The sequence below is a fragment of the Myotis lucifugus genome, unplaced genomic scaffold, assembly GCF_000147115.1.
Source record: "Myotis lucifugus unplaced genomic scaffold, Myoluc2.0 scaffold_2, whole genome shotgun sequence".
In the NCBI taxonomy this organism is placed as follows: domain Eukaryota; kingdom Metazoa; phylum Chordata; class Mammalia; order Chiroptera; family Vespertilionidae; genus Myotis; species Myotis lucifugus.
This window is the reverse complement of record NW_005871050.1, coordinates 18,853,767-18,920,309: the sequence shown is the minus strand read 5'-3', so window position 1 is coordinate 18,920,309 and position 66,543 is coordinate 18,853,767. Positions and strand designations below refer to the sequence as shown.

General features: G+C 40.2%; 1 pseudogene; it reads left to right on the top strand.

Annotated features, from left to right (window-relative positions):
- The first annotated feature begins 5,804 nt into the window (after positions 1-5,804).
- Positions 5,805-20,990, top strand: LOC102436499 (annotated as a pseudogene).
- The last annotated feature ends 45,553 nt before the right edge of the window (positions 20,991-66,543 follow it).

The following is a 66,543-nucleotide window of genomic DNA, read 5'->3' as shown; positions in this document are numbered from 1 at the left end:
ACTACCAGATGATCTCCCCTCTATTTTTGATGCTTCCCTCTTCTAGTTTGTCATCATATTAATTTTAGAGGCTTGAGAAGACAGTAAAAAGCATGAGCCATGAGAATTCTTGACCAAGAGATGACAGAGACTGAGGTGAGAGTTCCAATCTCTCTACTTGGTTAAATAGATTTAGGGAGACCCAGTCATCAGGGATCACTATCTCCTGGTTTATTTTCAGACCCCTTCCTTCCCTACCATTAATATTTTCAAACAAAAAAAATGATAAAAAGAAAACCAAACAAAACAAACCAAGTGTCTCAGTCAAGCATATTTTGCCTTTGCTAATTCTGCAGGAACAGCACTATGCTATTGCTTATTTTTCCAGAGACCCTCAATTATTTTCTTAATAACCTCCCATTACAATAACATTGTCAAGCCCTCTATGGTTTATAAGCAAACTATCCCCCTAACTCTGGTTCATTATTAGTTCTCAAGCAATGTGTCTAATATTCCCAATGTCTCCTAGAGCTGTTTAACTAAACTTTAAAAGCACTCCAAATGTTTATCTACATGTAAAGTGAGGTGGCAGACAACATGTGAAATTATATGGGTATTCAATGTAAAAAAAAATCGATTTACTTTACAGAGCCACACATGTGGTTGCCTCATATAAAATATATCTTTAGATTTCCAGTGCAGCTTCCCAAGACAGTGCTATGCAGGAGGATAGTACATTAGTGTTCTTTTCAGTTAGAGATGTAACCCGTTCTAATGAGCTCTATAATCTGCAGGCAGATCCACAGAGTGGAGGAATACCACTTCCAGCCATAATGACAATTCCAAAAGCCAGAGTGAAGATCTTTGCCATATCTCTCCATCCTTCTGCCCACCTATCCATCCAACAAATATTTATTCTACTATTCCCAAGTCCTATTCCAGTTGCTGTGATACACTAATGAGATAAACATATAAAGTAGTTGCCCTCATGGGGCTTATACTCCAGTGGGGGAAATTGACAATAAATGTGAAGTCAAAGAAAATAATTTTACATAGCAATAAATGCTACAAAAAATAAAATAGGGTAATAAAACAGAGTTACTAGGGGATGGGGAAACTATATTGGGTGTTTGAGAAGGGCCGTTCTAAGAAGGTAATACTTGAACTGGAACCTGAATGACAAGAAGGAGCCATGAATTGGAAGATCTGGAAACACAGAGAAAGGGAAGAGCAAATGTAAAGGCCATGAAGCAAGAAAGAGGTCAGTTTGGTTGAGGAATAACAAGAAGACCAATATGGCTGTCCCAGAGGAAGCAAGGGAGAGAGTGGCTGGAGATGAGGTCAGTTAAGTAGCAGGGGCAGAACATTTGAGTCTGTAGGCCATGTAGAGGAGTCTAGAATTTATTCTAAATATAAAAGGAAGGCAATGAGCCTGAGTGGACTGATGTAAACCTGATACCATTTGCCTTCTTGCTGGTAGCAATAGCTACTGTGTATCAAGCCACTACCATGTGCTGAGATGCTTTAGAAACATCATTTAGTTTAAACCTCTCAACAAGCCTATAAAATGTAATTGTTCCTTGATGAGGTAATAGAAACTTAGAGTTCACACAAGGGCACACAGCTAACAGCCAGGATTCAAACTTATGTTGATGTGACTCTAAAGGCAAAAGCTATCAATCACTACACAAAGTAAGATTTTGTTGTGGTGGTTGTTATTGTTGTGGTTGTTGTTGTTGTTGTTGTTGTTAAAGGGAATTATACCCAAGCAGGAGTAACCATGTACTTTACCATTTATGAAGAGCTTACTATGTGCCGGCTGAACTCAGTTCATCCTCACAGTGACCCTACGAGATAGGTATTATTATTATGCTATTTTGCAGATGAGTAAACTGAGCTTGAGAGAGGCTAAGGACCCATGGTCACAGAGTGACCCATCTGACTCTAAAGCCCATACCAATAGTATTTTCCTACAATGCCAAATGTCACTTGTTTTTAGGATTATTTTAATTCAAACTTTAGCCTTGCTAGAAATTTGTAACTATCCTGCTCCTTGATGCACAGTCAGTGAGAGCTCTGGAGGGACAACAAATGTCCTATAATCAGAATTAAAATAGTATAGAAGCCAAGGCAACATTTGTAAGCTGGCTCTTCTCTGGGCTCTTTGCCCAGAGACACTGCCCATCTGTGTGAAGATAGGAAGCTGCAAGATTTTTTTGTATGTCTGTGCCTGAGGGACAATGACTGCTCTGTCTTAGCTATGAATAGGAAAGCAACTATTGGATAGGTCTGTAATGTCTGTAACTGTGTACAGAGCCAATATCTAAGCATCTGATGGTAATGTGCCCTGAACAACCTCTGCTATCCACTCCTCCCCACGTGCCCCACAATGACTGAGAGTCCTAAAAACCCTTTATATTAAGGAAAGAAAAGAGAAGGAAGAAAGACCTTGAGGATATTGAATACGTTGAACTGTTAAGGTGGAAATTACTTAAATATTGCAAAGCACTAGACAATGAAATGTTCAACCATATAAAGGAAGGAAGCTCTAATACATGCTACAGCATGAATGAACCTTAAAAGCATGCTAAGTGAAATAAGTCAGACACAAAATGGCACATATTACATGATTCTGAATGAAGCATTCAGAATAGGCAATTTCATAGAGACAGAAAGTAGATTAGTGGTTGTCTAGGGCTGGAAGGGGTTGAGGGAAGGGGGGAATTTGGGTTTCTTGGTGGGAATAATAAAAATATTCTGAAATTAGATAGTGGTGATGGTCGGACAACATTGTGAATATACTAAAAACCACTGAATTTTATACCAAAATAGGCAAATTGTATAATGTGTGAATTATATCTCAATGGAGCTATTAAGAAAATTATAAATTTAGGTAGATAATACTAACTATATATATTATATATTTTCATTTGTTTGTTTATTTACATCCATACAAATCTCAGAAACAGTATAGACAAAAGCAATTATGGCATTAGGATCCAGGATGCACAAAAACTTACTCCTATTTATTTCTTTGTGCTTCTCTTTTTCTTTAGTGTCCTAATAAAAAGTTTTCTTCCAACCACCCAAGAAAGTACGCAAAGGAGCGGTTTGAGGTGCAGACAGGAAGAAAGAGGACTACTATCTTGAATCTGTTGGTAGACTCTGACACTGGCCATTCATGTTCTAGCATTAGAATTCTATTAAGAGAAAGAACATAGGGCTGACTGAAGCTTTTGGGACCCCTAAGTTCTTATGCTGGAGATAACATCACAAAGTCCAACTCATATTATTAATCATGATGATGATTGTACTGGTGATGGTAATTAAAATAGCATCTAATATTTGAGTGTTCACTATATACCAGGCACCAGGTTAACTGTTTTATGTATATGATCTCATTTACTTCTCCCAACTATCCTAGAGACAGGTACTTCTAGTTACCCCATTAGACAGATGAGGAAAATGAGACACAGAAAGGCTAACCAACTCATCCCATGTTAAAAAAAAAACTGGAAAGTGGTAGGACCAGCATAGAATCCCAGTTTGTATAATATCTGACCCATGTTTCTAGCTACTACACTATATACTACTTCCCAGTAGCAGGGATAACAATAATGAGAGCAATATTAGCAAAAATGCATTTGAGCATCACGTCATACCAGGTAGTCTACCTATGAGGTAGTTGATATTATTATTTTACCATTCTATAAGTGAGGAAACAGAAGCACAGAGTGGCTTGGTCACCTACACAGGGCATAGGATGACCAACTATCCTGGAAAGTAGCAGAGGATGAAATCAAATTCAGGCAGTCGCTAAACTCTGTCATCTTCCTTTTGGATATTTTGGATCTAACCTCACACATGGAGATTTTCAGCACCTGCCTGACCCATAAGAACAACTGCATTCATAGTCTGGCTGACTCTACCCTGTGAAAGCAACCATCACAGGTGCCTGACTGGCAGCTCTTAGTGCCTTGGCATGCTTGCAGCTGCTCTCTGTACCTCCTAGTCCTTCTGGTCCATCTTCAAAAAAGAGTTATTTTTCTCCCAAACATAAATCATACAGCAGTAAGTACCATGCCCAAATCTGAATTGTACGAAGGAAGCTCTGGCTTATCTTTTTTTAAGTATTTTACACAACAGAGAACCACTGAGCCTGGCAAATCCTTACTGCCTAGCCCTAGAAGCTGCAATAGGAGTTTTATTGGTCTCCTCATCTAATTAAGAAAAGGGTAGATTTCCAGCGTCTGAAAAATCCCTTTGATCCAAAATACATCCATTTTATTAGTTGAAAAAAAACTTTCTAAAATGAGGCACTAAATAAAAGTACTGATTGAATTGTATCACCCTAAGTCAGTGGTTCTCAACCTTCTGGCCCTTTAAATACAGTTCCTCATGTTGTGACCCAACCATAAAATTATTTTCATTGCTACTTCATAACTGTAATGTTGCTACTGTTATGAATTGTAATGTAAATATCTGATATGCAGGATGGTCTTAGGCGGCCCCTGTGAAAGGGTTGTTCGACCACCAAAGGGTTCAGGACCCACAGGTTGAGAACCACTGCCCTAAGTAATCCTATCTAATAATAGACAAACATGGTAATTAACCGTACCTCCGACACGCTTCCCATTGGCTAATCAGGGCGATATGCAAATTAACTGCCAACCAAGATGGCGGCCGGCAGCCAGGCAGCTGAAGCAAACAGGAGGCTTGCTTGCTCCAGTGAAGGAGGAAGCCAAGGTTCCCCGCCTGCCGCCGCCCAGCTCTGAGCTGTACTCTAAGCAAATATGTTGCAATTATAGAAGCTAAACAATCCCCAGAAACCTGCTTTCAGCCAGCCGGGCCTCAGAGCTGGAGTTGCAACAGTGTTTCAATTATAGAAGCTAAACAAACCCAGATACCTGCTTTCAGCAGCCGAGGTCTCAGAGCTGGAGCCGAGCCTCAGAGCTAAAGCCGGCTCTCAGCTCCAGTGACAGCCATAGAAGATAAATAAATCCCAGAATAAAAAAAAGAAGAAAAAAAGGAGAGGTTGGGAGCTTCAGTCGCCCGCCAGCCTAAAAACAGCCCTCAGCCCCTCACCCAGGCTGGCCAGGCACACCAGTGGGGACCCCCACCCGGAAGGGGGTGTGACCAGCTGCAAACAGCTATCATCCCCTCATCCAGGCTGGCCAGGCACCCAAGCGGGACCCCCACCCTGATCCGGGACACCCTTCAGGGCAAACCAGCCAGCCCCCACCTGTGCACCAGGCCTCTATCCTATATAGTAAAAGGGTAATATGCAAACTGACCCTAACAGCAGAAAGACTGGGAATGACTGGTTACTATGACACACACTGACCACCAGGGGGCAGACGCTCAATGCAGGAGCTTCCCTCTGGTGGTCAGGGAGCTCTCACATGGGAGGAGCTCTGCTCATCCACAAGCCAGGCTGATGGCTGCCAGTACAGCAGTGGTGGTGGGAGCCTCTCCTGCCTCCTCAGCAGCGCTAAGGATGTCCGACTGCAGTTTAGGCCTGCTCCCTGCTGGCAAGTGGACATCCCCTGAGGGCTGCCAGGCTGCCAGAGGGATGTCTGATTGCCATCTTAGGCCCAATCCCCCGGGGAGTGGGCCTAAGCCAACAGGTGGTCATCCCCTGAGGGGTCCCAGACTGTGAGAGGGCACAAGCTGGGCTGAGGGACCCCCTCTCCCCCCTGAATGCACAAATTTTTGTGCACTGGGCCTCTAGTCTTATATAATAAAAGCCTAATATGCAAATTGTCCCCTCCAGCTGCCATCCGACTAGGAGCTCAACCAAGAAACTGGGAGGTTGACTGCTCGCTATGACGTGTGTTGACCACCATGGTGTGGCGCGGAACATGGCAGGCTTTGGCAACACGGCACTGGCAGTGGGTGGCAGTGGAGGCACTGTCAGTCCCAATGTGCCCCAATGAGAGCAGGACCACAGCAGGATGGTGGAGTAGGTGAGCGGGCAGTGCCAGGCCAAGGCAGATGCGAGCAGAAGCCCAATCACCTTGCCAATTGCCCCAGGCACTGAGGGTGCCGGGCTGGGGGCCCTGCCTCAACTGATTGACCCACAGACGGCAACCAGTGGCCAGCAGACCCTGATCACCCAATCAGGGCTTGGCCTCAGGCTGGGATGGGGAACTGGGGGTGGGTGGTGGTGACCAACTTTCTGTGGTGCCTGAGCTGGGGGAGGTGGCGGGGGAGGGTGCTGCGACCTCTTGCGGGCTACCTGGGGGCGGGGGTGACAGGGATGGAGGTGCGGTGAGAATGCAGGGTGTCCACCTAGCTCGCTATCACTCCCCCTGCTACTCTCCCCTCGGATGCCAGGGCTCGTGAGCCAGGGAAGCCCTCACATTCAGGTTCCAGGCACCTGTGAGGACCCCACACCCGCATGGCCTCTTCCAGGTGAGCCAGGCCACAACTGCTGGGACTGCAGGGGGTGGTAGGGCTCCCTGTGGGTTCGCAAAGGAGCTGGTCGGCTGGGAGAGCACGCTGCCCACCTGGCTTCCATGCAGTGCCACTGGGCAGCCCAGAGGCCCATGCTGCACTCGGCATGCTGCGTCGGCCGGACCACGCTTTATCAACAATTTCCGCGTGGGAGACCTCAAAGCGCCAATGACCTCAGGAAGAGGGGGGACACACAGGGGCCTGGGGGGCCCAGGTGCTGCCCCAGGGCCCCAGAGTTCAGCTGGGACCTGTCCTTCCCACGCCAGATCCTTGTGCCTCAATTACCAGCCAGGCCCTAGGGATTCACACCCGTGCACAAATTCCATGCACCAGGCCTCTAGTTAGAAAATAAATGTGAATCTGATCATAGATTTTTAAATGACACTACCCTTTACACAGAATAAATTTCTTTGATTTTTTTCCCTTGATATATATATATTCAGATCTGTATAACCTACTTAACTACTTAAACTACTTAAAGCAAATACTTTTTTATTTGTGGATGTTACAATATCTCTTGTTCAATGTAAATGTAAAATATGTTCTAACATAAGAATATAGGCAGTGCTAAAGTCAAACTTCTAAGAATGAGGAAAAGGCCAGACGGGACTCTGAGGCTAGAAACAGCAAGCTGAGAGATAAATCCCCTATGATGGCCCAAACTAACATAAGTATATCAAGGTTCAGGGTTCTAAAAGGTCAAAGCCGAGGCAACAGCTAGGTCTCTACAGTCTGAGTTCTAGAATGTCAGTTTGGGGGGGGGTGGTAATACCAGTAATCAGATTATCAATATAAGCCTAATACTGGAATAGAGCTTAATTGCCACAGAGTTCTTAAACACACACACACACACACACACACACACACACACACACACACACACACTGACTAGGCAGGAAATGGTCTCCATATACTAGTGGAACAGGACTTGAAAGGATCTGAAAAGTGGCAGCTGCTGGCAATGGAAAGAGTGAGAAATCAAAAGCTATAGCTGAGTCCTAATAAATGTCAAAAAGACCTTTTTAAAGGCAGTTTTGTTCTCAATTATGAATATGCATGGACTTAGCTGGTGGGCAGCAGATCGCCTGAATGGCTCTTTCAACAGGGACCCAATGTCATTCTGGAGTCACTGAGCCAGGGATGGCACACAGGAATGCTGCTGTCAACAGCACCTGCTCTAGAGTCTTCTCTCTTGTCATTACATACTTCAGATGGTGGCCTTCAAAAGGCCAGACTGCATTAAGCACGTCTTATACAATGTGGGATGCTTTTTTTCGAAAGTCCCCGATTGAAGAGAAAATGTTACTTTTGTGCCCCTTCAAAGACATCTTGTATTATTCAAAGAAAAGGACAGTAGAACACTTGGCGCCATGCTGGTGGCCTTAGAAAATCTTTTCGTGAGACCTGATCATCCAGGGGTGTGTGAACCAAAATCCCAATGGTCAATCTTTTATGATTGTGGTATTTATGAAGTTCAACTCTATTTGCATTGTGGTCTAGCTACATCACATTTTTATAATATCCTCTGTAGGAAATGCATCACAAACTTTACTTGCATGATAGCTGGTGGGAGGGGAACTGGACAGAAACTACTTAATAAATATATGGGTATGCAATTTCCTTTTAGGGTGATGAAAATGTTGTGGAACTGGCCTAGAGGTACTGGTAATGCATCATTGTGAATACACTAAACTTAGTTTTATGCTTCAAAAAGGTTACATTTATGTTATGTTATGTTGATTTAGCATCAACTTTAAAAAATGCTTTACAACAAATAAGCCCCTACTACATCCCTACTTTGTGTCAGGTACAGTGCTAGATTCTGGGTGTACAATTAATAATTATAGTTAATGTTTAAGTCTTTACAAGGCCCCAGGAAGCATTCTAAAACACTGCACATGTATTAATTACCTTTTTCATCACAACAACCCTATGAGAAGGCCACTATTATTCCCATTTTACAGGTGAGAAAGTTGAGGAACAGGGAGGTCAAGCAACTTGCCTGAATCTAAGGAAGATCAGACTTCATGGTGAAAATGAGACCAGATGGGGTGGGGAGCATTATGTCTAGTCAGTGGTTGTGAAGCCAGGATTTAGACTGAGCCAGTTTGGCTGCAGAGACTGTGCATTTAAGAATTGTGCTACATTGCCTCAGATGCTGACACTGTCCTCAAGAATTATAGAGTCAATTGATGGTAAGTACCAAAAGAGCCCACAGGATAGGCACCTAAAGACAGGCAAAGATCAGGGAAGTAGCCAAGAAGGAATAGCATGTGAGATGAATCATAAATGATAAAACATGAGAAATAAGAGTGTTTTAGATAGAGGGGAAGATCCTGCAAAGCTCAGAGAAGACGACTACATTATAAGCAGTTTGGTGGTACTAGAGTATAAAGAGTGAGTTGAGGAATGGCAGGCTGCAGAGCTGCACAGAAAACAGGGCAAGATCATGGAGCCTTTCTACTCTATCCTGTGGGCAAAAAAGAGGTATGGATATGTTTTAAGCAGGGTGACACCGAGTTGTGTTTTAGAAATATCATTCTGGTGGCTCCCTGGTAGTTGTGATTTAGAGGGAAGACTGTAGGTAGAAAGGGAGACCTAAGAGGAAACTGCTTTATTAATCCAGGAAAAAATAGTGATGAGCTAAACTAAAAAAAAAAAAAGGTAATTGGTATCAAGAGGTATAGATGAAATGAATAAATATTTAGTAATTCAAATCAGCAAGACTCATAATCTCAGTTACAGTCTCAGAAATTCAGAGCTGCCAGAAAGATTAAAAAACAAACCATTTCACTTGATAAGTGTCACCTTTCTATTGTTTTTTAAGCAGTATTAAATATAATCATGTCTAAACAGAATTCAGGAATAGCTAGTCTGGTCCTCATTTTCAGAAGCTATCCCACTGAAATTCTATATGCAAACCACCTTCATAAAGCAGCATTCTGGAATATCAAGTTTTTTTTAAGGAAGAAACATCCATATTCAGTTCATAAATAGAATAGATGCATTCCCAGAGATTTGAAAGGAGAATGGTTTGAAATGGATATTAGAAATGAACTATGTAGCATGTGGCCACCTAGATTGCTTTGTCATCCTAACTGCATGTGGTTTCAAGAAAGCAGGAATTAAAACACCATGCCAAGAGAGTTAGACTTCATTGGGAAAAGCTTGACATCAGAAAGAAAATACTGAAAGTGGACAAAAAGATTTTTGTGAGATTAACAAGTGATGACTTGTCAGTCAGTGGCCATAAAGAGTAAACATTTCCCATCTCAGATCCCTTTTCTTTGGCAAATATCTATCTCTTACGTACTCTCTAACTCAGCGCTTCTCAACCTGTGGGTCGTGACCCCTTTGGGGGTCGAACAACCTTTTCACAGGGTTCGCCTAAGACCATCAGAAAACACATATATAATTACATATTTTTGGGATTAATCACTATGCTTTAATTATGTTCAATTTGTAACAATGAAAATACATCCTGCATATCAGATATTTACATTACGATTCATAACAGTAGCAAAATGACAGTTATGAAGTAGCAACGAAAATAATTTTATGGTTGGGGGTCACTGATGAGGAACTGTATTAAAGGGCCGCAGCATTAGGAAGGTTGAGAACCACTGCTCTAACTCATTTTAACACCCTTTTGTCTTCACAGTGTACTCTAGTACTTGGAGGCCACAAAGGAAGATTTATTATAGTCTCCCAGCCTTGATGGATCTACATTGTCACCAAGAATTTGAGGTATACTCAAATGAGACAACTAGAACATGATAGGAATCTAAATATGGGTAAGAGTCATCACGAGTATTAAGGTGAAGATGAGTATTGTAAAGGCAATGATGAGGGTCCTTGTAGCTAAAGAGATCACTGCATTTCACAGCAGAGGTGCATTGTAAACCATAAGTAGAATGTGAGCAGATTTGGAGAATGAGACAAGGGTATATGAAGGAGAGGCAGCAGCAAGAACTCCAGAGGCTGAAGGCTCAGTGAGGTACTGAACACTAGGCTTTGAACACTAGGTAACCACATTTAGTCAAGGCTTTCTTACTGGTGCCAAGACCATTTCTCTCACACATTTTCTGTTTATATAAAATACTCAATTAAAAAATGCTTTTCTGACAGTAGAATTTCTTGTATGAATGGGGAAATCTAAACAAGAGAAGCTGAAAAATGATTCTCAAGCCCCCTCCAACCCACCTCAGGTGACAAAACAGACTTGGGCTGTTCCATGGTTTTAATTTTATATTCATCAGGAACTGGTGCATAAGAAGCATTCCATGGTTGTTGGTGAATCTTAACATGCCAGATCGATTTGGATCAACACCCCATTAGCCAATTTGTTTCCATGAGCAGGGAGGAGAGCAGAAAATTCTAAGGTCAGAATTAATGTTGAAAATGAGGCAGGAGAGTATGGGGAGACATATGTCTATACAGTCAGGTGCAGTATTCATATGGCATGACATGACATCTAGAGAAAACTCGAGCATTTATTATTTGTCAGTGCTTCATTCTGGAACAGAATTGATGATATGAGTCTCTGACTGCATTCATGCTATGGAACCTTGTAGTCCCAAGACAGGCTGCATCTGACAGGGATAGAAGGGCACAGCAGAGAACATATAACCTTTGGTCTTTGAGAACTGCTCACTAGCCCCCAACACCACTCGTCACACACCTCAGACTCTACAAGATGGCTGCCTACCTAGATCCCCAGTACCTTCCATAAGTGACTTACTATGTTCCACCCTTCAACCATCTATACTTAAGTATATGTCACACCCCATCCACTTGGCTGGCTTCCAGGGCTAGTCGCCCTTATCCTATTACCAACCATGTCCCTGAAATCCAAGGTTAAGTTTACAAAGGACCAGAGAAATCATCTACTGGAACTGATTCCAATATAAGCCTACAGATAAACCCTATCTAAGAGGAAGAGTCCATGAGAAGAGAACCAAGGCAGGTATTCCCTCTGCTATACCAGAGCACATACAATAAGCCCTCACTTAATGCTGTAGGTAGGTTCTGGGGCTTTAAGTAAAATGACGTAAAATGAAATAAAATTTACCATAAACTAATTGATATAAACAAAAGTTACACTCCTGTGCCATCTCATCAGCATTATAATGAAATAATATTGAACAAAACAACGTTATTCAGGACCTGCTGTACTTTTTTCTCAGCCCAAACTTAAAGGGTAACCTGAAGAGTTGAATCTTAGGCTATCTAGCTGATTATGTTTTGCATTTGTTTCTATGAGAAGTCAAATCAAATCCTACCTGCTAAAACAACCCCATTCAATAAGAGCTTAATAGTAGCCTATGTGATAAGAACATATAATCTCAAGAAGTGTTCAGCCCCAAACTGGGGTGAATATGATTTTTTTTAATGTGAAAAAAAATGTTTAAAAAGTCAACTTAAAGTCTTTGGTATCTCCATGCAAAAAGGCAGATGATCCCTAGCCAGATGGCTGTTGGTCACAGTGTCCTCACATAACCAAAGATTGCAGGTTCAATTCTCTGTCACAGCACATACCTAAGTTGTGGGTTTGATCTCTGGTAGGGGTGGGAATGGAAGGCAACTGATGTCTCTCTCCCTCTATCCCTCCCACCTTCCATTCCTCTCTCTAAACACTTCCTCAGGTGAGGATTAAAAAGGGGGCAGATCATGCCGATGCTTCTCAGAACAAAACCGGTTATTTAATGAGCAGAATAGGAGGACTCATTGAGAAAGGATATGATCATCAGAGCTTCAATGAAACAGACCTACAAGCTGTGCCTGGGAAACTAATGCCACCAGGGGAACAATGTATAAGAAAAGAGATGGCATCCCTGGGGGAGAAAGCCTACTTATACTTCTTCCAATTCTTGGCTTCTGGTTTTAAAGTTAAAATAGCAAAATCTCATTTGGGGAAGTACTGCATTTGGGGGACTTTTAGGGATGTGGAGCTGCCTTGAAGCTCCACTTTATTACAGCTTATAACATCAATATTTTAAAAACCTTCCACTGTATTTACCCTTCTTTAAAACACATACAGTCTTCCTCTCCCCCATCTCCCAAGTGATTTGGTAATCGTTGTTTGCAATATCTAAAAGATGCAGCTATAATCAGTGAAATTGCTGGAGCTCTTTGCTTTGCTGATTCAGCAGATGTGCTTAAGATCTATAAAAATATAATGATCTTCTGTAAATAGTCAAGGCTGGCAGTTCCAAAAGAAATAAAAATAAAGGTATAATCATTAATCATTTTCATACGCATTGCTTGGAGGGGGTTGGAAATGAACTGATAAATTACTCCTGGCAAAATGTTCTGCTGAGAAACTAAATACCTGTTGTATATGAAATAAATGTTTGTATTACCAGAGTCCTGGGGATCCTCTCTAATAAGAACAGGATACCCATATAGGTGGCCATCAAGTGATTCACTGCTGAGACAACTGACAGTTCATCATATTTATGAGGAAAATATGTATACATTTGCTAAAGGTATGAATTTCCTTGGCATTTAAAGCTAGGTCCACCAAATCAAAGGAGTGTCTAGTTGAGCAGATTTAACCAGCTCAATAAAAAATTATCAAAATCTTAATTTTTAAAAAAGTGTTAGTAACTGTTTATGGAATATTTTTTCTCTGACCTTGGAATATGTGGCCCTAAAAGAATGATCAATTGAAATATGTGAACCCCCATTTCACCAAATGTTAATGATAAAATCTTCAGCATTTTCTCGTTATGAAATAATTTCTAATCATCTTTCATATTAGACACATGAATGCAGAAAATTAAATTATCAATCCTGATAAATGTGAATGCCTGAACAGACGACTCAATTCCACTTTCACATTTAATAGAGAAATACCATCTTGTGCAGCTTTTTTATGAAATACACAGAGAGAGATTGATTTTGTTTTCTATCCCCACCCACCCAAGCCACACATGCAGAGACATGTGAGACCATCATTTAGCCACCAGCAACTTTGATTTTAAAAGCCTAGCTAATTGCACTTAAAGGTGTATAGCACTAAGGCTGTGCCAGCTATGGCTGAAAATATTATACTTCATGATGGCCTTCATCTGTTGGTTGTAAATTAGAGAAGAATATTCTAATGTGCACATGAAACACTCACCAAATTAAAAAATATACCCACTAGAGTTTTTGGCAATAACATCAAGAAAATGTCACCTAGCCAAATAGACTAAGCTGTAGAAAACAATGCTAATTGAGACCATAATGTGCTATATTAATTATGCAAGAAAAATGTAAACAAGCACAATAAAGAATAACATCTGATTTATGTTTTTGACATCTATTTAGGTTTTTGAAAATTCAAATTAGTTCCATCTCTATTTTTTCAGATAAATAATACTAAAACCATGAAATAAAATTTTAAACAGCAGAATGTGTGATTATTACAGCTTTAAGAGAAGTTACCTCTGCATTGATGACACTATTAGCCTAGGAACCTATAAGGTATCTAGTGGACATGATTTTCATCCTACCTAGCAATTGCAGACAACGTGTCTTGAACTTGAGGAGATAGTACACCGAAGCTGCAAATGGCCAAGTAGGGCCAGGAGTGGGATTTGGGGATTCTGTCACACCACTGAGGAAAACGGTTTTCTTGAATTTTAGAAAAAAAGTCTCTATGAAATGAGGAAAGCAGGAAAATTAGGAGAATTCTCAGGGGAAAAATAATGTAAACATTGTATGTTTTTTAAAAATACATTTTTATTTATTTCAGAGAGGAAAGTAGAGGGAGAGAGAGATAGAAACATCAATGGTGAAAGAGACCCATTGATCAGCTGCCTCCTGCACACTCCACACTGGGGATCGAGCCCACAACCAGGGCATGTGCCCAGACCAGCAATGGAACTGTGACCATCTGGTTCACAGATTGATGCTCAACCACTGAGCCACACCACTGTATGCTTATTCTCTCCTACTCTTTCCAAATGTTTTTTCATTTTCAAATATATTCACTGTCTTTGAAGGAAGGGATGCAAAAAAATGTCATAAGGTGGCTGAAAAGAATGGAAGACAAATTTAACAATATGTGTAAGAACCAAGAGGAAATGAAGAACCAAGAAGAAAAGAAAAATGACATCACTGCTATAAAGAACTCAATGTAAAGCATCAACAGTAGACTATAAGAAGCAGAGGACCGCATCAGTGAGCTAGAAGACAAGGTAGGAAAAAATACCCAAGCAGAGCAGCATCTAGGAAAAAAAAAACTTAAAAAACAGGAGAGCCTAAGGGAACTTTGGGACAACACTAAACGGAACAACATTGACATAATAGGTATGCCAGAAGGAGAGGAAACTGAGCAAGGAATAGAAAACATGTTTGAAGAAATAATGACAGAAAACTTCCCTGATATAGGGAAGAAAAAACTCACACAAATCCAAGAAGCTCACAGACTCCCAAACAAAATGAACCCCAAAAGACCGATGCCAAGGCACATTATAATTAAATTGGCAACAACCAATGACAAAGTAAGAATCTTAAAAGCGGCCAGAGAGAGAGACAGAAAGTTACCTACAAAGCATCCCCCATCAGACTAGTGACTAATTTCTCAACAGAAACACATCAGGCAAGAAGGAAATGGTATGAAATATACAAAGTTATGCAAAGGAAGGGTCTGAATCCAAGAATACTGTACCCAGCAAGGCTATCAATCAAAATTGAGGGTGAGATCAGGAGCTTCACAGACAAAAAAGGACTACGGGAGTTTAGTACCACCAAACCAGCAATGCAAGAAATGCTAAAGGGCCCGCTTTAAAAAGAATAGGAAACGAAGAAGGAACACAGGCGTAAAGAATAAAAATGGTGACAAACAAGTACCTATCAATAATAACTTTAACTATTAATGGATTAAATGCCCCAATCAAAAGACATAGGGTAGCTGAGTGGATAAGAAAACATGACCCATATAGCTGCTGTTTACAGGAAACCCACCTCAGAAAAAAGGACTCACACAGACTGACAGTGAAGGGATAGAAAAATATTTTTCAGGCAAATGGAAATGAAAAAAAAAGGTGGGGTAGCAATACTTATATTGGACAAATTTGATCTCAAAGTGAAGGACATAACAAGGATAAGGAAGGCCACTTCATAATATTAAAGGGAGTAATCCAACAAGAAAATATAACTTTGGTAAACATATAGGCACCCAACACAGGAGCACCCAAATACATAAAAAAAAACTTTTAGAGGATATCAAGGGAGATATTGATAGCAATACAGTCATAATAGGGGACTTTAATACCCCACTATGACCATTGGACAAATCCTCTAAACAAAAAATCAGCAAAGAAACATCAATCCTAAATGATGCACTAGGTCAGGTGGAATTAATTGACATCAGAATATTTCACACCAAAGCCACAGAATATACATTCTTCTCAAGTGCACATGGGTCATTTTCAAAGATAGACCATATATTGGGTCACAGGCAAAGTCTCTTCAAATTCAAGAAGATAGAAATTATATCAAGCACCATCTCAGATCACAATGGCATAAAACTAGAAATCAACAACAATAAAAACAATTTTTAAAAAATCAAACACCTGGAGGCTAAATAGCATGCTATTAAACAACGACTGGGTTACCAGAGAAATCAAAGAAGAAATAAAAACATCACGGCAACAAAAGATAATGAAAACACGACAATCCAAAATCTAAAGGACACAGTGAAAGCAGTCTTGAGAGGGAAGTTCATAGCTCTACAGGCCTGCCTCCAAAAACAAGAAACAATGGTAATAAATTATCTAACCCTACAACTCAAAGAATTAGAAAGAGAGCAACAAGAAAAAGCCCAGCATAAGAAGAAGGAAGGAAATAATAAAGATCAGAGTGGAGGTAAATGACATAGAGACCAAAAATCAATGCATAAGATCAACAAAACCAAGAGCTGGTTGTTTGAAAGGATAAACAAGATTGATGAACCTCTAGCCAGACTCATGAAGAAGCAAAGAGAGAGGACCCAAATAAACAAAATCAGAAATGAAAGAGGTGAAATAACAACTGATCCCACAGAAATACAAACAATTATGAAAACATACTATGAACAACTCTATTCAACCAAAATGGACAACCTAGATGAAATGGACATATTCTTAGAAAAATACCAGCTCCCAAAACTCAACCAAGAAGAGTCAAAAAACCTGAATAGGTCAATAACTACTGAAGAAATTGAAACAGTGATCAAAATCCTTCAAGCAAACAAAAGCCCTGGTCCGGACAGCTTTACAGGGGGGTTCTACTAAGCATTCAAAGAAGAAATAAAACCTATCCTACTCAGACTATTCCAAAAAATTCAAGAGGAAGGCACACTTCCAAGCTCTTTCTATGAAGCCAGACTTACCCTAATCCCAAAACCAGATAAAGACACCACAAAGAAAGAGAACAACAGGCCAATATCCTTGATGAACATAGATGCTAAAATCCTCAACAAAATCCTAGCAAATCGGATTCAGCAATACATTAGAAAGATCATACACTATGACCAAGTGGGATTTATTCCAGGGATGCAAGGATGATTCAATATCCGCAAATCAATAAATGTGATACATTACATAAACAAACTGAGAGACAAAAATCACATAATCATATCAATTGATGCAGAAAAAGCATTTGACAAAATCCAACACCCTTTATAGATAAAAACTCTCAGCAAAGTGGGAATAGAGGGATCATACCTCAACATAATAAAAGGCCTATATGACAAACCTACAGCCAACATCATACTCAATGAGCAAAAACTAAAACCATTTCCCCTAAGAACAGGAACAAGATAAGGATGCTCACTTTCACCACTCCTGTTCGACATAGTACTAGAAGTACTAGCCATAGCGATCAGACAAGAAGAAAAAATAAAAGGCATACAAATTGGAAAAGAAGAAGTAAAACTGTCCTTATTTGCAGATGACATGATACTGTACATAGAAAACCCCGAAGACTCCATCAAAAAACTATTAGACCTAGTAAATGAATTTGGCAATGTAGCAGGATACAAAATTAACACCCAGAAATCTATGGCCTTTTTATACACCAATAATGAACTCACAGAAAGAGAAATGAAAAAAACAATCCCATTTACCATTGCAACAAAAAAAAATTAAGATACCTAGGAATAAACTTAACCAAGGACGTAAAAGACCTGTACTCAGAAAATTACAGGACATTGAATAAAGAGATAGAGGAAGACATAAACAAATGGAAGAACATACCATGTTCATGGATTGGTAAAATCAACATCATTAAAATGTCCATACTAAATAATGCAATCTATAGATTCAATGCAATACCTATTAAAATACCAACAGCATATTTCAAAGATCTAGAAGAAACTCTCCAAAAATTCATCTGGACTAAAAAAAGACCCCGAATAGCCACAGGTATCCTGAGTAAGAATAACAAAGTTGGAGGGATCACAATAAAGGACATCAAACTATATTTATTACCAAGCCACAGTTCTCAAAACTGCCTGGTACTGACTGGCACAAGAACAGATATATAGACCAATGGAACAGAATAGAGGACCCAGAAATTGACCCAAGCCATTATACTCAATTAATATTTGACAAAGGAGGCAAGAGCATACAATGGAGTCAAAACAGCCTCTTTAATAAATGGTGCTGGGATATTTGGTCAGATACATGCAAAAAAAATGAAACTAGATCACCAACTTACACCATACACAAAAACAAACTCAAAATGGCTAAAGGACTTGAATGTAAGACAGGAAACCATAAAAATCCTACAAGACTCTATAGGCAGCATAATTGCAGACTTATGTCGTAGCAATATCTTTACAGACACAGATCCTAGGGCAAGAGAGACTGAGGAGAAAATAAACAAATGGGATTTCATCAAAATAAAAAGCTTGTGCACAGCTAAAGAAACCACAACAAAACAACAAGAAAGCCCACTGCATGGGAGAACATATTTGCCAATGTTATCTCCGATAAGGGTTTACTCTCCAACATTTACAGGGAACTCATACAACTCAACAAAAGGAAATTAAAAAATCCAATCAAAAAATGGGAAAAGGATCTAAATAGAATCTTTTCAAAAGAGAACACTCAGAAAGCCAAGAGACACATGAAAACGTGCTCAAAGTCACTAATCATCTGAGAGTTGCAAATCAAAACGACAATGAGGTGCCATCTCACACCTGTCAGAATGGCTATCATCAACAAATCAACAAATGACAAGTGCTGGAGAGGATGCGGAGAAAAAGGTACCCTCCTTCACTGCTGGTGGGAATGCAGACTGGTGCAGCCATTGTGGAAAACAATATGGCGTTTCCTCAAAAATTTAAAAATGGAAATGCCTTTTGATCCAGTGATACCACTTCTAGGAATATATCCCAAGAAAACAGAAACACCAATTAGAAAGGATATATGCACCCCTATGTTCATAGCAGCACAATTTACAATAGCCAAGATTTGGAAACAGCCTAAATGCTCATCAACAGATGAATGGATTAGAAAACTGTGGTACATCTACACAATGGAATACTACGTTGCTATAAAAAAGAAGGAATTCTTACCATGTGCAGCAGCATGGATGGAACTGGAGAGCATTATGCTAAGTGAAATAAGCCAGGAAGTGAAAGAAAAACACCACATGATCTCACTCATTTATGGATAATAGTGAACATTATAACCTGATGAACAGAAAGATAGATACAGAGGCAGAGAAGCATGGAACAGACTGTCAAATTACAGTGGGAAGGCTGAGGAGTGTGGGGGGGAGGTAAGAGATCAACTGAAGGACTTGTATGCATGCATATAAGCATAACCAATGGACACAAGACACTGGGGGGGTGAGGGCATGTGCGGGGGGATAGGGGAGGCCAGGGGAAGGTCAATGGGGGGTAAAAAAAGGAGATATATGTACTACTATCTGTAATACTTTAAACAATAAAATAAAATTTAAAAAAAAGAAATAAATGAGAGGAAGACATTGTCACATGTTCTCACTTATATGTGGAATCTAATGAAAAATATAAACCGAGGAACAAACAGATCCAGAGACATTGAAACATTCAACAGACTGATGTATTTCAGAGTGAAGGGGGGGTGGCGAAAGATACTAACCAAAAAACTTATATGCATATATGCATAGCCTATGGACAAACAATAGTGCAGGAAAGGTCTGGGGAGGGGACATGAGTAGAATGTGGAGTGGGGGCAGGGAGGAAAAAATCTGTAATATTTTCAACAATAAAGATTTTTTTAAATGTCCATACTACCCAATGCAATCTGTAGATTCAATGTGATTCCTATCAAGATACCAGTCATATATTTCACAGAACTAGAACAAATAGTCCAAAAATTTATATAAAACCACTCCACAAAAAAAAGAACAGTGGGAACAGCGATCTTAAGAAAGAAAAACAAAGTTGGAGAAATCACATTACCTGATATCAAACTTCTACAAGGAAAGTAATCAAAACAGCATGGTACTGGCATAAAAACAGATATATAAATCATTGGAACAGAATAGAGAGCCCAGAAATAAACCCACACCTTTATGGACATTTGATACTTGACAAAGGAGGCAGAATTTCACAGGGGTAAAGACAATCTACTCATTAAATGAGGTTGATAAAATTGGACAGATACATGCCATAAATTGAAACTAGACCACCTTCTTGCACTATACACAAGAATAAACACAAAATGGATTAAAGACTTTGTTAGACTCAAAACTATAAATATCCCAGAAGAAAACAGGCAGTAAAATCTTAGACATTTCTTGTAGCGATATTTTTTCTAATATATCTCCTTGGGCAAGGGATACAAAAGAAAAATAAACAAATGAACCTACAGCAAAGTAAAAGTTTTTGCACAGCAAAGGAAATAAAAAGGCAGCTGCTGCCATCTTGGTTCCGTGTTCCTTGCACAAAACTCCCTGTGAAGCCACAAAAACCATCCCTGCTACATAGCAGGAATTGCCACAAATCCAGGCTGAGATAGGGTATGAAACAGAATCTGACAGTGATGAATACCAGAGCGCAAGGAACAAAATTCCACACAGGCAACCACACAAGCCCAGCTAGCAGCAGCAGCTGAACTCAATGAAGAACCAGTCAGTAAAACAAAACAGAGTCGAGTGAAAAGAAGGGACAGAAGGCTATGTCCAAACAGGGTCTTTAACAGGTTACAGAGGTTACTATGGCCATTATCAGGAAATCTAAGAATATCCTCTTTGTCATCACAAAACCAGATGTCTACAAGATCCCGGTTTCAGATACCTACATAGTTTTTGTAGAGGCCAAGATTGAGGATTTATCTCTGCAAGCACAGACAGCAGCTGCTAAGAAATTCAAAGTTCGAGGTGAAACTGTCTCAAACATTCAAGAAAACACACAGACTCCAACTGTATAAGAGGAGAGTGAAGAGGAAGAGGTTAATGAAACAGGTGTGGAAGTTAAGGACATAGAGAGAATTGGTCATGTCACAAGCAAATGTGTTAAGAGAAAAGGTGGTTCAAGCTCTGAAGAACAACATGATACTGTAAATAATATTATGGAATTAACAATGTAACCATCTAAAAATGAGGAATTTTTTGGTGTTTCAAAAGAGTTACAGCAGCTTGGATTGAAATTTGTACTATTTCTATCATTAATACAGTTATGGCTTCTTAAAAAAATTGAAAAGACAACCCACTGAATAGGAGAACATATTTGCCAGTGATACATACAATAAGTGGTTAATACCCAAAATTTATAAAGAGCTTATACAACTCAACAACAAAATAACAAACAATCCAATTAAAAAATCGGCAAAGGACCTAAATAGACACTTCTCCCAAGTGGACATACAGAAGGCCAAGAGACATATGAAAAAATGCCCAGTCACTAATCATCTGAGAGATGCAAATCAAAACAACAATGACATATCTCCTCACACCTGTCAGAATGGCTATCATCAGCAAATCAACAAACGACAAGTGTTGGTAAGGTTGTAGAGAAAAGGGAACCCTAGTACACTGCTAGCGGGAATGCAGACTGGTGAAGCCATTATGGAAACCAGTATGGAGTTTTCTCAAAAATTTAAAAATGAAACTCCCATTTGACCCAATGATCCCACTTATATGAATATATCCTAAGAAAACCAAGACACTCATCAGAAAGAATATATGCACCCCTATGCTCATAGCAACGCAATTTACAATAGCTAGGATTTGGAAACAGCCTAAGTGCCCATCAGCAGATGAGTGGATAAAAAAGCCATGGTACATTTATACAATGGAATACTATGTGGCAATAAAAAAAGAAAGAACTCTTACCATTTGCAACAGCATGGATGGACCTTGAGAGTATTATGCTAACTGAAACAAGCCAGTCAGAGAAAGATAAGTATCACAAGATGTCACTCACATGTGGAATCTAATGAACCAAATATACTGATGATCAAAAATAGACCCAGAGATATAGAAACATGAACAGACTGTTGAACCTCAGAGGGAAGGCAGGGGAGGGTAAATGGGAAGAGATCAACCAATGAATTTGTACGCATATATGCATAACCCATTGACACAATGGGGTGGTGAGGGCCTGGGGGGGATGGGAACAGGCTGGAAGAGTTTAATAGAGGAGGTGAGGAGGACCTACGTAATACTTTCAACAATAAAGATTTTTTTAAATGGGAAAGATATTTGAATAGACATCACTCCAAAAAGATATACAAATGGCCAACAATTACATGAAAAGATTATCAAGGTCACTTTTATTTTGTTTTGTTTTTACCCTCACCCAAGGACATGTTCATTGATTTGAGAGAGAGGAAGGAGGAGGAGGAGGAGGAGGAGGAGGAGGAGGAGGAGGAGGAGGAGGAGGAGGAGGAGAAGGAGGTGAAGAAGGAGAAGGAGAAGGAGAAGTAGATAAAGTGATTGGTTTGCCTTTCATTCACACCCCAACTGGGGACCAAACCCACAACCCTGTGTATGTGCCCTGACCAGGGAATCAAACTTGTGTCCTTTCAGTGTATGGGATGATGCTCCAACCAACTGATCCAGCAGCCAGTGCCAAGATTATCAACATTAGTAACCATCAGGGAAATATAAATCAAAACCACAATGAGATACCACTTCACACCCACCAAAATGACTTAAATCTAAAAGACAGACAACAATAAGTGTTGGTTAGGATATGAAGAAATTGGAAGCCTTATACAGAATAGTACAACATCTGTAGAAAACAGTTTGACACTCTCTCAAAAAGGTAAATAGAGAGTTACCATATGACCCAGCAACTCTCCTACTATGTCTATACCCAAGAGAAATAAAGACATATGTCCATGCAAAATGTTGTACAGAAATGTTCATAACACCACTATTCATAATAGCTAAAAACTGGAAACAACCCAAATGTCTATTAACTAATGAATAAATAAACAAAATATACAATAGAATACTAATGAAAATGTGGTGATGGTTGCATAACTATGTGAATATACTGAAAACCATTTAATTGTATACTTTAAATGGATGAATTGTTAGTATGTGAATTATCTATACTAATAAAAGCATGCGACGTCATCACAAGATGGCAACCACAAGATGGTCACCACAAGATGGCCACCACAAGATGGCCATGCACACAGCGGAGGTGGGGCCTGGCAGATTCTCTGAGAGGCAAGGCCTGGGGGTCCTGCGGCTCCACACAGCATGGAGGAGGCCAGTCCCAGTGTCTCCACTGCCTCACACAGAGGAGGCGGGTCCTGGTGGAGGAGGCATGTCGCAGCACGGTAGGGCAGTTGGGGGCAGTTAGGCCAGCAGGGGAGGACAGTTGGGGAGATCGGGCTGGCAGGGGAGGGCAGTTGGGGGCAATCAGACTGGTAGGGGAGCAGTTAAGCATCAATCAGGCCAGCAGGGGAGTGGTTAGGGGGTGATCAGGCTGGCAGGCAGGTGAGCGGTTAGGAGCCAGCAGTCCTGGATTGTGAGAGGGATGTCCAACTGCCAGTTTAGGCCTGATCTTGCAGGGATTGGGCTTAAACCAGCAGTTGGACATCCCCCAAGGGATCCCAGATTGGAAAGAGTGCAGGCGGGGCTGAGGGGCTGAGGGACACACCCCCATGCACTGGGCCACTAGTTAACCAATAAAGCCTGTGTTATTTACACACATGCCCACACACTTTTTTCCAGGTCAGAAACATTTGCCTCAGTAGTAGAACTCAAGTTTCTTATGTATAAATGTTTTATGATAGGATAATACAATATTTGTTTGGGCTTAATGACATTATTAAATAGATGTAGTCAATAAAAGGAAGGATGGACAGTAAGAAAAAGGTGTGAGGGAGAAGAAAGGAAAAGGAGATTAAAATTACTGTCTCTTCCCTTTCTGCCTTTTACTATCCTCCAGTGAGTTATTTCTTTAGGATAAATATGCCCTTCCTCAATTGTATGAGAGTTACTATACTTTCCCCTCTACAGATAGTGATATCTTAATATTCTATACAGGACAAAATATACAATGTGATGATAAGCAGTGCCTCAAAATCACTGCTTCTAATTAGCATGTTGACATTCTCACCCATGATGCACCATGACCTCCAGGTCTCTACCTCTCCACAACTTTCATTACCTTCTCGGCTGAACCCTTTAAGACAGAGAACATTATTTGTCCATGGTGTTTTCTTGGGGGTTCAGCCAAACTTCCATTCCTGGAAATGAGGAGAAAATACCTCCTAGGTATAAATGGCATAAAAAAGATGCCCTCTCCACTCCTTCATCAGTGTGAAATACAAGATTTTCCATTTGCCCATCCAGCTTTATGGACTCTCTAGTCCTCTCTATCTTAATCTTTGCCAACAGGCTTTTATGGATTCCATCAAGTGAACTCCCTTGCCCTCTGACTTCTGTTGAGTATTGCCAATGGGAGGCCCCAGCAAGAGATCTGGCTCTCTTCCTGCTTAGCAAGGGGGTAGCAATGGTTGTGTTCCTCTAGCATAGGCCACAGCTATCAGGTGGCCCTCTCATACAATTAGAGCTCTTGCAGAGTTTCAGCAGGGATTCCCTCCCCAAACCCTTTAACTACTAGAAGTTGCAGCTCTTTGGTCATACTTCACCATCCCTTGTTTCTATTAACTCTGCCCACATAGTTGTAATAAGGTCTTTCATTCATTCCCTTCAATTATCCCTTCTGAATGTAGTACCTGCTTCCAGCTGTGACTCAGAAGGATACAGGAACTTTTCCTTCTGTGGGGCTAGAACTGTCAGTCAGATAATGGAGATCTTAGTAAAGGGAAGTGGAAGAGTTTTGCATGTTTCTCACAGTTTTCTTTTTTTTTCTTAGCAATGCCATCATACTTGCTACCACAGATTAAACATCTAAATTGCTTGAAATAACACATCCCAAGTCACTTAGGCCATTTAAATAGTAGGTTCCTTGCAATTTTAAAGAAAAGCCAAATGATGCTCCTTTACAAGGCTCTGGTTAAATGCTCTTGCAGGATGAAATCCCCCCTTAATCTGAAAATGGCTGTTCACAAAGCCACATGCCCACTTCAGCTGCAGCTAATCATTGCTATGAGGGAACAATTACACATTGCTAAGGCAGGGCCTCTTCTTCTGTGCTTGTATGAATTTTGTATGCACTCTCTCCTGACACAAAAAATAGGCCCTTGTACCACCCAGCCCTAACTCCTGGTCATTCAAGCCAACAGTTCATTCCAGTATCTATTTTGATTTCAAATTTGTAAGTTCGATCTTAGAAATCCATTTATTGTATGATTTTATTAGTGTACCTTAGCAATACTACTTCAAGCACAATAATGTTTTATTAGATTTCCACCTGTCTTGTACTTATTTATAAAACACTAGGGGCCTGGTGTACAAAATTCATGCACATGGGAGGTGGGTCCCTCAGCCCGACCTGCACCCTCTCCAATCTGGGAGCCCTCAAGGGAGCCCTCTCCAATGTGGGAGTTTCTGTCTGTCTTTGCAATCATATGAGCGAATTGTCTGAGACCCCAACCAAGTTTGGTTTGGTGCTCACTGAATAATAGAAGTCTTTTTTTTTTCTTTGCTCCATTGGTGGAGATTTCCTAGAAGTTGCAGGATATCTTCCTTTTATTTTTCGACACTCTGACTTTACTTATGTCTCTCACCTTTGCTTTCCCTTCATCCCCCACCCGCAACAGTAACTTGCTCCAGGCTCACTTTGCTCTAGTGTCTAGGATAGCTGTTCTCAACCTGTGGGTCATGACCATCGGAAAACACATATAGCATATCAGATATTTACATTACGATTCATAACAGTAGCAAAATTACAGTTATGAAGTAGCAACAAAAATAATTTTATGGTTGGTGGTCACCACAACATGAGGAACTGTATTAAAGGGCCGCAGCATTAGGAAGGTTGAGAACCATGGGTCTAGGAGATCATGCAACGCATCTGCCACCAGAACTATGATTCCCAGCATTCCTGATGCTCCCCGCGCTCTGGGCTTCTGCTTCCAGTCCAGGGGCTGCCACCAGAACTACGATTCCCAAATTCCTGGTGCTCCCCATGCTCTTGGCTTCCGCTTCCAGTCCAGGGTTCACAGAAACCAAAAGGACTGGGAAGTTCAGCCACCCTCAGGCCGGGCTGACAAGACAGGACACTCTGCTGGCCACAGAGAGCTGTCTGACCAATAGCTGATTCTGGCTGATTCTGTGGGGGTGGGACTTCCTCCTCCCTGCTGTCAGTCTCCACGGCGGCAATAAGGAAGCTGGGGTGACAGAGGGAGCCAAGCCCCCCAAGCCACCCACTCTCCGTCTGCTCTCCCGCTCTGCCAAGCCCCCCAAACCACCCATTCTCTGTCCACTCTCCCACTCTGCCAAGCCCCCCAAGCTGCCTGCTCTCCACCCACTGTCCCACCCCACCCCCGGCCACTCGGTGCCTGCATGCATGCGCGCTGCCCACAGGCCCACCATCTTTGTCGGGTTAATTTCATACTCATTCCTGATTGGCTGTGGGCATTGTGGAGGGATGGTCAATTTACATATTTGTCTATTATTAGTATAGATTCCACAGAAGTTATATGTAACCATCATTCTTAACAGAATTCAAACCAAAAAATTTCATGATTCACCATAATATTTTAGGATCTTTTCTCACCTCTAAAAAATCACAGTCAGGCCTTTATTTTTAAATTAGTTATCCCAGTACTTAACACTATAAAAAGAACAGGTATATAAATGTGAAGTTGGCATTTAGGCATTTTCTCACTAAGAAACACTACAGAAGAGTTTTGTGAGGCTAACTGACACTTACATTCATCAGATTCCCAAATAAACTCTAAACTTGAACCTTTCCCTTTAACCCCTTACTGATACCCTATCTTTCTCCTTGCTCAATTCTATCAGAAACTAACCAATTTCACTAGGCTTCCATTGAATTTAAAGGGCCATTTTAGTGGGCAGACCCTTCTAGTAATCCACAACCTTTAGTTAGTACATAGAGCCTCTCTTTAGTGCACCAAAATTTCTCATCATGTATCCTTCCTCCATCAGCCCAATTACTTAATGTTTCACATGGTTAGGTATCTCCTATCACTCACATGGAAAAGAGGCCCAATAAACCAATAGGCGTCAGAGACCACAAGTGTCCTGTCCTCTGGGTGTATCATTTCATTTTTCAAAATGATCGCAAGAAAAGCGATCATTTTAATTAGAAGGAACTGTTAATAGTAGAATTTCAAGCACATACAAGAGAGATTTCTGCAGACAGGTTTTTTGTGTGTTCTTAGAAACATTTTTATTACAAGTGTTTTTAAATACTGCTCTACATGCTTTGCAGGATGGGTATCACCTCCATTTACTGGTATAACACTTTTCAACGTGGCATGAAAGAAGGGTTCTTAGAAATATCTATGTTATAAGTGTTCTTTTTTAATATTGCAATATATTTGACATATAAATTGTGTAAAATGAAAGTGTACAACATATTGATTTGATACATTTATATATAATATTATTGCCACTGCAGTGATGATTAGCACATCACATAATTATTTCTTTTTAGTAATTGGAATAATTAAGACCTAGTCTCAGCAAGTTTGATGATTGTAATACAGAATGATTGTCTATATTCATTATATGGTGCATTAGATCTAGTGTTTTTGAAACACATTAGCATGTAGGTACTGCTCACTTGGCTTATTGATTAGCTGGCTATATTAGAGGTAGGAAAGAGGTACAAAGAATTATTTAACTAATCATTTCCTAATACACTTTAAATTAAATTACTTTCAAAGAAAAATAGAAAAATGATAGGTTTTGCTCATTAAAAAGATTTAAAATGTCAATTTTTACATCCCACATCATTATTTATGGAAGCCATAATCGCAAATTTATATAATTCTGTGCTCACTAATATTGGGTGTCCCATAAACTGTATAAAAACTCTTTGAATAATTATATAGGCAGGGTTTATTAAAATACATTTCATTTTCAAAATTGAGCTATCACCTGTTAAAGTGTGTATACATTTTTTGGGAACACCCTGTATAAGAGAGTAGAAACATGGTGTTCAAAAAGAGAAAAAAGAATATGAAATGTTAATCCAAACCAGGAAAAAAATCTTTCTTACTGTTTTGCTTGCTAAGAACTACTGGCATTTTGAGAACAAATAACATAAGTGCCTTTGCTATCAACAATTAAATAAATCATTCATGCTCAGAGACATAATAGAGCAATGAAAGGCAGAACAGGCCACTCATAAAAAACAATACTGTATTAACACATTCTGCTATGAGCCATAGCTGGCACTAAGGTTTCCTTGAAAGAAAGCTCATCCCCTCAGTAATGCTTGAATTTTCCCTTTGCATTTGTTTTTTCTACTCTACTGGATAGAATGTACCCAATTCTTTTTATTTCTACTACAAATGTCTACCATTCTTCTTTGGACAATAATGGTTAAACAATATGAAATATCCTTAAACGGGCTACTTGTTGACTCAAGAATCCATGAAGATTATATAAAATCATATTGTTATTTTCACTATAATAGTAATACTTCCAAGCAAACTGATAGCACAAAAGAAAATTATAGATATAAATTCAACCATATCAGTAATCTCAGTAAATGTAAATGATCTAACTATTCCAATTAAAAGGCAAAATTGTCAGATTGGGAGAAGTGAAAATTTTCAATGCATGCTGTTTACAAAAAACACATGTAAAACAATCTAAAAGGGGTAAAAATAAAAAGATTGAAACAACATATACAAAATAAATTCTACACAAATTTAGTAGGTTATGGCTAGATTAATATCAGATGAAATAGAATATAAAACAAAAAGCACTGAGAGATGAAGATGACCCATCCTTCAGTTTCCTTTGTTTTAGGAATGCTCACAGGATGAATGCTACCCGCAGCTCTGGTTAGCTTTCTAGATTCTGACTAACTTTTTAGGCTAAAATATTTCTTTGCTAAACACTGATGCACTTATGGGAAGTTTTACAATATGTTTTGTGAAGGATTTCCTTGTTTTCAACATGAAAATTTATCTAAGTGCCTAACCTGCCATAATACTCTAAACAGAGGTCTATATATTGAATTTTTCATACAGTTAAATGCATTTAATTTGAAAGACTATGTTTTGTCTGAAATCATGTCATTAATACTTTTTTTCAGTTAATTGTTATAATACCCTTTCTCTAAAGAAAGGATGGGAAGAATAGTTGATTCTTTAAAAGCTGGCAATCCATGTTGTTAGTTCCCCATCACCCTAATTTTTTAGATAAAATTTCACAATTCTCATAGATGCAAAGTTCTTGCAAACTAATGCCTTAAAAGATAACCAGTTCTAGAGGAATGGGTTTCAATAGCAGAATGCTTTATGGGATAGGAATAGAAAGTAGCAACATGAGATTGTGACACAGAGCTGAGTCCATTTCCCAGTAGCAATTAAGAACCTTGTTTCCAGGAGAAAACCAAGATGGTGGCATAGGTAAACACCTGAAACTGCTGCCTCCCACAACCACTTCAAAACTACTTGTATGCATGCATATAAGCATAGCCAATGGACAGAAGACACTGGGGGGAGGTGAGCGCATGTGCGAGGGGTGAGGGGCGGGTAGGGGAGGCCAGGGGAAGGTCAATGGGGATAAAAAGGTGACATATGTACTTACTACTATTTGTAATACTTTAAACAATAAAAAAAAGAGTAAGGCTGTAGAAGTATTCTTAAAAAAACACAACAAAACAAAACAAACTACAACTAAAAGACAAAACGGACATCATCCAGAACCACAGGAAGGCTGGCTGAGTGGAAATTCTACAACTAGAAGGAAAGAGAAAAGCACACTGAGACTCAGAGGAGGTGCGGAAGTAAAGTGCAGAGGTACGAAGGCACACGTGGAAAGGGCTGGCAACTGAGGACGCGGTTGTCTTTTTCAATCAGGAGGGAGACACAAGCTCCCGACTGCTCTGAACTCCAGTTCTGGGCAAGTCTCTGGGGACCCAGACTCATAAGGGGAGAAACCTGACTGTCTGGCATTGGGCGGAACTCTCTCAGAGGTGCTTGCAGCTATTACTGTGGGACACTGAGACCCAGAGCCTCTTAAGGCAGGGCTGAGGATCAGCCATAGCTGTTTGCTCTGCCCTGTTGATTCCCTGAGACCCCGCCCCACCCAAGCTGTGCTCAGAGGCTTTTGCATATGAATGACCTGGCCCTTTGCAATCTAAAATTTCCTAACAAACTGCAGCTGGGTCAGAGAGACCTAGAACATCCAAAAGAAGGCCCAAGACCCCACAGCAGCTTGTATTGCTTCACAGCTGGGCCTCATCTGGGCACCTCCAAACCCCAAAGAAGAGGAATCTACAGATCTCTCCGTAGCTCCTGCTGGGTAGCCTCAGGAAGAGGCTAAATTAGCACCTCCTTAGAGATCCAAGAGCCAGTGTACCCAGTGGTCAGAGTGGGACCATCCAGATTACAACTCCTCAGATCCATAAGGGACACACTCAGGGGGCAGACTCAGAGAGCACGAAAGCCCCACTGAAGCAAGTCTTGCCCCATAAGGGTGTCTCCAGCACAGAAGTTCTCTCACCATAGACACAGGTGATTCTGACAGCCAATTGGACTGGAGGTCAATTCCTCCCAGTGATACCAACAACAGTCAAGGCTTAACTACAACAAGACTGTGAACACAGCCCACAAAGGGGTGCACCAAGAGTGTCCACCTCAGGTAATTGGGGAGGCTGAGCCACTGGGCCCTATAGGACACCTAGTACACAAAGCCACTCTATCAACACAGGGAAGCAGCCAAAATGCAGAGACAAAGAAACAGGTCACAAATGACAGAAATGGAGGAAAGCAAACTACTGGATATAGAGTTCAAAACCATGGTTATAAGGTTTTTCAAGAATTTTCTAGAAACCACCGATAAATTTAGTGAGACCCTAGATAAATCTAGTGAGACCCTTGAGGTTATGAAAAAGGACCAACTAGAAATTAAGCATACACTGACTGAAATAAAGAATATTATACAGAGATCCAACAGCAGACTAGAGGATCGCAAGAATCAAGTCAAAGATTTGAAATACTAAGAAGCAAAAAATACCCAACCAGAAAAGAAAAAAGAATCCAAAAATATGAAGATAGTGTAAGGAGCCTCTGGGACAACTTCAAGCGTACCAACATCCGAATTATGGGGGTGCCAGAAGAAGAGAGAGAGCAAGATATTGAAAACCTATTTGAAGAAATAATGACAGAAAACTTCCCCTACCTGGTGAAAGAAATAGACTTACAAGTCCAGGACGCACAGAGAACCCCAAACAAAAGGAATCCAAAGAGGACCACACCAAGACACATCATAATTAAAATGCCAAGAGCAAAAGACAAAGAGAGAATCCTAAAAGCAGCAAGAGAAAAACAGTTAGTTACCTACAAGGGAGTACCCATATGATTGTCAGCTGATTTCTCAACAGAAACTATGCAGGCCAGAAGGGAGTGGCAAGAAATATTCAAAGTGATGAATGCCAAGAACCTACAACCAAGATTACTTTACCCAGCAAAGCTATCATTCAGAATTGAAGGTCAGATAAAGAGCTTCATAGATAAGAAAAAGCTAAAACCAGTATTATATGAAACTAGAGGCCCGGTGCACAAAAATTTGTGCACTCAGGGATAGGGGGTCCCTCAGCCCAGCCTGTGCCCTCTCACAGTCTGGGACCCCTCGGGGGTGACCACTTGCTGGCTCAATCCCCAGTAGGGGGCATGTAGGAGGCAGCCTATAGATGTTTGGCTCTCACAATGATGTTTCTTTCTCTCCCTTCCTCTCTCTCTAAAAATCAATTGAAAAAATTCTTTTAAAAAAGAAAGAAAGAAGAGAACCTAATAGATGATTGTGGATGAATTTCAATTAATGTCATCTATGATGGGGTTTCCCTAAAAAAAACCCCAAACTAATAAAAACTTAATTGGCCTGAGTCAAAACTCTCTATCCTATATAATAAAAAGCTAATATGTAAATAGACTGAACGGAAACAACCGAACAATTGGTCATTATGACATGCGCTCACCACCAGGGGGAATGTGTGGAACATGGTGGGCATTGGCCACAGCGGGATGGTGGAGTAAGTGAACAGGGGTGCCAGACCAAACCTGTAGTTCTTCTGGCTATAAATCAGATTCTGTACAACCCACTCCTTGAGTTCCATTAATTTGCTTGCATGGCTCACAGAACTCAAACATGTTACTTACTAGATCACTAGTTTACTGCAAAAGAATATAACTCAGAAGATGCCAGATGGAGAAGATGCATAGGGCAAGAGATTGGGGAAAAGGTGTAGAGTTTTCATACCCTCCCCAGGCAATGACACTTTGCCTACATCTCCACATGTTCACCAACCCAGAAGCTCTAAGAACCCTGTCCTCTTGAGTTTTTAATAGAGACTTCATTACATAGGCATGATTGATTAAATTATTGGCCATTGGTTATTGAATCAACCTCCAGCCCCTCTCCCTTCCCTGGAGGTCAGGGGTAACCAGCATCCATCCTTAGGTACTTTCCAAAGGTTACCTCATTAACAAAACAAAAGACACATTTTTCACTCTTAACACTTAGGAAATTTCAAGAATTTAGGTATTGTGGATGAAGACCAAATATATATGAGAAATTTGGTCATCTAAATGACCAAATATATATTTCTTATAAATCATAATAAACTCTGGTCTTTGAACACAGATTCCTTATAGCAAAACAATCATAAAAGTCAAAAGGTACTGACACAGTACTAGAATCTCAGTCACTAATTACCCAGTCCATCATCTTACCACATGAAAATATGTCCCAAGGTGAGGCCACTCAGGTTTTAGTCTTACACTTGATCTTCTAAGGTATCAAAAGCAGGAATCATCTCAGCAATACATGGCTTCATCCTTTCAGGCATCTGGTATAATGGAGCTATGAGACAATATCATTTGTTGTTCTTAACCTCTTTTTAAGGTGCTAGTGTAATCTTCAATTTCCCTTATTATATAACTCATTCATCCGTTTACCCATGGTTACTCTTTTTCCTTCTTTCTATTTATACCCAAACTTTTCCATCTTTGAAAGGGTCTTTAGGTTCACCACTGTGCTGATCTAGATTGCAGGCAGCAATACTAGTCCAGCAAATGCCTCCCTCTCAATTCATTTCTGTTCACATGGGGTAAGATTACACAGATGCAGAATTAGTGGGCTATCTTTACCACCAGGCAATAGAGCTGCATTCACTGTTAGCCTCAATTTTGTCAGATAGGTTGAAGGCACATCCTGTCCAATCAGGCCCTTTGGATTGTGGCATAAAGGTTAAAAACATAGTTACAGTTTCTTGCTTAGGAATCATCCTTGTTTACAACCCTTGTAGTTGCAGTCCTGGTTCTGGACCAATGCATGAAGTAAAGGGGGGATAATGAAGTGATGTGGGAAAGAATGTATCCCAACACCTTCTCCTCCATCCCCATGTCCCCAGATTCACCAGAAAAACAGAGATATCTATCTAGTGGGAACATTCCTTTGGCCGTACTTATGTTTGTGTTTAGTGGGAGCACACATTCATGAAGGCCTGTAAGTCAGACCTTAATGCCTTATCTCCCCCGATTTTAAACAACCAATGTTTTCATTGCCCATCCAAATTATCAAACTAGTATTCAGAATGTTTTATCTCTCTTCCCATTGGTAGATATTATGAGCTGTAAAGTGTATTCTTTAATCTGAAGAATAATGCTCAGCCATCCAAATGGGTGTTATACCTTGTGTTCAGGTTTTCTCATAATACTCTGAGCATTTGCAACTACAACTGGATAAGCAAAGTCCAGTCCAGAGTCAGTGCTCATTCCTGTCAAGATCCATTTGTAGCCCCCCAGGGCCATCAGCACCCATCTCTCTTGCCAGCTATGCTTAGAGCCTTCCCACCAGGGAATCTGCCACATGGCCACTTGCAGTTTCTGTCTCTTTTGCTGGTAGACAGAACAATTATTATTAGCATTTTGTACCTCAGAGGTTGCAAGACTCAAAACACTTTTCCATGAGCCAGGGTCATTTTAGCAAATCTCACTTCTGACACCAAATAAATGTGGTTCCCAGACCCAATTCCAACAAGGGAGTGTCCCTCCCTACCAACAAACCTCAGATACCAAGGGTGTGTTCAAGAATTCAACTAAATTCTGACACTGCCAACCAGAGATAGCATTAAGATTCCGCAGGTTAAGGACTCACTTCTACAAAATTGCCCTCCTACTGCCAACACCCCCACATCCCCACATACATTTCTAACACGATCCAAAAGCCCAGGCTCTTACCTGTTATTCTGACCAAATGACTATATATCAAAGGTCCCAATGACCCCCTTCAACTCAAAATTCCAATGACAAGTTCAGGTCATTACCTGTACTTTTGACCAACTTGCCATAAATAAGAGGCTCCCATAACCCCCATCTTGGTTCCATTAATTTGCTAGAATGGCTCACAGAACTCAGAGAAACACGTTACTTACTAAATTACTGGTTTGTTGAAAAGGGATATAATTCAGGTGACTGCAGATGAAGGATATGCATAGGGCATGATATATTGGAAAGGGTACAGAGCTTACATGCCCTCTTCAGTCATGCCATTCTCCCTACATCTCTAGGTGTTCACCAAATCAGAAACTTTAAGAACTTTGTCCTCTTGGGCTTTTTATGGAGGCTTCATTATACAGGCATGATTGATTAAATCATTGGTCATTAGTTGTTGATTCAACCTCCACCTCCTCTCCCATCCCTGGAGATGGGGGGAGGACTGAAAGTTCCTACCCACTAATCATATGGTTGGTTCTCTTAGCAACCAGCCCCCACTTTTTTAGGTGCTTTCCAAAAGTCTCCTCATTAATAAAACAAGATACCACCCCTCAACAGTTAGGAACTTTCAAGAGTTCTGGGAGATATGAGCCAGGAATTGTGGACAAGACAATATATGTGTAAGAAATACATTTTAGTCATCTGAATGACCATATATGTAGTTGTCATAAATCAAAATATTGCCTTTTTTTGAAATAAGAAGCATTCACTGGGAATCAACTATAGATAAATTTTAGGGATAGATCTTTAAACCAAGTATTTAAAAGGGAGATTTTTATTTGTGGCACACACTGATTAGTTAATATGGTGCAGTCTGGCTAAAAACCTACATATATCTATTTTTCACTTTGATTCAAATATTTTTGAGCTAGAAGTTGTAACCGGAGTTTCACTCTCTCTCCCTCCCTCCCTCTTTCTCTCTGTGTGTTTCTTTTCTTTATTTTATTTGTTTTAATTCTTCCACTGGCACTATTGCTAGAGTGGTAAAAATAAAATAGGTATTTTTTCAACTTTTATTGATTCTTAAATCTACAAGTAGCTCACATGATGACATCTCATATTGTTCTAAAGAATGATAAAAGCTTTTTTTAGTTAAAAAAAAAAAGTTGAGTTAAACTCTAGCCAGTAGAGTAGGAAAAACAAATGCTAAGGGAAAAGTCAAGCATTATTGTGGGGATGAGCTTTCTTAGAAGGAACCTTTGTACCAACTATGGCTCATAACAGAATGTGTTGTAAACTATTGCTTTCTTTCTTGCCTCCCACTATTTTTAGCTTGATTGAATTGTTTCTCAAACTTTTAAAAGTTTTTGTGACATCCAAATTAAAATTGCAACATTTTACTATTTTGTGAAACTGGGCAAACTGATTCTAAAATTTATAAGGAAGTGCAAAGGACCAAAAACTAGCCAAGACACATTTGATGAAAAGAACAAGCTGAATAACTTTCCCTTCCAGATATCAAGAGTTACCATAAAGCTATAGTAATTGAGATATGGGTAAATAGGGTGCAGAGATAGGCAAATAGACCAATGGAGCATAACTAAAAACCCAAAAAGAGACCTGTGCATACATTGGGCACATGACATGACAATGGTGTTATTTCAAGTCAGTGAGGAATGGATAGACTTTTAAAACTGGTGCTAGAACAAAAGGTTATTCATTTGGGGGAGGAGGGTAGCTTGAATCTTTACTCAAATCACACACACACACACACACACACACACACACACACGCGCGCGCACACACACACACACAAGTTCCCAGTGGAAAAAAAATACTTAAATGGAAAAGACAAAATCATAGCTCAATTATTACACAAAAAGGAGGCTATTTTTATGAAATTTGAATAAGGAAAGGCTTATCAAACAAAACACAAATTACTAGTCATAAAGGAAATCAAAAGACCATAAAGCAAATGAAAAGCAAGCCACAATGTGAAATAAGATATTTAAAACATATATAACACTATCTTTCTATATAAATAAGATATTTAAAACATATATAACACTATCTTTCTTTATATATATATAAAGCAAACCACCTACCCTGCAGGAAAAAAATATGAGCGAAATGCTTGAATAGAGTTTTAGAAAAAATGGGGAATCTTAATGGAAACATCATTAGTAATCATGATAATGTAAAATAAAACCTTAATTATATACCCACAAATACCCATGAAACTGGCACAAAAAAAAAAAAGTCTGACAAAATACCAACTAATGAGTATGTGCTGCTTTGAATTCTTAGGTACCTTAGAAAACGCTACATACTTTAGAAATCATATTGGCATTACTTCATGAAGTTGAACATGTACATATTCTTTAACATGACAATTTCTATCATATAATTACTCAAAAGAATCCTCATAAGAAAAAAAAAGAATCCTCACACACATATAGTAAGACACAGGAAAAATAATGTCTATAATGGTATCTGCTTGTAATATATACAGAAAAAAACAAGTACCTATATATATAAAAGGCTAATATGCTAAGTGTCCATTCAACCAGTAGGTATGATGTGCACTGACCACCAGGGGGCAGATGCTCAACACAGGAGCTGCCGAGCTGCAGTGACTTGGCAGCAGCAGTTCTCAGGTGACGCACCTCAAAACCAGAGAGGAGGGAGCCTGATTCCTCGCAGGGCCACACAATTCCACCTTTGGCTGTGGGTTATGTTGTTGCTAGGGCACTGCCGGGCCCTGAATCTGGTTTACTGCACACTTGTATTTGCGTTCCACACTCTGTATGACAGCAACGTTGCAGAGTGCTCTCTCACACTCCAGGACCCCTCGGGGGATGTCAGAGAGCCAGTTTCGGCCTGATCCCTGCAGGACCAGCCAAGGGACCCCACCTGCCGAAGGGACCCTGGTCACTCTGCAGACACCGGGGAGGAACCGTGGGAGGTTGGCTCCAGGGCGTGTCTGGCCCATCTCTCCCAGTCCTGCCCCACTGGTCACCTTCTAATTAATTTCCTTTCAATGTGCATGAATCTGTACACCGGGTCACTAGTCTACTAGTAATAGACTGGGGAAATAAATTGTGATATATTTCAACCCAGCATTAAAAACAAACTACAGCAACATTAATTAACATGGATAAATCTCTCCAACATAATGTTGAGTCAAAGAGGAATATATGGAGTATGATTCTATTTATATAAAGCATAAAAACAGCCAAACTAAAAAATATAGTGTATTTATATATTATGTAGTATATTAATATATTTAGAAATGCATACCCAGTTGCTATAATGATAAAGGAAAACAAAGCATGATGATCACAAGTCAGTGTAATGTTTCCTCCAGGATGGGATGGGGGGAAATGAAAGTGCTATGAAGAAAGGGCCCACCAGTGGAGTCCTAAAGTACTGGCAACATTCTATTTCTTTATGTAGGGTAATATTTTTCTTCTTTAAACTTTACTTATGTGCTTTATTATACACACATATTTTAAAGTAAAAACATAATGAATATGCTAATACACACACACACACACACACACACACACACTGAGTGGCCAGATTATTATGAACACCTGACGTTTGTAGGCAAATTACGTAGCTATAATTTCACACTGAAGTTGCTAGAGGGCCAGACCATTATAAATAGGGAAGCAGGTTGTTTACCATGACAGCAGAAGTGATTTTTTTATGAAGATATGGGTAAACAACGCGATTTAACAGCCTTTGAAAGTGGCTGATATATATATATATCTTACCATCCTAAAAACACTCACTATATATTAGTCTCATTTTTCATCATTTGTAAAGACTGGTGAAGATTTGATAACAGATGGTACCAACCAGTCTTTTAGGAATTACCGTTTTGTAATTACTGTCCTTAGAACTCTCAATGTCAACCTGTGCACATGAAAAGAACAAGGCTGAATGTTTTATAAACTGACCCTTACAGGAAAAATACTTTGACAACTTTATTATGATCAAGTCCACCTTCCTTTGGAGGCAGAACTTCAGGCTGGACAAGAAGGAATAAGGGTGAAGTTAATCCTTGGCAGGGGCACTACTCACCGGGAGCCCCTAATCTTATCTGGGAAATCCTGAGTTATCTCTATACAAAAAAACACACACACACACACAACAATTAAACAAAAAACAAATAAACAAAAAAAAAAACCCCACTACAATAGCCCTGCCAACACAACTTCTGAGCAGAACTGCTTACTATTGCTTCCAAACAGGTCACTTCTTCTCTCACTTCTGTTTCCCTGGTAACAACCAACCTTGGCTTCCAGAATACTTGGCTGCCTGTTCATTATTTGTCTGTTCCAATTTATGATTCAAAATATTTTAAGTTGGGCTGCTGGCACCAGGAAAGAATTTGGACTTGTATTTTGCCCATGTTCCTGCTTTGGCCACTAATCCAAATCCTTCCTTTTTCTGTCTTGGCCATTCTGATCCACACCTGCTAGCAGCAGTTGGCATTTGCCTTGCTTCTTTCTAGCATCCTGCCAGCCCAATTCCCAGGCCTAAATCCATGACATCCTACCATTACACGCACCTCAAATCCACCTATAGCTCTAAGTATCCCCTTCTTCCTAGCTCTGGTGCAGGCAGCAACTATAATAATTCCTCACACCAATTCGACACCACTGGTTTCCACACCCTTAAATTACCATTATGAATGATGTTTCTCAGGAGTGTATAATGCCCCTTTTTCCAGAGCACAAGATATACTAGTATCTCTGCTGTGATGTCCTAACCAGTGATATAGAGTCAAAGTGGGGCTGGTTAAGGCCTAAAGACCAGGGTGACATACAGGGCACATACTTAGAAAAAGTTCACAAGTGGACCTTGTCAACAAGGTATCAAGCTGTGGGCCAAGTGGATACCTTGAAAGAACGGAACCCAACACATTATTATGGTGCTAAATAGCAGGAACCAAGATGTTAGGATTGGACAGATTCAACCTGGGCAGCAGAACATGTAAGTTCAAGAAAACTCCTGCACGCTCTTCTAACTTGCTCTGCCTGGTTAACTTCTATACTCATTTTTTAAACCTCAGATTAACTATCACCTCTTCTATAAAGTCCTTGCCCCACTAAATTAACTGACCATACTATGTGCTCCAATAAATAACATCCTGTGCTCACTCTTATAATGTGTGATGATAATACATTTGCACTGTGTTACAATTACCTGTTCACTTCCTCTGTTTCCCTTCTTAGAAAGATAAGCTCCATCAGGACTGGGCAGCATCTAGCACAGTATCTGACCCATGGAAAATATAAATAATTGTAAAAAAAATAAACCTTTTTGAATGAATGAGTTAATCCTTTAAATAAAAGACTAGAGTGGGGAGATGGGAAGGGGGAAAGGCAAGGAATCTCAATGCTAGAGGAAATGAGGAAACATGAAATGAGCCCAAATATAGAATGGAATATAGGCGAAGGCTTAGTCATGAGCAGCATCTCTGGTACAAAGTCAGACAATGGTTAGCAACCAGGTCAAAGATGCTGAGTCTCCAAGCTGCTGATCTAAGTCAAAAAATCACAAAAAATATTTTGGTCCCAAATCCAAGGGTAGGGCTGAATCTTTAGAAGGTAGCTATATCCTCAGCCATAGAAACAAGGGTCCAAGGTGGTCCCCAGGAGATCTTAGCAGATATTAAACGTTTTCCAGGGTTACAGTTGTAAACCAAAGACCCTAGGGCGGCTTGGGAAAATAAGCTTACTCATACTACATAGACTTACCCATACTTCAAATCCTTTTCTAAAAGCACGTAAGGAATAAATTATGAAGTAGTTAACTGATAACATCCTCACTTTATTTCTGATTTTCAGGGAGACAGAGCATTGACACAGATATTTTCCCCCTCAAGGTAAAGCAGCTTCTCTTCACAAGATTGTGCAGCCTCCTCCCCAGGCAGTCTGAGAGAAACCTCACTATCCTCATTATAGTCCATCCTCAGCTTCAGAAATTAAGAGCACATAAAATTAATAGCATTTTTTTAAATGATCCCCATAGTAGACTAGGTTAAAAATCATTTTGGTTTATATGTGTAGGGAGCGGCTATAGGGTTAAGCCTGGGACTGACCTGTTGGCAAAGCCACAAACAAGTCCCAGCTTAGAGGGCACAGCCCTCTTAGCATAATTAGGCTTGACCTTATGACTCTCCCTAGATCTTATCTGGGTAGCTAATCGGCTGTGGGAGGTGCAGCAAGTGCTGTCAAAATAAGTGAAACTCACAAGAACATTGTAACTATGGTGACCACTACCTTGTTTACCTCTTGCTATAAAACAAAGGCTCAGCTTGCTGTCTGGATTTCTCTCTGTGGCCTCAGCCAGGCACAGTAGATCCACCTAGACCCAGCTTATTCTCTTTGTCTGTCTTTTCTACATCCTTTGCCGCACCCCCCTCAGGCTCACCGAACCCTTGGCTGTGCTGGCACGGCACAATATGTACTGTATATTAGGAATCTATAATATTTTCCTGTTAAGAAATTACTTTTGATTTATCTTTGGTCTTAGGAAAGGGCTGTCTTCCCACTAGGAACCCAGGAAATATGCCTACTGGGGAGCAATGGAGGAGATGTGTATAACTAGGAGAGGAGAGCAAACAAGGCTCCAAGGTCAACTGTTAGGTGAGATAAACTGTTTGCAGTTTTCTGTTAAATAACTGTAAAAGTAACAATAAACATTAAAGTTGATTTATAATGAGTACACTTGTATATTCATAAACTATATCTGGAAAGACACAAAAATTACTGGTAATAATGGTTGCTTCTGAGAATAGAATCAACGAGGCTGGGGACAAGCGTTCAAAGGAGAATTTATTTTCATTTTCATCAAATAAGTAAGCTTATTTTCCCAAGCAGCCCTAGGGTTTTTGGTTTACAACTGTAACCCTGGAAAAAGTTTAATATCTGCTAAGATCTCCTAGGGACCACCTTGGACCCTTTGGAAATTTATGTTATATGTTTATAATATCTATTATATTAATTTATAATATTTTTAAATTAAGCAAAATTTAATTTTAAATGCAACAAAACAAGCGTCCTCCCTATAATTTAGCTCCACTTTAGTCAAACTCATACTTCTTTGGGCAGCTCCCCTGTCATGCTTGTACAAAGAGACTCCCTGGCACTTTGTATGTGGGTGGATATTTTAAAGGAGGGCCTACTGCCAAGGCAAGATCCCTATGTTATTGTTACAAAGGTAGTACTGGCTATGATGAAGCTGGAGAAGATGTCAAAACAGCTGCTGCTTATAGGCAAGTTGGATATGGATCAAACTTGATCCTTTCAACTAGCTGATGTCAATGTCAGTGTTCCACCAGTGTGTTCACCTTGGTTAACCTGACTTAATTAACTAGAAAGGCTTTAGCCTAAATTAGTGAAAACATCAGAGTTATTTGGAATGCTTATTGAAGAGGATAGTGCAAATGCCTCAATAACCAATTATAAGACCAAGATTCAGGAGGGCAGGATCCATACCTCTTATTCACTCCACCCCTAGTGCCTAGCATAATGCCTGACAGTTAGAAGGTATTCAATGAATAAGTGTTGAAATAAGTAATGGATATATGATATGTACAAACCTATGCTTCCCCATTGTTAGAAGTTAATTGACTGGCCTAAAGTCACTCAACTTAATATTGCCAGATCTCAGACTATAGCAAGGTCTCCTGACTCCTCATCTATTGATCTTTTCATTATACAAAGCCATGGGTAGACCAGCAGCAACAGAAGAATAGGAGCTCAAACTATTATCTCAAAAACAGTTAATCAATAACTCCATATGGTTTAATCTAGAGTCTAGAAAATGAATTTTGAGATACAACTGAAAACACAGGATACAAAACAATTTCATTTAAGTATTTGCATAAACATTGGATAAAATTACTTTGGAGGTCTCTTTTAAATACATATACTCTTGAACAAAAGTACTTTTAACTGACAGCCATTTTAATAGGCATGAGGTGATATTTCATTGTGGTTTTGATTGCATTTCTCTGATTAGTGATGTTGACCATTGTATGTCTTCTATGGGAAAATGTCTATTCAAGTCCTTTGCCTAATTTTTAATTGGGTTGGACTTTTATTAAGATAGTTTTATATTATTACAATAGTTATGATTGGTGTACTTTAAAAGTTATTTTATGTTATATTTTAAAATAAAAATTGTATATATATACATATATGTATATATATACATATATATGTGCATATATATATATCAAATCTGTATATTTGATAAGTGCTAGGTAAGTAGTTATGTGTATTATTTAAGGATGTACAGACACAACCATCATCATAGGTCTCTCCCCACCCCATACCAGGTGCAAAATGGCTGCAGTGAAGCATAGTAAAACTTCATAAAACAATCAGTCAATTGGTAACTTGGCCAATTAATCATTCAGCAAAAATAGTTTTCACTGAATTGACTTTCAGGTACTTGTTTAGCTTCTGGAATATCTGGTTCCTGCTGAAAGCTGGTGAAAGGCATCTTTTTTTGTGTGGGGGAAACCTTCAGAGCACACCACAAAAGAAGCCCCTACTCCATCCATACAAAGTCAAACCTGTTTCAATCACTCTGCATTTCTTTTTTCCTGAACATATTGTCTTGCCTTTGTCCATTAAGTCTAGTAACTTCAAGATGTCCCAGAAGATCTTTTGGTCAGAGGTTCTGGAAAAAGAAGCCTAACTCGTGGAAGTATGTTTGCTAGTAAGTTGAAGTTGAGTTCTGAAGCTGGGGCTCTTACTCCTCTATCCTCTCCAAATAAGCTTAGACTAATCATTTGCCTATCTCTTCACAAATAAATGCTTTCTCGGACAGTATGACCCAAAGAGAATGACTAAATGTTACTAGATGATTAGCACTTAGTGAAATGTTGAGTAAAAAGATTTTAGGACACTCTACTACCCAGTAGAACGACCACTGTTTGCTATTTCCCTTTTCTGACCCTTCATTTCCTCTTCTATCTTTAAAAATTAAAGTTTTTGAGTCATTTAGAGGTAAGATTTGATGGCTCTAACAAATAATTAATTCTTTTGTTAGTTCCACCTAAATAACTTTTCCGTCACAAAAATTCATATACCTCCCTCCCCCCCAAACACATAAATTATTTTGTAACCCTTCTAATGAAATCATTATGGACATAGTGAAATCATTATGGACATAGCTGATCTACCTGACATATGGTACCTTAGTCTGGAATGTCTGAGATGCCACATTTGAGGAGACCTTGAGTCCAAGAAATCTGCTATTTAGAGTTCTCAGATGAATCCTGTTTTATTTAAGAAAAACACTCCTGGTTCATATAGATAACCTTCTAGTCATCCCAGTTCTCTAACAATGGCTCCAGAAGCCAGTTTGTGGATTTATGATAGCTGTCCTCACAGATGTCTACCAACATAAGATTATAAACTTCCATTCATTCATTCATTCATTCATTCATTCAACAAATACTTATTAAGTGGCTTATATGTGCTAGACAGCAGTGCTGAGAATACAAGGCAAGGTACAGTTAGTATTAAATAATCCAGGAATTTTACAACTCCCTCCTTGATTTTGCACAATTAAGCCCTCATCATAAAAATTATTTAAATATGCCATTTCTTGACAGCACGTTAACAGTCTCTAAGTTTAATTCCCATGGTCATTGAACCTTGGTTGGCCTGTCCTGAAAAAACTGGTCCAGGTGAATAGGAACTTTAAGATAATAAGATATGAGAGTGCTAAATGTGTGTGTGTGTGTGTGTGTGTTGGAGAGAAGAGAACTGTAGGCCTTTGGTTCAGAATGTATGTGTAGTCATTGTCCTCGTACCTAAAATACAGGCCCTCTGTAACCATAAAGAATCCAGAGAAAGCAGTATCCAAAGTGTTATGTATGCCTGGATGATTATGAATCAGTGTGAGTATAGCTCATGGTGAACTTTGTTCCTCAAGAGTTCCTGTCAGGGTTTGTTCCTTTCAGGTTTCCTAAGCTCATCTAGCAGTGATTCACAACATGGTTGTCCAGAATTCTCTTGGTCTCAATGAGAGTCTTGTTTTGTTTGTCCCATTCCTGTTCTCTAGTAGGACATATGATAACATAGCTCTCTTCCTTTTACAAATAAGAATCAGGAGGCAGAAAGTATATTGGTGGAAGAGGAAATTGTTTACTCTTGGGAATCTAATTGAATTTCAGATAAATAATCTGCATGTTGTTATTTGCATATAGATGGGACCAAGAAGTTCCTGGAGAACCTTCCTTTCTTCTACTCCCTGTCATCTCAACCCCTTCCAACCCAAGGTCAAAGAGTAGTGGCCAGATACATAGCCCCTCCCAGTTAGCGCTCACCTCGGATGCTGGGAAGCAAAGATACCAAAGCAAGGGGTTCAACAATGCCCCTTTTAGTCATGGTAATGATATGTAATTTAACCCAAAGATTTACTATTTCAAAGAATCAGATTATGAAATACTGTTGGACCTTGCTCAGCTTAGACAAGTGGTATTAGTGGTGTCTTTTATTGGGCTGCCACCAAGCAATAATGAAATCATTTGTAAAGCTTTTCTGATTAAATCATTTGTAAAGCTTTTCAGAAAGATTCTACAAGCTACATGGGTGGTAGCACCTATCTTAGTCAATCTTTTGGTTACAGCAAGCCTTTGGTTGATACAGGGAAACATATGTTTTCTATTATGACCCTCAGAACAGTTCTGCAATTGTCAGGCTGGCCCTGGGATAGCATGAAGTCCCTCTGACAGTTTCTAAGATTTCTTATCAGGATCATAACAAGTAAGTTAACATGACAAGAGGACATTCTATAAATCACCAGTAAATTTCCAATACTAGAAATAGGGAGCAGAGGATCCAGGTCCTAGGGAACAGGCCTAGGGTCAGTCAGGAACTGAGCATAAAAGAAAACCAGCCAGATGGGGAAAGGCCCTTGATTAGTTTCAATGTCCTAATGGGCCAATTTCAAGATCTCAAGGGTTAGGTGAAGCTTAAACTTTCTTGTGGGCTGAAATATGCCCACAGCTAGATCAAGAGGCAGAGCAGGGAGACCAAAATAGGGACTTAAATCTGCAGGAAATCCAGAGTGGAATATAGAGGAAGGAATTTGGGTCACCAGGCAGCTATATTTTTAAAAACCTGCAGAATCAGTTTTTAAAAAAATCAAGTTGATAGTGCCACTTGCTAGCAATAAAGATATGGTAACATAGGACTAAGATAGTTGTAAGGGACTATTAAGTTATTATTCAACAATTTGAAATCTGGAAGGGCAAGATAAAAAAAAAATAAAAGTCACCTATTAGAATGTCCAAAATCCAGAACAGTGACAACAGTAATGCTGATAAGAATACAGAGCAACAGGAACTCTTATTCAGTACTGATAGGAGTACAAAATGGTACAACCACTTTTGAGGACAGTTTGGTTATTTCTTACAAAACTACATACTCTTCTTATTGCATGATCCAGCAATCATGTTCTTTGGTATTTACTCAAAGGAGTTGAAAACTTATGTCCACACACAAAAAAAATCTGCACATGGATGTTTATAGCACATTATTTATTATTGCCAGAATTTGTAAGTAACCAAAATGTCCTTCCAGTAGGTGAATGGATACACTGTGGTACATCCAGACAATGGAATTGTATTCATAGCTAAAAATAAATGATCTATCAAGCCATGAAAAGACATGGAGGAAGCTCAAATGCATATTAATAAGTAAAAGAAGCCAATCTGAGAAGACTACATATTGTATGATTCCAACTGTATGACATTCTGGAGAAATCTAAACTGTGGAGACAATAAAAAGATCAGTGGTTGCCATAGAGAAGCTTAGGGATAAATAGCGCGCAGAATTTTTAGAGCAGTGAAAATACTCTGTATGACATTATAACGATGAGTATATGACATTACATAGTTTTCCAAACCCATAGAATGTACAGCACCAAGAAAAAATAAATAAAAGGGTTTGTTAATCTAGGGACTCAATAAGGGATATAAAGTGCTCTGAACTGAGTCAGGAGACCTTGTTTCTAATTATAATTCTGCCACTTATAAGCTCTGTGACCCTGGGTAAGTCCCTCGCCTCTGTAGACCTCAATTAGCTTTGCTGTCAAATGGAGTGAACACTTGTAGACATGGGGATATCAAAAATACTTAGAATCAAAGAACTCCAAATTATTCAACTTAAAATGATGATTGTGTCACTTCATAAAAATATTAATGGTTCTTTATTTAAAACTAGAGGCCTGGTGCATGAAATTCATGCATGGGGGAGGGGTTCCCTCAGCCCAGCCTGCACCCTCTCCAATCCAGGACCCCTTGAGGGATGTCCAACTGCCTGTTTAGGGATCGTGCCTAAACTGGCAGTCGGACATCCCTCTCACAATCCTGGACTGCTGGCTCCTAATTGCTCACCTGCCTGCCGGCCTGGTCGCCCCTAACTGCCCCCCCCTGCCAGCCTGATCACCCCTCACTGCCTCTGCGTGCCAGCCTGTTCGCCCCTAACTCCCTCCCCTGCCGCCCTGGTCGCCCCTAACTGCCTCCTGCTGCTGTCCAGGTTACCCCCAACTGCCCCCCCCCTGCTGGCCTGGTTGCCCCCAACTGCCCCCCTGCCAGCCTGGTCCCCCCTCATGCCCTCCCCCCCCCCGCCGGCCTGGTCACCCCATGCAGCCTGCTATTCAGTCATTTGGTTGTCCCTCACTAACCCCCCTGCCGGCCTGGTCGCCCCACACAGCCTGCTTGTTCAGTCATTTGGTCTTCCCTCACTAACCTCCCTGCCGGCTTGATCATAGGCAGCCATCTTGTGAGGGTGTGAGAGTGCATATTATCTCTTTATTATATAGGACAAGCCCATAGCCACTCAACATGTAGCATTCTCTTCTGAAAGATGACTTTCCAGGAGATTCCTGTTAGTCTGGCAAACCTTTTGTAGAGTACAAAGAGGAAGAACAGTTAACCCATGCATTCAGATTGCTAGGTTGAGTTTTTAATTCTTACCCCAATTTTGCATTTTCTTATAAAGGGCCACATACTATATGTGACAGTTGATGGAGCAGTGAAGTGTGCTGAGGTAGGCAAGGGGTCAGAGACTTGGGAGACCTGGGTTCTAGATCCCGTTCTTAAATAAAATGATAAATTACCTTAAGTCCTTTAACCTCTGCTTTTCAGTTTCCTCATCTGTAACTGAATGATAATGAAAATAATAGCAGCAGTTACCATTTGTTGAATATCTACACTGGGCCAGGCATTATTCCCAGTACTTCAGATATGCATGATCTCCAAACCTCACAACAGCCTTTATTAGAAGGCTTCATCATCCTCATTTTGCAGGAGTAAAAAGTAAGTTCCAAAAAGATCTTCATTTTCCCAAGGTTACCCACTAAGAGTGGGATTCAAACCCAGGCCTTTCAACTCCAAAGCAAGTGCCCACCCATTATTCTACATTGCCTCCCATTAGATAAACCAGAGAACCTATAAGGTCCCTTCTAAATCTGACATTCAGGTATGTAGGACCCCAGTATTCATGTGGCTAAGCTTACCAAATATATAACTAATCAAACAGTCCTCACAAGCCCTGACCCTTCATTTTACCATGACATTCTTATTCTCTCTTTTTAAAATACTGCTCACATTTTCATTAAAGACCTTGAACAATTAATTCTTAGCAAAATGATCTCAAACACTTTTGCATCTTTCTAAAACCTTAGCCCTTTCACCGAATCAGGAGATCGGTGAAGCACCTGTTTTGCAACAGATTTCTGGTTTGAGAGAAGTTCCCTATGAACTCAGGCTACCACCATTATTACGTGCTTTTATTTTCCCATTGAGAACTGCTGGAGGATGTGGCTGCCTCTGAGTGGAGAGGTGCTGAGATAAAAGAAAACTCCCTATGTGCGTCTTTTTCTATGACATTCTACTAATAGAGACTCAGTCTCAGCCTTTGAAGAGTTTAAGTTTTTTTAAAAGGGTCCTATTAAAATGGTAAAATCTATGGATGGATAATATCTTAAACTTGAAGGGGGAGGGAAGCAAAATTAGTTGATTTCCAGGCAAGAATATAAGCCCATCCCTAGCTGGTTTATCTCAGTGGATAGAGCATCAGTCTACAGACCAAAGGGGTCTGAGGTTCAATTCTGGTCAAGAGCAGGTACCTAGGTTGGATTGCAGGCTCCTCCCTAGCCCAGGCCCTGCTCAGGGCGCATGCAGGAGGCAACCAATTGATGTATTTCTCTCACATTGATATTTCCCTCCATCTTTTCCTCTCCCACTTTCTCTAAAAATCAATGGGAAAATATCCTCAGGTGAGATTTTAAATAAAAAACATAAGCCCACCATGGGGTGGGAGCATAATTTAAATTTCTCATGGAGAAGGATTCCTCCAGGAGACTGAGGAGTGAGGCATGGGAAGGCATCGATATCGGCTAACTTGGAGGTTTGCTGCATATGAATCCTGCTCATGGAAAATTACTAGAAGACTGATAAATAAGAAAGGGTGAACATAAAGCAGCATTTAAAATAGGAAAAACAATGGTCAGAAATTAGAGATTTTTTAACTTCTATACCTAGAAAAATACCAGAACAAAAAAATGAAAATAATCAATTGACAAAGAGTTTAGGGTACACAGGGCACTCTTTCAATCTGACGATGAAGAATGGGATCTCAGATAAACCTAACTTCCTCCTGTGACAGAATGACAAGTTCAGTAGATTGGAGAAAGTAATAAATGTAGTATACATTTGATGGGTCTTTATATTCTGCCCCCAGGGTGAGGGAAATGAGGTATTAAAATAGTTTGCCAATAGTGGGACCCCAGAACTGAGCCATAACCAGACCCCAAGCACAGGGGCTGAAATTGCATGGTCAATTAAGGCCTACCACCAATGGCATCTGTCATTCGAGTTCTGTTACTGTTGTTCGGGATATAAGAGAATTCTTACATAGGCTTTGAAGGTCTCACATAGAAATTTTACCTCAGCTGAGATTGAGATTTCACTGCCAGTAGTTAAGTGCTGGAAGGACTTTAATATTTGCCTGAACTAACTGCCTGTCAACCAAGGAAGATTATAAAATAGAGATAGTTTAAGTCAGATTAAATTAGAAAGCTATTTATTAATAAGCAAAAATTATAATGAGTAAATGAAATATAAGTGAGTTAACAAGTCCCCATTACAGCAAATCCAAAAGCATTAACATAGCATAAAATCTTTTATCTGTTAATAATTTTTGCAATAACTTATAACCTTTCAAAGATAGATTTCTTTTCAAACACTAGTCCTGCCTGGCACTGTCAGCCAATAACTGACCTGCTTCATAAGGTCATTTATGTACAAGGCTGCTTGGTTTTCCCTTCAACATATATAAGAGTTCTCACAGTTTCATCGGGGTAAACAATCCTTTCAGTTATACCCAGCAGTCTGACCAGAGTAGGCTACACATGATCTAGTTTTATTACCAGTCCCATCTCAGATTCCTGAAATTGCATCTAAGGGATAGTTGGCTAGGGTGGTGTTATGGACTAATTCCTAATGTATGTCCTCTCCAAATTCACAGACTGAAGCCCTGTACCCCAATATGATTATATTTGGAGACAGAAGCCTTTAAAGAGTTAACTCAACTAAAAAGAAGTCATAAGGACACAGTTTTAATTCAGTTTGACTGCTGATCTTATAAGAAGAGAAGAGACACCAGGAAGGTATATGCATGAAGAGTAATGTGACGTCACAGTAATAAGGCTGCCATCAACAAGCCAAGGAGAGAGGCCTCAGGAGAAACCAAACCTCTCAACACTTTTTAAAAAAATATATTTTATTGATTTTTTACAGAGAGGAAGGGAGAGGGATAGAGAGTTAGAAACATCGATGAGAGAGAAACATAGACCAACTGCCTCCTGCACACCCCCTACTGGGGATGTGCCCTCAACCAAGGTACATGCCCTTGACCAGAATTGAACCTGGGACCCTTCAGTCCGCAGGCCGACACTCTATCCACTGAGCCAAACCGGTTAGGGCTCAACACTTTTATCATGGACTTCTAGCCTCTAGAACTGTGAGAAAAATAATTTTGTTTAAGCCATCCAGTCTGTGGTCATTTGTTATGGCAGCGTGAGCCAACTAAAACATGTTGAAGAGTTAGGCCAGGCTGGATTCAAAGCCTGCCACTTGTTATCTCTGTACAGTGCTAGATAAGTCATGCACCTTCCTGAGTCTCAGTTTCCCCACTTGTAAAATGGGGATAAGAATATCCTCTAATGCTGGTAGTGTGAAAATTAGAAGGTATGTACACTGACAGTCACATAGGGGGCCCTCAATAACTGAGTTTTTTTTTTTATCTTCTTGCTTGTTTGAAGTTGCTGTACTTCTTTCCCAAGCTAATTTCAAACTGTCTCTTTCAGTGTTAACATAAAGCTTCCTAAAGTTGTAAATGCATTCACTTATGTAAAAAAGGATTCACTCAGTTAATTCCCCATTTTAACTGACTCCTTTCTGATTCCTCATCTCTCAAAATTAAGCTCTGTGTATTCAAGTTAGAGTTATGCACTCTGACTGCCTTGGCACATTTCTCTCCAAAACCTTGATCAGAGTTTCCCTTTCTCATCACAGTCAGAATCAGACTGTACCTCCCACAAAAGTGATGCATGCTAAACCAGCACATCTGGACAACTGGGCCCTGACTGGTATTCATATGGTTAGAGCTTTGTTAAATCCGATATGGGTTGCAGATTCAATTCCCTGTCAGGGCACATACAAGACGCAACCAATGAATGCATAAATAAGTGGGACAACAAATCTCTCTCTCTCTCAAAAGCAATCAATAAAAAAATAAACCAGCCACATCAGCATAGGACCAATTTGACTTCATATCAGCAGACAGCATAAAGTTATATAGACATGTAATAAATGTAATTCAAACATTTACAGTAAAAAATCACATGAGACTGATTTGCTGTTGTTCTCTTTAATCAGAGCTAAGGCTTGCTTGTTTCAGAAACTGGTGGGCAGAAAATATGCAATAAAAACCAAAGTACATAAACACAGATAATCAGAATTAAAGACCAAACACAATTTACATCCACAATCAAGGACAAACATGTGTTATCAGATGAGATTCCACATATACTACTATTACCCTAGATAATTCATTGTTAAACTAAGAGGGTTTCCTTGAAGGAGGCCATTTGTGTCCAGGAGAAAAATTAAAATATTTTAATTACTGAAGTCTAGCATAACATTAGATAGAACTCAGTTCAAATCCCATCTGGGCTTATTGCAACCTGTGTAAGTTTCAGATTGTAGGTACTCAATAAATATCAGCTTTCTTTATTTCCATTCACAATAGTGCAAAATTTTAGTGTTCTGACACCAAAAATCAAATCATATAATTTTATTTTTATCCTCTATAAAATTATAGATGAATTCTCTTTAAAGGATTTGCTGACTTTTCTTCATGATCCGGATATTGCTGTTTATTTTTCAACATGCTCCTCAAAGAGTTGGATTAAATGGTTGAACACATGGGTAACCAATGCATATAGTATTTCAACAGTTATCATACTGTGCCGATGGGTGCAATGGGTGTGCTATTTATAGACTTCTGAGACACAGAGAGCACTTTTTTTTACACAGTCCCTGAAGTCATTTATCCTTTGTGGATAAGCGGAATTGGCAAGAAGGTGGCAGATTCAGTAAAGGATTCTGGATGAGCATAAGTTACCAGGTCAGGATCACAAACAGGAGATGTCAGAGTAAGGTGCCAAAGGAAAGTCAAAAGTAGAAACCATTGCCCAGCTCGTGTGGCTCAGTGGTTGAGTACCAACCCATGAACTAGGACAGTGATGGTGAAACTTTTGAGCTCGGCATGTCAGCATTTTGAAAAACCCTAACTTAACTCTGGTGCCGTGTCACATATAGAAATTTTTTGATATTTGCAACCATAGTAAAACAAAGACTCATATTTTTGATATTTATTTTATATATTTGAATGCCATTTAACAAAGAAAAATCAACCAAAAAAATGAGTTCGCATGTCACCTCTGACACGCGTATCATAGGTTCGCCATCACTGAACTAGGAGGTCATGGTTTGATTCCCAGTCAGGGCACATGCCCACGTTGAGAGCTTGATCCCCAGTAAGGGGGATGCAGGAGGCAGCCAATCAATGATTCTCACTCATAATTGGTGTTTCTATCCCTTTCTCCCTCATCCTTCCTCACTCTGAAAACAATTAAAAAAACATTTTTTTTAAAAAGTAGAAACCATAGTCATTTGGTCAGACCAACTCAGAAACAGACAGAGTGGGGAGAGGCTCTCAGCCCCACTGAGTTGGCTAACACTGAACAACCATATGGACACCTAGCACAGAATCTTTAACTGCTCCCTGTTCTTGATACCCTCCCATAGGTTGAGCACTCATCCTGGCTTATTTGAATTCTAACTATTAATTCCTGACTATTCCAATTAATGAAATATATCTGGGATTACTAGATATAGATTTTGAATCAATGAGAAAGCAAAGTGGAACAGGGTGATTTTCTTCAACCCTGAGAATAGATTCCAGAAGTACTCATTCAATTTTGCCAAAAGATACATAGGAGTGAGGCTCTTGGTTGAGCCAATTCACCACAATGGGAGTCACCTGAAATCAGGAATCATACTGTTTTCCAATTTATATCCTCAAAGGACTCAGTTCTGCACACACAAACTACTATAGTGATAATTATTAATAAATTGTTGTTAAAGTGCATTTCATTCCTAGCTGATTTTTAGTATGCACAGGCTGAATATTGAGGTTGAATGGTATAGGCCCGTGGTCAGCAAACTGAGGCTCGCGAGCCACATGCAGCTCTTTGGCCCCTTGAGTGTGGCCCTTCCACAAAATACCACGTGCGGGCGCGCACATATAGTGTGATTGAAACTTCGTGGCCCATGCGCAGAAGTCGGTATTTTGTGGAGCCACACTCAAGGGGCCAAAGAGCCGCATGTGGCTCACGAGCCATGGTTTGTTGAGCCACAGTTTGCCAACCACTGGTATAGGCCAAGCTCTAAAACATGTGTTGCCTTGGAATGAATTTTATGGAGCTCCTGGGATCCTGTAGTCAATATTATAAACTCCTCTAATGATTAGTTACAATTGATAAATATAACAATTCTTGCTGTCATATAGGATAGACAGACTTTTCTGGTGGTGTTTTCTAAGCTTTAATGTATACCCGAATAGCAGGATTCTTTTTAAAATGTGGATTTTCTGACCCTACATCTAGGGATTCTCATTCATTAGTTCTAGATCAGGAATCTCCAATTTCACCACTCATACAGAATTTATGGAAAATACTGGAATGTTTATGCAGAGAAAGAAAGAGAGAGAAACAGCGACAGACAGAAATTCCTTATTTCCAACAAACCCAGGGATGACATACAATCTTAAACTAAGGATATTTGACACCAGGTTTACAGGTCTCATGCACAAACTGCAACATCCCCACCAACTCTTGGCCTTTGGTTCTTTTGCAGATTGTAATCCACTGTATGCCTGTCAAGGCATATCTGGGGTCAGAAAAATACAGCAAATAGCATCAACATGTCACCAGCAGCAGCCTCCAGACATCTGCCTCAACCTTAAGTTGAATATTAAAGGTCAAACTTTTTTGAATATTTTTTAAACTCAAAATATTCTTTTTTCTAGGCCTCCAAAAGAGCACCTTATTCATCATTTAGACATTTGAGAGTCTACTATCTACCAAGCCATTGAGATACAAAGCAATGTTAGTAGTCATTAACATTTTTTCAGTTCCAAGCGTTGTGCTAAGCTCTCTATTTTCCTTATCTTGTCTGCACAACAATCCTAGGAAGTGAGCACTAATATTCCATTTACAGAAAGGTGAAGAAACATGTCCACAGCCACACAGTAAAAGTAAAGTGTAGAATTGGGATTTGACGTCTGGTCAGAGCACACATGCTTAATCACTCCACTGTCAATTCTATCAGTACTGGTTATGGATTAGTGGTTCTCAAAAAGTGGTCCCCAGTCTGACCTCAAAAAGGCTCTGCTCTGGTGCTTATTTATTTTTTGGTACCTGCTGCCATGGATACTCACAGCTAGAAAGCAAAGGGCAGAGTATCAGATGTCTGGGATTTAGGATGACACCTCAGGGCAGGAGCTCAGGGGGGCTGAGGCAGAAATTCCAATTATTGGGCCCCACCCCAGATATAATGAATCAAAACTCAGGATAGAGCCAAACAATGTGTTTTAACAAGCCCTCCTGGTGCTTCTCGTGCACACTAAAATTTGAGAAGTATTGAATTAGAGAACTGGCTATGGAACTCTATAAAGCTTAGAAACTGAATTCTTACCATTTGCAACAGCATGGCTGGAACTGGAGAGCATTATGCTAAGTGAAATAAGCCAGTCAGAGAAAGATAAATATCACATGATCTCACTCATTTATGGAATATAATCCTATCTAATAATAGAGAAACATGGTAATTAACCGTAACTTCACTACCCTTCCCATTGGCTAATCAGCGAGATATGCAAATTAACTGCCAACCAAGATGGTGGCCGGCAGCCATGCTGCTGAAGCGAACATGAGGCTTGCTTGCTTCAGTGACGGAGGAAGCCAAGGTTCCCCGCCTGCCGCAGCCCAGCTCTGAGCTCCAGATGCAACAATGTTGCAATTATAGAAGCTAAACAAACCCAGAAACCTGCTTTCAGCCGCCAGCCGGCTCAGAGCTTAGAGCGCCAGTGATGGCAACAGAGTTTCAATTATAGAAGGTAAACAAACTCAGATACCTGCTTTCAGCCAGCCACAGCCTCAGAGCTGGTGCCGGCTCTCAGCTCCAGTGACAGCTATAGAAGGTAAATAAATCCCAGAATTAAAAAAAAGAAAAAAAAAAAGAGGCTGGGAGCTTCAGTCGCCCACCAGCCTGAAAACGGCCCTCAGCCCCTCACCCAGACTGGCCAGGCACCCCAGTGGGGACCCCACCCTGAAGGGGGTGTGACCAGCTGCAAACAGCCATCAGCCCGTCATCCAGGCTGGCCAGGCACCCAAGCGGGACCCCCACCCTGATCCGGATCACCCTTCAGGGCAAACCAGCCAGCCCCCACCCGTGCACCAGGCCTCTATCCTATATAGTAAAAGGGTAATATGCAAACTGACCCTAACAGCAGAAAGACTGGGAATGACTGGTCACTATGACACACACTGACCACCAGGGGGCAGACGCTCAATGCAGGAGCTGCCCTCTGGTGGTCAGGGCGCTCTCACAGGGGGGAGCTCTGCTCAGCCACAAGCCAGGCTGATGGCTGCCAGTACAGCGGTGGTGGTGGGAGCCTCTCCTGCCTCTTCAGCAGCGCTAAGGATATCCGACTGCAGTTTAGGCCTGCTCCCCGCTGGCAAGTGGACATCCCCCGAGGGCTGCTGGGCTGCCAGAGGGATGTCTGATTACCATCTTAGGCCCAATCCCCTGGGGAGCAGGCCTAAGCCAGCAAGTGGTCACCCCCGAGGAGTCCCAGACTGCGAGAGGGCACAGGCCGGGCTGAGGGACCCCTACCCCCGACACAAATTTTTGTGCACTGGGCCTCTAGTGAACAACATAAACTGATGAACAAAAACAGATCCAGAGACAGAGAAGCACTGATCAGACCATCAAACCTCAGAGGGTAGGTAAGGGAGGGTGCGGGTAAGGGAGAGAGATCGACCGAAGGAGTTGTATTCATGCATATAAGCCTAACCAATTGACACAGACACCAGGGGGGTGAGGGCATGAGTGGAGGGGTCGGGGGAGGGGGGAAATGGGGGGATAAGGACACATATGTAATACCTTAATCAATAAAGAAATTTTGAAAAAAGAAACTGATTCAATCAATGGCCTCTAGTCAGCACAGCTCCCCATAGGAGAAGTAATTCATAACTTCAAAGCCCATTGTCCTTCCTGGTCCACAACTTTTCTTATTTTAAAGGATACTTTTTCCACAAGTGCAATAAGAACTGACAAACACTCCCCTTACTGAAGAGTGAAACTCTCATCTAGCCATCCATTAGCTCATTAGCTCATTTAATCATTCGTTCATTTATTCACTCATTCCTCAGGTATTTAAGAACATAATGACAACCATGTACAAGAAATCACACAGCATATAGGACTGCACTTTGAGATGTGGTGGGAGCACTGACCAGTTCAAAGACTATAACTTGGCACTGACCAATGTAGCTCAATTGATTGGAGTGTCATCCTGTACACCATAAGATTGCATCTCTCTCTCTCTCTCTCTCTCTCTCTCTCTTTCTCTCTCTTTCTCTCTCTCTCTGTGTGTGTGTGTGTGTGTGTGTGTGTGTGTGTGTGTCTCCTCCCCCCGCCCCCTTACTCTCTCTGAAATCAATAAGAACATATCCTTGGGTGAGAATTTTTTTTAAAAAAGGCTATAATTTGATACAAATAATGCTTGCATCACTTGAAAGGACTCACGTAATGAAACCCTCTAAGAAGTATAACCACACAACCAGAACACACTGTTCTTTTAAATTACTGGGTCCCAACACTGTTGTGCCTGGAGCATGAGATAAAGTCACCCAAGGACTAAAATTCAATTCTATATTCCCCAAATGCCAGCCAGAGCCAATTGCAAGATGGATTTTCCAACATCCCCCAGATAGCATAAATACTGCCATAACAGCTGATTTTACTTCAAGGTTTATTCACTAAAAGGCTGACATCTAAAGACATTTACAAAACATCCAGGAAAACCCTTTGAAAGTTTGGTCATATACAGCCTTAATTCTAGAAGGTAGCTCCACAAGAACAGAGATACTGTTTTGTTTTGTACCCTGATATATTTCAAGGACCAAAAACAATGCCTGGTATGTAATTGATGCTCAATTTTTGTGTGTGAATTATTCTGACCTGTTCTAATTTCATATAGCCTCATATTCTTTTCAATAAAGGTGATTTGTCAAATTTGATAATGATATGTCACTTCCTTTTTATATCTTTGTAAGGCTTTGCACATATATAAATGTCTTTCCTCCAAAACCAGTGGTTAAACCATCAATCCAAGTTTTGGCTTAGTGAACGTGGTTATACCACTTAAAATGCACACCCGCTGAATTTTGAACCATAAACCAAAAATTCACTTTGAAATCATAAGCCGCTTAACAGCACGCAAGCCAGATACGGTTTCTAGTCTCTAGGAAGTTTTCCAACTGGAGCAGCTCTGGCTCTCTGGCTACAAGCTGGGCAGACTGAGAACCATGGCTTGCCCTCCCTGGCTGGCCTCTGAAAAGACCAGGCTGACCTGAGAAAGGCTCCAGTGCTTATTTCTTTTTTGACAGCCGCTGCTATGGATACTCACAGTTGGCGTAGAAATCGAAGGACAGAATATCAGATGCCTGGGATCAGGATGCCACCCCAGGGCAGGAGCTCAGGGCCTTAGGCAGGAGCGGCAGGGAGAAACGAGGCTTTGCCCTTACATACCTGCCAAAGAGGAGGTTCTTGGCAGAACTAATGGCGTTTTGGAAGGTCTTGCTAACCGTTACCAGAGCTCTGCTGAGTTCTTTTATTCTAAAGCACCTGGCAGGGCCATCCAGGAAGAGGCCTAACATTAACAAATTGAATTCATCTGGGTAGGCCTTTCGTAAGATGACTCATTTGATACAGCTGAGAGCATGGCCAGTTAAGCTTTCAGGCCCCACATTGGAAGGCTGAGTAACTTCCAATGTATAGAACTGTGCAGGGATAAGCTCTTTAGCCTATATATTAACCAGACACCTCATATATATATATATATATACACACATACACACACACACAACCACCTTGTGAATAAGGGGAGAAGTGGGCATCTGTGACTTGACTTTATGAATATGCAAAAATATATTTTTGCATATCTTTTGGAGGAGCTCCAAGGTCTCCTCAGCATCTGTTTTCTCAACTAGCCCATGGATTTGGCTGTTTGGGGCATGCTCTTGAGATACACAATTTCCATTCTCCAGTAATCTGGGGACTATCAGTATTTTTCCAAAATGTATATTTTTGAGTTTACAATTCATTTCTTCCTTACTCTACAGAATACATGCTTAGCTGAAATTTTCAGTAGATCAAGTACATAAGTTTGCTAGGACTGCTGTAACAAAGTACCACAAACTGGGTGGCTTAAACACTAATGCGTTGTCTTACAGTTCTGGAGGCTGGAAGTCTGAGATCAAGTATCAGCAGGGTTGCTGCCTTCCAAGGGCTGCAAAAGAGAATCTGATCCATGCCTCTCTCCTAGCTTCTGGTGGTTTTCTGTCAATCTTTGGTGTTCCTTGGCTTGTAGAAACAGCACCCTGATTTCTCCTCCAACTTCACCTGGTGTTCTCCTTATATGTATCTGCCTCCAAATTTCCCCTTTTTAGGAAATTTAGGCCGATCCTGCTCCAAAACGACCTCATCTTAACTAATCACATTTGCTATGACCCTATTTCCAAATAAGGTCACATTCTGAGGTACTGAGGGTTAGGACTTGAATTTTGGGAGGACACAATTCAACACATCACATCAAGTGTCTAAATAGAAAACTTTTTTTTCTCCACTGACTTTCACAAAAATATTGTCACGAGTCCATTCAGGTGTAATTTTTAATTCAATCAATAATGCAAATTACATTAGGTAATGTAACAAAATTTTCAAATGGCATAATTAAAGAAAAACTGACTGCTTTATTGTAGTAAGAATTGTCAAAAAAAAAAGAAACAGAATGTGAATGCAAAGTAGTGTTTTTCTTATTGTAACAATCATTAGAGGGATAAAAAGACAATGACAGTTTAGCAAAACAAGACATACTGGATTAAAGTGAACACATTTCTAACAACCCTCCCCGAGATATTGGCAACAGGAGATAAACCCAGTCTCTGGTTACTCAGACCCTATTTCCTTGCACATTGTAGAAGCTGCTGGCTCTTCAAAATGAACAGATTGCTCTCTACTGAAAGAAGGAGAAGACACAAACACAGCTGCAGCATTTGCAAAATGCAAGAGGAAATGGGCAAACAAGATGAACACTCCCAACAGCAATGGATGGGGGTAGAGTGCGCCCGAGGAGACATTTGCTGGAATCTGAAGACACTACAGTCTGCCATCAAGGTGGTGCAAAGCTAATCAATTCCCCTTTCTGTAATTCAAGAAGGGAGGCAGTGATAATAAGGGAGGTGTGTCCAAGAGGCAAGATGACAAGCCAGGCAGGCAAAAAAACTTTTTAGGGAACAAATACACCATAGTCCACAGCTTGTTCCTTAGCCTCGCATGTCCAGGAACTCAGTCTCAGGCTTCCAAGTGGGTCAGATTCAGGAAGACTGACTCATGCTACCAAATTCACAAGAGATTGCTGCGCAAACCGGAATACCTGTGTATTCGTTTGGGGGCATGCCTTTACAGAGAACAAAGTGTGGGGAGAGGAGAGAGAGAGAGAGAGAGAGAGAGAGAGAGAGAGAGAGAGAGAGAGAGAGAGAGTTCTGCCTAAACTTTTCCTGATATTAAGGTACCACAGACTCAAATTTATCATTAGGAGACTGCAGGATGTACATGAACTCAAACCTCAGAGGAGAAGATGCTATTCATCAAGGATATTTGAGACAAAGCATAGTAAGGCCAACCCCTCAACTAAGAAAAAGGCCTCCCGAATGTCTGGAAGGTATATGATCCCCAGAATCTGTCTGAGTTCCTGTCTTGACCATTCTAGGCTTCTGACTATCCTTTTCATTTGACCTATTCTTTCCTTCCATTAATACCACTGGTTATACTAGATCCAAGTCTTTTCTCTCTACTTATAGTGTGACCCCCCGATATTCTGTCTCTGTTATGTGCTGGCTATATGGGTCAATATCTTAACAATCTGATGTTGCTTTTCTATCACCTCCATGTGTGAGCTTCGACCCAATTTAAAAATTCAATATTTCAAAATGGTGTGTGTTGAGCCACACACACACCACACCCCTCGGAGACATTGTGGGCTCAATTTCAGATCAACACAATATAGTAAGTCAATCATTTTGCTGGTAGAGGGTCTTTCCTTTAATCTTTAAAAAAATGCAACATCTGAGAAGTGCAATAAAGCAAAGTGCAATAAAATGAGCTATGCCTCTGTGTGTACACACACACACACACACACAAACATATTGAGAAAGAGTACTTAGCTCTGAAATAATAAGATCTTAGTAATTGCTTTTTTGGGCATATCCTTTACAACTCCAGAATCCAGAGAAAGAGGGATTTAAAAAGGGAGGGTAACAGGGGGAGGGGGAGCGATCTGGCACCTATGATCAGAACTATGGAAATAAAAACACCTAGGTTACCCAATGAACTTAGATTCCATATTTCTGCATAGAGACTGCTCTTGGTTTCCATACTTGGTGTAGCTACTCTTCCAGATACTCCTTCCCAGACTCTCCTGCAGAGTTTCTAAAGCAGGTTCCACTAGATCCTCTTTGTTGTTTGTGATGCTCCCTTTCTCCAGACTGTCAGGTTGACTGTTCTCTCAGATTTCTGTGGTGGCTGGTCGCACCCTATCCATGTTCATTGGATTTTGTTGAAGTTGTGTTTCATATGGCAGTAGAATTCTGAGTGAAATGGCCATGGCTTGGCTATGCTTTATTGCTATTTGTTTTCCCTGATTGGAATAGAAACCAAATAAATGAACTATTCTTTCTAAAACTGCTCTCTCTCCTAGGGACTCAGTGGAATTGCTGCACAAAGCCAAGAGCTGCTCTGCCAGAAATCAAAGTCCTTCTCTCACAGTGGGAGACTGGTTATTGCCCAGTCTCAAAGGGAAGCTTCACAAAGGCTGATATCACAGAGGATGGGTAAGGGTCAGGGAGTCCTTTATTTTGTACCTTCTGCCCTATAATAGGAAAATAAAAATACTCTCAAAATCTCCTTCTTCATCCACTATCAACTCAAATCACCAGACATTGACTGAGCACCCATAACTACTGTGGGGGACAAAATGATTAACAAGAAAAAGCCACTGCCCTCAACAAACTTAAAGTCTAGAGAGGAAGATACGTACATGAAGAAGTCAGGAAGGCAAGACAGTGGTTGAAGAGTGGCACAGAATACTGGAAGAATAGAGAGGAGAGAGCAATTACAGTGATTAAAATCGTCTTGTGATAGTGTGCCAGGCCAACAGACTGGCACCATTTTTTTAGAGCAATGTTGAAACACATCATGTCTGCTTCAATAAAACTCCCCAGCTTGACTGTCTCTTTGGTGGAAACAATAAGGTACTCTGCCAGTATGAACCCAGAGAGCAAGAACTCAAGGTGGGAGGAGGGAGGAGATGGTAGAAAGAACAGGAGGTGGGAAACATTATTTGATTCATAAAAATAAGAGTATTCATGCCTCACATTTTATCCAAGAAGCACTGCTGAGAAAAATGAATAGAATTGGAAGGGAGCTGAGAAATCTTCTCACTCAACCACAATGTAATGCTTGAGTTCCCTTCAAAATATCCTTGCCAAACAGATACCCCCAAGGGAGATAACAGAAAGCTTTATGAGAGAAAATGGCATTTAAATTTGATACTCAGAATACTGAATTTTAATGCTTGAAAACAAATAGTAAGTATAAGAAAATGACAAAATCCTAAAGGCTGTAAGAAACTATAGGGCACTAGCAGAGGATAAATGTTACAGGCTGGATGGAGTGCTAAGGAATACAGGGGAGAAGTGGAGGGTGAGGATGGAAATCTTAGTAGGAGTGTAATCACAAACACTTCTGAATACCAGGCCAAGGAATCTGGACTTGATTTAATAGGTAATAGGGAGCTATTGAAGATTTCAGAGCAAGGGAGGACATGATTAAAAGTGGATTTAGAAAGATTGATTTGGCAGTACAATGGAAAATAAACTGTAGAAGAGAGAGACAAGGCAGAAAGATAAGTTAGGAGGCATGTGCAGTAGCCCAGGAAAAAGCTGTAAATAAACTCTGGTTGTGGCAGAAAAGTGCAGCTAGAAAGGGGACAGAATTTTGTAATTATTCTACAGGAGGGACTTGATGACTGATGGAGTATGTGTGTGTGTGTGTGTCCAACATTTAAAGATTTTCAAAGAGCTAGAGCATGTACTATTTCCTCAATCCTTGCAACAACCTCACAAAGTAGGTTAAGACAGGTAATTTCTTCCCCATTTCCTAGATAAGGAAATGCAACCAGGCATTCCAATTTATGAGAGGGTGGTATCAAGTTGAATAAAATCACTCACAGGGCTGGGCCTCCAGGCAACTTTTCCCTTTACACCAGTGGTTCTCAACCTTCTGGCCCTTTAAATACAGTTCCTCATGTTGTGACCCAACCATAAAATTATTTTCATTGCTACTTCATAACTGTAATGTTGCTACTGTTATGAATCATAATGTAAATATCTGATATGCAGGATGGTCTTAGGCGACCCCTGTGAAAGGGTCATTTGACCACCAAAGTGGTCGCAACCCACAGGTTGAGAACCGCTGCTTTAGACCCACATTCCTACACTTCTACTCTAGGTTGTTATTGTTTTTTAATCATATATTAGCATTTATTCTAAAACTACTGGCAGTATGCGAGAGCAGCAGGTCATCCACAAAAATCTGCTCTGCAGCCCCCCATAAGCCAGCTGCTTATGTAGGGTAAGACAAAGATTACACAGGGAAATATGGATTAGAGATATAGGGGAGTAGGGATTACAGGCATGGGGAAGTAGGAGGCTGGGGTGGGACTCCATTGTTTGGGCAACAAGGTTGTTAATCTTTGCATGAGAATGAACCGCATTCCAAGATTGACTCCAGGTCCAAGGTTGACTCCCAGGTCCTGGGGGACGTACAACTCCCAGCCAGGTCAGAATGTCCTTTCTTTAACCAACACAAGGCAATCCTGGTTAACAGAGCATGATTAATATTTCCCATAACCATAGCTAGTCCCCAGTATTATATTTTTGCCCCTAACATTTCCCCGCTGCTATTTCGATCATCTTGTATCTATGAGATTAGTTTTAGATGAAAAGTCTCATCCTGCTGGACCGCATCTGCCTCTGCCTTGAAAGCAGTTCCCAGGGATGGACTATACCAAATGCAGGATCTTGAATATGTTTTCTATCAACTGAGAATTGTCAGAAAGATTAAAACAGTGAATTCCTTTAAATTCCTTACAACCGTGGTTATGCTGCAACAGCAAATAATCTATTGCTGTCCAATTTTCTAGACCTGCCTCCCTGACCTGGCTCAGCTGTTGATTTATCCCACGTATAGCCCTAGAGGTGGCATTGGGGCTTTTACCATGCTACAAGCCAGCTGGGTCACTTCTACATTAAGGGAGCCTACCATTACCAGCATAACAAAAATGGTCAAAGCAATATATGCAGGAGGGCTCCACAGGTGGAGATCCTCATTGCAGTCAGGTGCCACGGCCTTGAGAAGGTCTCTTTTGGTTCAGACTCTGTGATGTTTCTGAGGCATAAAGTCAGTCATCCTAAGGAACAGCTCCCCCCACTCCCGATGCTGTTAGGGATAAATAGTTACCCCACATTATCAGAAACCAACCAGCTAGCAGCTTAGTATGTTCATTACTATAAGGGAAGGTGAAATTATCAGAACAATTCATATTGTAGTTATTGAATACTGAAAGACAATAGTACACCCTGTAAAAGTCAGACATTTGCCACAGGGAACTACTGCAGTAACCTTTAGGGGAAACAACCCTGCATCCTTTTCCCAGACAGTGAGTCCCAACATATAAAGGTCCCAGCATATGACTTTCTTCCCAAAATGAATGGAATAATTCTATATATTAGCAATAGGTGTCCAAACTCCTACTAGGCAAGATGTAAAGGTCAGTTTTACACAGGTTTCTCCACTGACAGCTTCAGAGCAGTTGGGAGTGGTGAGAAGCATGTCTCAGGGTATTGTCCATTTCTCTTCCAGTTGGCCCATCGTCCTTGCTCTGCTCATGTCTTCTAACTGCCTATCACATCCCCTGAAGGATCTTGGCTCTGAATTCTTTCAGAGAAAAGGGGTGCAGGGTCTCTTCTGGAACTGCTTCCTGCTGAGGAGGGACAATTTTTTTCCTTCAGAGCCTGGTCACGGAAGAAGGTGGTGATAGTATCTAAAGGCGGTATTCCCTGAGTGCAAGTAGGGCTTGTAACCTGGTGCAGACAAACCGTGTTATAAAATTTAGTATTATTGGGCAAAAGTTAGAACAGCAAGAATTATGACAAATGGTCTGGTGGAAGGAAAAAACATTTCAGTTGTAATAATTTATTGAAATATAAGTTTTTTCCATAAAATCACCCTCATTTTTATTAAAGAGCCAACTTAAGACCAATTTATTTACTGTATTATGTCTAGTAACAATTTGACCTGATTGTTTGCATGAACACAATAAGAACAACAGTTGATCACATAAGCTAGTGTTTTAAAAAGATATGCTTTGCTGGAATTTCATGATCAAACTTTAATTAGCTCTGCAGGGCAAAGAAGCTGAGCCACCTAGCTGCCATCAGGTTTGCCTGAAATACCTGTAGATATGGGTGAATTTCTCAAGTTGAGATCCCCAATGATGTCTTGAGGTTCTTTCTTTGCCATCTCTCAGGAAAGCAACCTTCGTTCCTTACCTGGGAAGACTGCCATGAACCATGTGATCATGCAAGGTACCAGGCTTTCTCTAAGGTGATCTTATTGGCTTCATTCCTTAAAGCTTCCTGGTGACATCCAGTGTCCAGGCATGTCTCCCTCAAACATGACATCCCAGTCAAAGTCTTTGTTAATATAACCACAATTGGTAACAGGTCTTACTGAATTCATGTAAAGAAATGTATTGCCACTTATTAAGAATTGCTAAATTCTGGAGGGCAGGTAGGGAGAAGAATATATAATTTACCAAATTGCTTTAAAAATGCTTCCTAATATCTGAAAAATAAAAAAATTTAAGAATCAGCAATACTTTCAACAAAAGTTACAAAAACTATATAATTATTTTCCATTCATTCAGCTCCATAATAAAATTTTTGTTTCTCCTGATTTTTCCTACCAGTACTCTATAAATCCAGATACTTTATAGAGTAACTAGAGACCCGATGCGTGAAATTCCTTCAAGGGCCTTGGCTCCAGCTCCCACCCACTGCCGCCCCCACCTGGGGGCCCCTGCCGAGGCCCCCGCCCACTGTAGCTTTGTTTGGAAGGAAGAACATCTGGAAGGATGTCCAGTCTAATTAGCATATTATGCTTTTATTATTATAGATGCAAATGACATGGAATCTTGTCCTTTCTGCAAAACACAATATTCCAAAATAACAATTAGAGCTATAAATGAAAGCATAATATAGTTATTATTATTTGACCAAGCTTCCCATGTATCTTAAGCAGAAAATTTTCCTTCATGGGAGAGAAAACAAATCCTGAGGCATTCCAGGGCCTATTGGAATGACCTAAAGCCAATTCTAGGTCAAGAAAAAGTTTCTTAAAATTCAAACCCTGGGAAAGTTGTCAAACTTATTTTACCAAAAGATCAGATATCATTATTATTATGCATTCAAAGTGACAAAAGTGTATTAGGTTAGCAACCTTCAGTTCCCATGATTAAGATGGCCTCTTTTTTTGTAACAGTCAAGTGCCTGATTAATATAACATATAACCATTTCAATAACTTATTGAACTTTTGTTTCCTGGGCCAAAACAGGAAAGACCTTTTCCCTTTTAATAGACTAGAAAAGGACTAACCAAAATGAGGTTTATTCTCTAACTTAATTTGTCCTTGGGTGTGGTCAGCAAATGACACTAATTGGATTTCTGCTGTCTCCCTGAGTACATTGATATAAGCTATTTACCCTCTGGTTAGGGAGGTGACATGCAAATCATTTTCTCTTAAGTGTCCTTGGTTTAGGGAAGATGGGATTTACTAAGTAGCTCCAAATTGCCATTTAACCATCTTAGTTTCCCAATTCTACTTATCCTGGCTTACTGGCCTGTGTCATTTATATAATTTACTTTCAACATTTCTCTTTACAAAATTCTACACTTTCACAAACCTTCTTCAGAAACCTCACAACTTTCAGAAATAACCAACTTTAGAACCCACTTTCTTTTTCCTTCAAAATGCATCTCCATGCCCTCAGGCCTTCTATTACACCAAAAACATAATTTCTTTCCAATTAGTTAGAATTCTTAACCCTTAGAAACCTGAATTTTCAGGTGGCATGTAAGTAATTAACATTCCTTAGATTAGCAATACATTAACATTTTAAGAGATATTTCAAATAAAATATGAGACATTCATTAACACAGTGGTTCTCAATCTGTGGGTCACCACCCCTTTGGGGGTCGAATGACCCT